The 72,089-nt window shown below is 41.4% G+C and overlaps 2 protein-coding genes and 1 non-coding gene across 4 annotated transcripts in view; 2 read left to right on the forward strand and 1 right to left on the reverse strand.

Moving 5' to 3' along the window:
* The window catches only part of dnaja4.2.S (DnaJ (Hsp40) homolog, subfamily A, member 4, gene 2 S homeolog), a 12,699-nt gene extending 6,391 nt beyond the window's left edge, over positions 1–6,308 (reverse strand). Inside the window, 4 exon segments of the mRNA NM_001086173.1 lie at positions 786–890; positions 1,916–2,108; positions 2,379–2,566; positions 6,235–6,308. Of these exon segments, the coding sequence (NP_001079642.1) occupies positions 786–890; positions 1,916–2,108; positions 2,379–2,510 (430 nt within the window). The 5' untranslated portion in view covers positions 2,511–2,566; positions 6,235–6,308.
* Positions 6,309–12,043: 5,735 nt separating this feature from the next.
* trnag-ucc lies at positions 12,044–12,115 on the forward strand. The gene has a single exon. It is a non-coding gene; the product is annotated as a tRNA-Gly (tRNA).
* A 5,289-nt stretch (positions 12,116–17,404) lies between these two features.
* Positions 17,405–42,722, forward strand: nes.S (nestin S homeolog). 2 transcript variants are annotated; one of them, NM_001087857.1, is given in 5 exon segments: positions 17,433–18,313; positions 28,930–29,054; positions 32,519–32,583; positions 34,451–38,664; positions 38,666–40,394. In NM_001087857.1, coding segments are annotated over 5 exon segments (5,235 nt in total). In that variant the 5' UTR covers positions 17,433–17,509; the 3' UTR covers positions 38,693–40,394.
* Positions 42,723–72,089: the final 29,367 nt, after the last annotated feature.

A 72,089-nucleotide genomic window follows, 5' to 3' on the forward strand; every position in this document is an offset into this window, starting at 1 on the left:
GTGCTTAGTACAGGGGAATAACTATGCTGCCATAGTTTTATGGGATCTCTCTGTACAGACTATGAGCAAACTTAGGGGGCTGTTCCTGCTGAATTGTGCTTAGTACAGGGGAATAACTATGCTGCCATAGTTTTATGGGATCTCTCTGTACAGACTATGAGCAAACTTAGGGGGCTGTTCCTGCTGAATTGTGCTTAGTACAGGGAATACCTATGCTGCCATAGTTTTATGGGATCTCTCTGTACAGACTATGTGCAAACTTAGGGGCTGTTCCTGCTGAATTGTGCTTAGTACAGGGAATACCTATGCTGCCATAGTTTTATGGGATCTCTCTGTACAGACTATGTGCAAACTTAGGGGGCTGTTCCTGCTGAATTGTGCTTAGTACAGGGAATACCTATGCTGTTATAGTTTTATGGGATCTCTCTGTACAGGGAGTGAGAATGAAGGAAATTCCATCTGAACTGTGCTTAGTACAAGAGGATATCTTCACGGATGTAGATTTATGATATAATTGTATAAAGGCAATGCCAGGGTGTAAATTCCGCTGCAATATGGTTTTATCATATTCAGTTGTCAAACATTCAGCTGACTAAGCTCCATGTGACTTCAGTTGAAACCCCACCCTGGGAGATAAGGAAGGCTGAGTCAGCAACACCACCATGAAGTCTAGAAGAAAACATTCATTTCGCAGTAGCCCCTTGATATAAGAATAACAATGCCTAGAGGGATTATACTTTTGTGTCAGGGTAATGTCTCTAAAGCCCACAGCTTGGAGCAGGTACCTTTGCACTTTGCACAGATAGCATTCTTCTGTAGGGACAGCTTTCTTGTCGCACCGTTGTACAAATCATCCAATGACACGGGGAGGTGGTGGGCAACAGACTTCCCTAAAGATAAAACAACAAACACAGAGAGTGTCCATAATGTGTGGGGTACCCAGTTTTAATAATTCCAAACTACCCAGGAAATAACCTGAAACTCAATCAATTTACTATTGAGTCTTCATTCTATTCAATTCCATAATTGAAAATTAATCATATTTGTTAACAGATGCTGCCACTAGGTGGCACATACAATGAAACCTAATAGGAGAAAGAAGAACCTTGAAAAATGGCACTGCTGTAAAGACACTGAAAGCAGCTCTCTAAACATTTTTTCAATCTGTTCCATAAAAATACCTTGAAACAAATTGCCTACATGGACTTTTTAATGTAACGGTAAACACTGACTAATAGATTTAACACCATCCTTTAAGCCTTTATCAGTCCACTCCAAGATATATACTATTATGGATTGGCCCGAACCCATGAATCCTCCGTGAAAGATTTGTCCGAATACTGAACCAAACTCTAATTTGCATATGCAAATGAGGATGGTGCCGGATGCATCCGGCTACAAATGCTTTACTTCCTTGTTTTGTGACAAAAAGTCATATGTTTTTAAGGATTCGGCTTAGGTTCAGCCAGGTACGAGGACTTGGCTGAATCCGAATCATGCTGATAAAGGCCAAATCCTGGCTGAATATATATATATATATATATATATATATATATCAATTGAAGATGGACCGCATTGGGGCCTTTATCAAGGATCCTTGATCCTTGATAAAGGCCCCAATGCAGGCCGAAACGTTGGATGCACAGTGTATTGAATAAACACTTTTGACAAAGAAAACGGAGTGCTGGTCCATCTTCAATTGATACATATCTTTTTGACCGAGCACCCGGCAAGGAACTACAGAGGACAGAGTGCAGGTGTCTCACATTGAACTATATATATATATATATATATATATATATATATATATATATATATATATATATATATATATATATATATATATATATATATATATATAGTAAAAGTAAGACATCTGATTTCCTGACTGATTCACATTGAGGTTCATATGTACCTTTCCTATCTGCCTGATGGTGTCCTCTACCACCTCTACCGCCAAAAAAGAGGTTGAATATGTCCAATGGAGAATCGAAGGCGTTTCTGCATCCTGTGCGGTTTCTGCTCAAGGCATCCTCACCGCCGCGGTCATATATTTCCCTTTTACGAGAGTCATGCAGAACTTCGTAGGCTTTAGAGATCTGTTTAAACTGTTAAATTCAATAAGGTTAATGGAGGTCAGATTTCAGAGTTATTTGTAATGCCTACCAGCATTCAATAAAAATGCGGCGGCCTTCATTATGTATTATGGCTTTAATCCAGGGATTTCCAACTTGTGCTCTCATCCCCGTCCAACAGGTTGGACAACCCTAAATATGGCTTTCATTTTGGTTTTCAATGAAACGAACACATCCAACTTTTGTAGAAGGTAAGGAAAAAGCGATGACAGGCAACCCGCAGATTGCTCTTGGTATCCATACCTTTTCTCCAGCACTTGGGTTCTTGTCAGGGTGATACTTTAATGCAAGGCGTCTAAACGCTCTCCTTATTTCTTCTGAGGATGCAGAGGGCCTTACGCCAAGCAGGTCATAATATCCGGTTTCCTTTACCATATTCGCTCTCTTGTGGATAATGTAGTCAATGTAGATGTTAACGTAGAAAAGAACACCTGCAAAAAGTACACCCCCAATATTAAGGAAGTCCAGCTAGAAACCCTTTGCCATACACGGGATAATCAGCGCCTTTCCAGACAGGCAGAGTCGGCAGTTTACTGGCCCATGTATGGGTCTCTCCTGACCAAAAACTAGTTACCCAATAGCTGGCTGAAAATTCTCCAGATAACTATTGGGCAGTTTAAAAATCCTGTTGGGAGTGTGCTAATATAGTCTGCTTCCAAAGGTCTGGGGAAGACATTTGGGGGTCTGTCCAAACATGTACAGAGATGGCCACATCAACTGAAATTTTCAGCCTTCCTGTGGCCAGTGTTTTCGCCTATATGCTGCTGACTTGGCCAGGAGTGTTAGTTGGCAATTGTAGTCTTATATACCATGGCAGGTGGAAAAGATACTGCAGTTACCTGCTGTTATCCATTTACAGAGACAGTCCCTATTCCTTAAAGGAGAAGGAAAGTCGGTATTTACTTGGGGGTGCCATAAGTTAGGCAGCCCAAGTGATTATATATACTTACCTAAAACCCCCGGGTCGGTGCTCCTATCATTAAACTGCACTGCTCCGGGGGTTCTTCTAGCATGCACCACGGATCGATCGGCCTCCTTCTTATTCTTTCGTCAAGCGGGTGCGCATGCACAGTAGAGCAAAAAAAACTAACTTTAACGAAGAATTCAGCTATTTCGTTCTACTGCTAATGTGTCTGCCCCAGGAAATTTGAAGAAATAAGAGGAAGGAAGCCAATTGCTCCATGGTGCTCACTGGAAGAACCCCAGGCCAAAGAGTTTCGGATAAGTAAATACAATCACTTGAGGATGCCCAACTATTGGCAACCCCCAAGTAAAATCCTTCTCCTTTAAACTCAACCAGAATAAGGTAACCTGCAACCTTTGAAATGCTGTTAAAACTACATCTCCTAGCGAATCTTGACATCCCAGTGTTGTGCCCCCTACCAGTATATAATATAATTTTTTTCTGAGAGAGGAAACCAGTCAGACAGAAAGGTTAATTGGCACCTGATAAAACTGAACTGACCCTATTGCATGTGAATATAAGCTCCAGTGGGGTAGTGACTGATGGTAATTATGTATAAAAGCACTGTAATGCGCTTGGCAATATTTTGGTTCTATATAAAATAACTGATTTAATAATAATGAAAATGATAACTCCAACAAGCACTCCGATCAGTGATTTATACTTTTATTCGTGCCACTAGCAAGGCTGATCACTGATCGGAGTGCTGTTGGAGTTATCATTTTCATGTGAATTGGCCTGTGCAGAGAGGAATACAGCGTACACCTGACGCTTCAAACAGCGAATTATTGTGGCACTTTTCTTTGACTTTTATAAGTATCGATGATAATGATATCACTCTGGTTGGGATTGATCACAAGTGCATAGGTTGACAAGGACATATAAGTTATATGCTCTCATTGCAAAAAGAAACTACAGCTCCCAGTATTCTTGCTGATGATACAGAGCTGCGTAATATGTTGGCGCTTTAAAAATACATGTCAATAATATTTAATAATAATGTGGGTACATAAGTGTGCAAGGATCTGTGCAGCCAGTCTTGTTTACATCTAGATGTGCTCAGCTGATTATTGCTAAGTGTTCTCTGCACAGCCACAAGCAGGGGGAGGGTGTAAGGGCACCCACAGGGAACGTATCAGCATTTCTGCACTGTTCCAGAATCTTCCCACAGAATGGTAACAGCCTGTAGCAGGGAAGCGCTCAGCCCGGCAAAGCCAAATTCAAATCCTTTTAAGTCGGAAGCCCGATTGCCAGCTGAATGCTAACTGGACATATACACACTGTACATGCTCCAGGACACATATTGTACAGCAGGATTGCCCTTTCTACATACTCTGTAACCCAATTTACATACATTGTAACCCTGCACAGCAGGATAGAGGACAGTCCACTTTACATACTCCACAGCCTACTGTACATACACTGTAACCCATAAAGCACAATACGACAGTCCACTGTACATACTCCATAGCCTACTGTATATACACTGTAACCCATATAGCACAATGGGACAGTCCACTGTACATACTCCATAGCCTACTGTACATACACTGTAACCCATAAAGCACAAAAGGACAGTCCACTGTACATACTCCATAGCCTACTGTATATACACTGTAACCCATATGGCACAATGGGACAGTCCACTGTACAAACTCCATAGCCTACTGTATATACACTGTAACCCATATGGCACAATGGGACAGTCGACTGTACATACTCCATAGCCTACTGTATATACACTGTAACCCATAAAGCACAAAAGGACAGTCCACTGTACATACTCCATAGCCTACTGTACATACATTGTAACCCATAAAGCACAAAAGGACAGTCCACTTTACATACTCCACAGCCTACTGTACATACACTGTAACCCATAAAGCACAATATGACAGTCCACTTGTACATACTCCATAGCCTACTGTACATACACTGTAACCCATATGGCACAATGGGACAGTCCACTGTACATACTCCATAGCCTACTGTATATACACTGTAACCCATATGGCACAAAAGGACAGTCCACTGTACATACTCCATAGCCTACTGTATATACACTGTAACCCATATGGCACAATGGGACAGTCCACTGTACATACTCCATAGCCTACTGTATATACACTGTAACCCATATGGCACAATGGGACAGTCCACTGTACATACTCCATAGCCTACTGTATATACACTGTAACCCATATGGCACAATGGGACAGTCCACTGTACAAACTCCATAGCCTACTGTATATACACTGTAACCCCTACAATACAGTAGGATAGCACAGGCAGATTTTCTCAGCACTAGAAACATTATACACCCAGAGTTAAAGATTGTCAGGAAAAGGCTAAAGCTGGCCATAGACGCAAAGATAAAGTCGTACGAATCTAAGGTTTGTACGATTTTCAGACCGTGTGTGGATCGTCCTGACACGTTGAACGGTGATTTAGTCAATGGTCAATAGTCTGTCGGCTAATGATAACATCTCTACATGTATTGCCTATCTGACGATTGCTGTCACGGCCAGAACGATTCGTTCTTTTACTACTTTATTTAATCTGAATGGTTAGCGGCAGGTCGGGAGATTGGGACATACGATCGTTCCTTGGATACAAGGCTAAAATCTGTACGTCTATGGGCAGCTCAAGTCTGGCTGACTGTTGTAGTTCAGCTACATCTGTAGGGCTGACGGGCGCCCAAGCCCAGTGTTTCTAAAGGCACACGTGTAGAATGCGCAGAACTAAACATTGTGGGCTTCAGCATTAGATTGCTAGCTCCTCGTCAGATCTATAGTGGCACCTGGATCAGGGAATCCCTACCTACTCCTCATACCTGTAACCTTGAGGCTAAACCCACAACCAGTCACCACCCATAGGAGACACATTCACAGCTGTCCTGTAACTGTCATCTAGCTTCTGCCTTTCAGCTGTTCATGAACTACAACTCCCACACTCTCCCCACAGCCCTTTTTAACCGGTCTATTCAGTTGCCTTTCAGCTGTCATCGGACTACAGCTCCCAGAATGCTCCCACAGCCCCTTGACTGTGTAATTCACTAGTACAATGTATATGAGCGCACTGCTAACTCTACACATCTATTAGTTATATATAAATACAAATATAATTACTTCTTACCTGTTCCTGGTGACCCCTGGAGTCCAGTTATTGCCCCCTATCCCCCAGCAAACACAGATACACGTCACAACACGATTCCACAGCTCAACACCTCCTTCCCCTCTCAGAACTCTCTGGAAGCATCGGCCACGCCCAGCGCCCGCCCTCTGGGGACGCCCACCTTTCGAATCTTCGCGCCCTTCTACTAAGCCCCGCCTCCTCCCTGTCCATCTCAGAGCAGCGTTACCTCACGGTTACATCGAGGCTTCCATGTCGTGTCGCTTCGTGACAGACTGTTGTGTGTGGGACTGCAGAAGTGTCGTGTGATGTCTGTGGAAGGAGGAGGGCAGGCGCTACATAAATTAATAGCAGCAAAGGGACTGCCGAACAGTGAAGCAAAGAGTCTGGCTAGAGGGGAATGGCAGGAACATTATGTCAGGAAAGGCCAAATAAACAAGAGCAACGGCATTGCAGTGTGGGACAATGTCAATTTGAGAAGTAACAAGGGAAGCATACCTCCCAACATTTTGGAAGTAAAAAGAGGGACAAAATTTTTTTTCCGCACCTAGCACAGCAATTTTATGACCACACCCCTTTCTGTGGCCACACCCCCTAATTACCATGTTTGTTTTAAAAAATTTGGCAGGTTATGAAAGTTTGAAAATATTTCTCCTTATCTAAACTGTGTTTTTGTGTCTCAAAATTGTTACAAAGTATCTTATTTGCACCTGTTAGCTGTTCTGTGCTCTCTGCTATAAGCCAATTAAGTGAGAAACTTTGTTTCTTTTTCTGGCTGTTCAGTGCAGAGAAAAGAGGACTTTCCAGTACAAATGAGGGACTGCGGGTTGAGCAGTCAAAAGAGGGACTGTCCCTCCGAAAAAGGGACAGTTGGGAGGTATGGGGAAGCAGGGACACACTGTGGGGCCAAGCAGCCATTTTTGCAGTTTATTTTTCTCTGGCGAGACTGGTGTTGCTACTTGCAGTATTTTTGGACTGAACAGAAATGGCAAATTCTCACAACTGGTCTCCTGGAATCACTGTCATCATGGAATGATATAGGCGCAAAGATTTGCAAGGAAACTTTGTGCTACTTGACAAAGTAGTTGCTTATGTTTCTCCAGAGGCGATTCTCAGCAGAGTTGCCAGGTCTAATTTTCAAAGTCCGGCTACAAAACCTGCCCAAAACTAGCCAAGAGGTACTTCAAAAGTAGCCCAAACATAGCACGATATGCGCAGTGAAAAAAAAAGTCTAAAAGATAAATGAGTATATGTGAAAATTTCACTGTTTTGCAAAATTTTCCATGAAGCAAAACAGGACTGATTTGCCCGTCACCAGGGGTGTAACTACAATTCATGTACAATTTCAATAAATATTGGTAAAACAGTTCAACCTCTAGATATTTTGGTGGCCAGTTGATTTTTGCCCCAAAATTGTCTGAAATTGAAGAAAGTCACCGGAAAATACAAGAATCTTTTTTGTACGGAACAGAGCCCAAAAAATGGTAACTCCCGACTTCTACACAAGTCAGTCCCATTGCATGCTGGGTATTGTAGTCTTACAATAAACTTGTTGGCAAATTGTTAAAATAAACTATATTACCCAACATGCATTGGGAAAAGCACGCTTGACATATTAGGGCAAGAAAAACCTTGGTACAAACCAGCCAAAGGCCCAAAAAGTAGCCCAAATCCGTACCTTGGCTAGTTTGTACTTTCAAAAACCACCTGGGCTTTAAAGGAGAAGGAAACCCCCAGGGCGCTAAACCCCTCCCCCCCTCCCCTGTGCTGCCCCCCCTCCCTCCTCCCCCCTGGCCTACCTGTCCCCCTGGGCAAATGCCCCTAACTTTTTACTCACCCCTCTGCGCAGGTCCTGTCCACGGAGTACGCAGTCGCCATCTTCTCCCACGCGCGTCTTCTTCCTGCTCTGATCGGCGTTTTCTGGCGCATGCGCAGTAGGAACAGGTACCGGTACGGCTCTACTGCGCATGCGCCGAATGTCACGAAGTGAAATCGGAAAACTTTGTGACATTCGGCGCAGTAGAGCCGTACCGGTACCTGTTCCTACTGCGCATGCGCCAGAAAACGCCGATCAGAGCAGGAAGAAGACGCGCGTGGGAGAAGATGGCGACTGCGTACTCCGTGGACAGGACCTGCGCAGAGGGGTGAGTAAAAAGTTAGGGGCATTTGCCCAGGGGGACAGGTAGGCCAGGGGGGAGGAGGGAGGGGGGGCAGCACAGGGGAGGGGGGGAGGGGTTTAGCGCCCTGGGGGTTTCCTTCTCCTTTAAATTAGTAGCCCAATTTGGCTGGAAAACCGCCAACCTGGCAACCCTTGTCTCAGGTTAACCGCTGGCGAGGAAACAAGGGACGTTTTGGTGCCAAAACAAAAAAAGTTAAAGGGATACTGTCATGGGAAAAAATGTTTTTTTCAATTATATTTAATTTTGAAATGTGACATAAGGTTAGACTTATTGACAGTTTCCCAGCTGCCCCCAGTCATGTGACTTGTGCTCTGATACATTTTAGTCACTCTTTACTGCTGTACTGCAAGTTGGAGTGATATCACCCCCTCCCTTTCCCCCCAGCAGCCTAACAATAGAACAATAGAAATGTAACCAGATAGCAGCTCCCTAACACAAAATAACAGTTGCTTGGAAGATCTAAGAACAACACTCAATAGTAAAATCCAGGTCCCACTGAGACACATTCAGTTACATTGAGTAGGAGAAACAACAGCCTGTCAGAAAGCAGTTCCATCCTAAAGTGCTGGCTCTTTCTGAAAGCACATGACCAGGCAAAATGACCTGAGATGCACCTACACACCAATATTACAACTAAATACACTTGCTGGTTTAGGAATGACATTTTATATTGTAGAGTGAATTATTTGCAGTGTAAACAGTGTAATTTAGAAATAAAAAATACATCATAAAAATAATGACAGAATCCCTTTAAGGTTTGGACTGGGCTGTCGGGACACTAGGAAAAAGCCCTGTGGGCCCAGACCCACACCCCGAACAGCTGTCTGAACTAATGAGGATGCTTCAAATGTACGGAGCAGGGGGGTGTTATTAGGGAGGAAGGCCCTTCGAGTTTTGCTGAAAATAAAACACCCATAGATAGACTAACGGAGAGTAAAAAAAAAATGCTGTGTAGAAAATGTTCAGTGGTTTGAAAAATTGTTGCTTCAAAAAACACCCATTGACTTCAATGTGTTTAGCAAATGTTTTTCCAATTCGCAAAAATTTTTGTCGGAGCGTAACGGGTCAGATTCATCCATCACTAACCAAGATTAATTGTGGGATGAAAAAATTTCCCCTCTGTCATTTCCCAAAGCTCTGCTGTAGTTCTGGATGTGGTGTTGTATAGACAGCAGATTAAAGTTGTTTGATCCTAGCTGATACCAAACACGGTGCTGTAAATAAAACATTTTTACATGCACGGGATAGAAATAAATATTTCGTCATATAATGGTCGTTTGGTCTTGCCATCTTTTGGAGCTTTCTCAATATTGGGTTTCCACATAGCAAATTCCATGCCTGCACTAACAAAATATTTATTATGGAATATTTAGTTTATAATTTTTGTGTTACTAGTGCTTTAAAGTCTCCTTTGGATTGGTACAACAAGGTGATGTATGGTAGTCCTGCATCAGGCTGGGTACCCGCGCAATACACGCAAGGTGGTTGGGTTTCTAAATGCCTGATTGTGCAGGTAGTCCACAGGTAACCCGTTTGGGTACCCGGCTATGTTGTAGGACTGGCCCCTCCTACTCTTTCCTGAGTTTGTGGGAAGATTTTTTTCCTTAGCTAGCAGAGTGATGGCACTTCTGGTTAAAAATGAAGTCAATTTTCACGGGTGCCGAGTCATGGGGTAAGCAAGCTGTCTGGGTGTCAGGGCATAGTGGGTGGCGGGTGCATGTCGGCTTGCGGGTCTGGGTCGTGCACAGGTTTGCCCGATTGGACTGGTGCGGAACTCTGATGTATGGTTTCTCTGTGCAGCACTGGCTGTGCGTTGTGATGCTATTTTAAGATTAAGATTTTGGATAGTTTATCTTTCTGAATTGTTTCATAGAAGAAGATGATTAGGAAGTGGCTTGAGTTGAAGATTGTTTCTGATGAAGATGTGAGATGAGTTATAAAAGAATACATACAGGACAAAGCATCGACTTTAGGCTAGAACTGCACAAAAGACTTGTGATGTCAAATGTAGTTGCATGAAAATGATCTGTAAACTACATGAAGGATTTGCCATCTGACAAAACACAACTGTCAGAAAGCTGTGTCTTCATTGGACAAGATAAAGTCTGTCTGTTGTTTCACTCTGAAATACATACATTGACTAGAAATGGACCAAAACTTTTTTTTTGGGTATTTTGCATGTTGTCACCAGAAAATTCCCTGCCATACTGAGAATTGTACCTGCTAAAACACTTAAATTGAGTAATCACTCAAAAATGCCTTTGTATGCATATTTGATTCCATTACGCCATTTGAGTGTTTAAGCAAAGACAGTATTGCCTATGGCAGGCTATTTTCTGGCATTTTGTAGCCACAACACAACAAAATGCGGAGTGACAAATATCACTGTGTGTTATTGCCCTTAATTATCCTCTTGACAAAGAAAAAATGTTGAACATACACAATGACATTATGAATTGCCTTGGTCCTTTTCCATTCATCTAAAGGCATACATAGTTTAACTCTTTATCCTCTGTATATCACCCAATTTGAAAAAAATGCATTAACCCTGATTTCTGCCTGTAGGTCGCACAGTTCATCATTAGATGTAATACATCTTACTCTAGTCATGTTAGTTGAAATGACTTGTCTTTTTTACTTATTTTTGCTCACACCTATATCCTTACCTATACTCACATCTTTGCAAGTGTGCACCTACACACATAACTTTACTTTGCCTTCACTATTGTTTTTCCATTATTTCATTGTTTTTTTTAAAAAATGGCCGTTGGTTTTGGCATTCTCTCTCTCTTAAAAGCCGCAAAAGCTAGTGGCAGGGAGGATCTAGCCCTCAGACTGAAACCAGGGTTCAGGAGACATTTACTCCAAGTAATGCAGAGAGGTACAAGACCTTTTATACTATGACCAGAGTTAAACAATTTAGGGACCACTGTGCGGGGTTTACCTTGATGTGTTATGGTGGCTTATCAACTTTATGATCATAACTTTGTAACTAAAAACCCCTGTTTTTGTAAACACATGCACTTGCATATATACTGAATTACTTATGAGGGGGGGGGGGACCAGGGAATGTGCATTGATTTGAAAAGTGAATGTAAAATCGATGAGAGTGCTATTCTAAGAACTTTTGCAATGTACCATCATTATTTATTTATTTTTCATTCCAAGATATTAAGGGATATATGTAAATGAATGTAGATGTATATAAATTAATTTTGTTCCAACAGCGCCACCTGCTGGTCAGTTTCTGTCCAATCTGACCACCAAGTAGTCAAGGAAGTTGTCAGGAGAGAGAAAGAGGCTGTTTTTTCTGCTTAGAAAAAAAAAAGAAACAACTGTCATATAGGTAGAAAATAATCCTATTCATGTGATTAGGGAAGAAGCCGAGCATGCAGTACTGCACAGTGAGTAAGTCATTCTCCAGCAAAGGAATGCATTTGAATCCTGAGCGGATTAGCTTTCCCACATATATGCCAGATGTGCAGTCTCTGCTACAGTACTGACCTTCATGCCTTCAGCAGAGTACCATGGGAATTTCACACACAGGAATATTGATGTGTTCTGTAATGTAACTGCTGAGTCGTAAAGCCGAATAGAGTGATTTGCAGGGAAAAAAACCCAACCTTCTGTGAGCGATGGTGGTATAGTGGTAAGCATAGCTGCCTTCCAAGCAGTTGACCCGGGTTCGATTCCCGGCCATCGCAGCATGTTTTTGGCCAGAAGTTTCTCATATATTAAGTTGAATTGCCATTATTATTTCATGGTTTTATGTTTTTAAAAAGATTTAACTGTATATTGTGTGTGGGATATAGAAAAATAGTAGGATTAGGATGTGTGATCATTTGTAGGTTTTACCTACATTTTTGGGGTGAGTTTTTAAATTGTTACTATTTGAATTGGCTTTCATTTACGGTATAATGGTGTACATCAGTAAGGCAGACAAAAAGTTTTTAGACAGAAAAAATATAAATATATTTGTATTCATAAAAAAATGTACATGCAGGCTCCCAAGATGGAACCTCAGTATCACATCCAGACAATGGCCTCACATCTTACCAAGCTTTACTTCAACATGATGTGATCCCTAAAGCAAAAAACATCAATTTAAGAAAATAGACTCAGCAGGAATACTATCAGACTTTAGGGAATTAACACTGAACTTTTAGGAAGCAAAATAGAAACCTCCCTCAAATATTTTCTAAGCAGAAGAACATCAGAGCAACCTTATTTCTCTCTCCTTACAACTTCTTTGACTACTTGGTGGTCAGACTAGTCATAAACTGACCAGCAGGTGGATGTGTTGTAACAAAATTCATTCATATTAACAGTACATGTATCCCTTAATATCTTGGAATGAAAACAAAATAAATAATGAATGTACATTGCAAAAGTTCTTAGAAAAGCACTCTCATCAATTTTACATTCACTTATTTTAAAGGTTTATTCATCCTTTAAAAAAAGATGGAGGGCATCAACTTACTATGCAACAAATTCTTCTTATTTGAGCGCAGTAATGATTCTGGTGAGCAGAGCATGCATATTTACACTAGAGCACATGGTCTCTGACTCTGGGTACAGGTAGATAATAGCGTCTTGGCCTGTTTAATTAGAAATGCCCCCAATATGACTGGTCTTAAGATAGAACCCCAGGTTGAAAAATGGTTTCTTTTCTTTTTATTAAGTCAACACCACCTCTGATTTAGACTCAGCGCTAAGGTAAATAAACACCCCCGCCTGAACTTCAGGTCTATAATTGAGTGGGAAAAGTCTACTCTATTTTTCTTTCTTTCTGGACAATGGGTTTCTGGATAACAGATCATATACCCATACTTGGCTGCCAAATTTCTAAATTAAATATCAAAAAATCTGTTTGTTCTATTGACAAATGGATTTCATTTACTATGTAACTATGCACTATGTAACTATGACAGTATCCGTTTAAAATCGTAAATCCCTTTTAATGCACTTGGAGTGAGGAAAAACTTGATAAAAAAAAATGCCCATTGACTTTTGGACAAAAATTTGGCGAGGCAAAAAAGTCACCAAAAGAAAACAATGCCCATTGGAGGAGGGAAAAAAAGTTGCATGTGTAAAAATCGTAAATCCCTTTTAATGCACTTGGAGTGAGGAAAAACTTGATAAAAAAAAAATGCCCATTGACTTTTGGACAAAAATTTGGCGAGGCAAAAAAGTCACCAAAAGAAAACAATGCCCATTGGAGGAGGGAAAAAAAAGTTGCATGTGTAAAAATCTTAGCACTTAAAAAAACATTTTGTTGCCTATTAACTTCAATGCGTTTTGAGAATTTTTCACAAATTTATAATTTTCGATAATATTTTGGCGAAATGGGACAGATTCGCTCATCACAGACAAATACTACATCTCCTAAATCGTTTTAGAACATAACTGTATGCAGGCAGTCCCCGGGTTACATACGAGATAGATTTGATATTAAGTCGAATTTGTAGGTAAGTTGAAACATATACATTTACTTATTAAATGCAACTTAACATAGTATTTATTTTTACCTTTCTGTGCTCCGCAGTAGACAACACACAGGAGAGGGGATTGTTGCAGGTGGTTTATTAAAGCTAAATGCTAATAAAAGTCAAGCAAACCATAGTATGTTACTGTAATCGCCTCCGTCTGTAAGTGTGAGTTGTATGTAAGTCGGGTGTATGTAACTCGAGGACTCCCTGTATATACAGGTCTGGGATCTATTATCCAGAATGCTCGGGACCTGGGGCTTTCCAGATAACGGGTCTTTCCATAATTTAGAACTTCATACCTTAAGTCTACTAGAAAATCATGTAAACATTAAACAAACCCAATATGCTGGTTTTACTTCTAATAAGGATCAATTGGGATCAAGTATAAAGTACTGTTTTATTATTACAGAGAAAAAGGAAATCCTTTTTAAAAATTTGTATTATTTGATTATAATGGAGTCTATGGGAGACAGCCTTTCCGTAATTCGGAACTTTCTGGATAACGGATCCTATACCTGTATATATATATATATATTTTTTGAAAGTAACGTTGATTTCTTTGGATCTCCTTTTCCCTAACAATTTGTAACCTGTCCATGATGAAAACAATGCCAAAGTTCTGACGCACCAATCCCATAGACTATTTGTTCTTTAGTTCTTAAGGCCAGGCTCCCACAGTTAAAATTGATTGTAGTTTCCACCAATGAACATTTTGCCATTGTATTATGCAATGTCTCTTTAGCTTGGCTTTACCTCTTGCCCATATGGAACCCTTAGAACAGGGATCCTCATCCTTCGAATCCGTGAGCAACATTCAGAAGTAAAAGTAGTTGGGGAGCAACAGCAGCATGAAAAATGTTCTTGGGGTGCCAAATAAGGGCTTTGATTGGCCATTTGGTAGCCCCTATGTGGGTTGTCAACCTACATTGAGACTCTGTTTGGCAGTACACCTGGTTTTTATACAACCAAAACTTGTCTCCAAGCCTGGAATTCAAAAATAAGCTCCTGCTTTGAGGCCACAGGGAGCAACATCCAAGGGGTTGGCGAGTTAACATGTTACTCGCAAGGTACTGGTTGGGGATCACTGCCTTAGAATCTTAAACTAAGAAAACACAACAGGGAAGTCACATAGTTCGGCTCCTTCTCCAAACTTCAGAAAGCTTCTGATTTTTTATAGCCGAGTACAAAGCCCAATGCTTCTGTGTAACTTGTGATGCAAACACATTCTCCCACCACCACCAGCCGCTCCCCAGACCCCACACACCACACAAACATGGGCACTAAAACATGAATGCGTCTGGTGAGATTAAAAAATGTTATAATAAATTTTATAAACGGCTGTGCATATGATAGATTCGCCATTGCTGGTAATTTTGCCAGCGGTGCGTGAGATAGATATAGAATAAAAAATTATTTGGATTTAAAAGTATCTCGACGCGGTGAATTAAATCTTCTTTCATTTAAATATCAGTAATGAATTTAGAGCTTCCAAATTCATTTCACCAAATTAATATAAAACAATATTTATTAATTAATTGAAAAAAAAATGTAATTTATATAACACATTTCATTAATGAATAAATACACACAATTAAGTTAACATACCCATTAAATGCATAACCAATTCATACTAGAACCAATGTTGCTTTTCCCTGTCATCTGGCCTACCCTCTTCCTGGTCTGCAACTCCACTGAAGGTAGCTACCCTCGATCCAATATCCAGAAACCGGTTATACAAAAGCTCCGAATTAAGATAAGGCCGTCTCCTATAGATCCCATTTTAATCAAATAATTCAAATTTTTAAAAAAGATTTCCCTTTTCTCTGTAATAAGAAAACAGTAACTTGTACTTGATCCCAACTAAGATATAATTCATCCCTACTGGAGGCAAGACAATTTTATTGCGTTTAATTCATGTCTAAAAGATTTTTTTGGTAGGCTTACAGTATGGAGATCCAAATTACGGAAAGATCCCTTATTAGGAAAACTCCTGGTCCTACGAATTCTGGATAACAGGTCTCATATCTGTACAAACCAAAAAAAGTCACATACTGTGTTTGCTCCACAAGGGGGCACAATGCTCCCATTACCAAACTGTTGGATTCTTTGTCATCTAGATAGAATTTTAGGATTTTCTAAATGCAGGTTGTTGAAATCTGTCTGTCGCCAAACGATGCGGATCTCCCTCCGATATGCCCACCTTGAGGTGGGCAATATCGGGCTGATCCGATCGTGGACCCTAGGGCCCAACGATCGGATACTAACGATGCCTAATGGGCGGTCGGATCGCGGGACCGCATCAACGGATAGATGCGGCCGCGATCCGACGGGATTTTTTGTCCCATCCGATCGAGATCTGGCCGACTTTCGGCCAGATCTCGATCGGTGAAGCCCGTCGGGGGGCCCCATACACGGGCCAGTAAGCTGCCGACACGATCTGTCGGCAGCTTTTATCGGCCCGTGTATAGCCACCTTTACTGGGGAACAATTTCATTATTAGCAATTATTTTTATAAAGCGCCAACATAATCCGCAGCTGTGTTCAATAGAAAGGTTTACAACCCAAACAAACCGTTACAAGTACTGCCGGAAAACAGGAGAAATAAAGCATATACAGTAGATAACTATACAGAAGTGCAAGAAGCACATGTTGGCACAAGTACCTTTAGGGCAGAGACACACGCTCAGATTCGGGGAGATTAGTCACCCAGTGACAAATCTCCTCTTCTTCGGGGTGACTAATCTCCCAAAACTGCCTCCCGCCGGCAATTTACATTCTAGCTGGCGGGAGGCAATCGGTGTGCTTCGTTTGCCGAAGTCACCCGAAGTTGCCTCAAGAGAGGCAGTTCGGGAGAAGAGCCGATTTATTGCCGGTCGACTAAATCTCCCGAATCTGAGTGTATCTCTGCCCTTACTGAACAGGATTTTTTTCAACTTTTCGCAGGGAGATTTGTGTGTCCTTGCAGTCATAAACAACCCTTTATATCTAGGCTAAACAATATAAATATTTCACTGTAAATGTGCAATTTATTTCCATTCATTTGTCGTTATTTGGCTGCAAAACTGAGTTACCGTTTGTCTTTTATTTTAATTAACGGCCAAGGCAAAAAATGCTCAAACCCTGCTGTGTTTTGCAATACAAATCTGTTTATTCATTGGTCCAGAAATTTGAATGTTTTGTTTTAATATGGAAAATAAAATATACATCCTTAAATGTATGCAAAGAAAAAAAAAGTTTAGTTTTTTTCATTATTAACATTTTTTATTACCATTTAGTGGGTTAAAAAAATATTTCTTCTGTAATTTCTTTACTAATAATGATTTTTCATTTCAAGCCTATGTTTCCTATGACAATAACCTTTGTATTTTAAACCATGTGAGTTAATCTAGTGTGTGCCTCACTTAGTGCAATGGGTTAAGAAGTGTGTTAATTTGGTTCCCTCCCATTTCCAGCCAGATGCTTTATATGAATAGATGAGCTCTGCTCCTCCTTAGTCACTTTCTCAATCTGCTCACTCATTCAGGAGCCCAGCAGAAGCCCCTTCTGTCTGGCTGTTGAACACTGACTGGGAAAAGTTCCTTGGGATTCACTCCACATTAATAAAGAAGAATGGAAGGTTACTTAGCATCAGTATCACTGGGAGAGGAGTCCACTCAAATGTGGAGCCTTAACAAACGTCTGGAAGCCTATCTGTCCAGAGTCAAAGCCCTGGAAGAAGAGAATGAGTTGCTCAGAAAAGAAATCCACAGTTTAAGGAGCAGTAAGTCTGAAAGATGCTGGAAGAAGAAGCATCACAAAGAGATGATGAAGCTGAGGGATGCTCTGGATGATGGCCACAGAGAGATGGTCCAAGCAGAAATGGTAAGAGACAGCATATATGAAGAGATTGAATTTGTAAAGCAAAGGTGCCTGGAAGAGAAGCAAGCAAGGGAAGATGCAAAGAAAGAACTGTCAGAGAGTAAGAAATTGTTGGAAGAAGAGACAAGAGCCCAGATCTGGTTGAAAGAAAGACTTGGCCAGCTTGAAGCAGAGTTGGAGGACATCCTGAGAGACCATGAAGAAGAAAAAGCATTGATGGAAGAAGAGATTGCAAGCTTCTCCCAAAGACTGGAGAACTTCAGGGTCGCCCCAGTAGCCTTTAAACCTGTGGAGGTTGACGACTATGCCAGGAAGCTCTCAGAGATCTGGCAGGGGGCTGTGGAAGAGTATAAGAGTGAAGTGTCAGTGTTGGAAGCCGGTTTGTCCGAATCCAAGGAAAACCTGAGAAAGGTGTTGGAAGAAAACAAACAGAACCGGCTTCTGCTGCAAAGCCTGGATAAAGAATTAGTGAGTCTCAAGAGGAGGAAGGAGGCTCTGGAGGACCTTCTCTCCAAGCAGTGGCAGGAGCAGAAGGAAGAGGAAGAAAAGCTGCAGGTGAGTACTTTAACCCATCATAGCAACGAGTGGAGTTACACTCATCTCTAATCATATCACCATAGAATGAATATTGTTACTCCAGGGCTTGTTATGAGTGCAAAGGGCAAAAAAAAAAAAAAAAACAGGGCTAGTTTGCATGTTTTTTTTACCCACAATGCAGTAAAAAGTTGCACCCATTTAATTAAATAGACACATGTTGTATTGGTGATGATGAGTTCTCATCCCTTAAAATTCGGTACCCATGTTAACAGCAATGCTGCACCTAGCGATTGTAAATCAACCCTTCTATTTTAACCCGTTAAGTGGCATGAAAAAAAATCTATGGCTCCCCATATGAGGATCACAGTTCCGACGCAGTATATTCTAGTTCTCCTGATGGCACTTTGATCCATGCCGCACGCGTTCTTCCATGGCACCCCACATCAAAGAGCCAACGTGGCACTGAAAGGGTTAAAAGAACCATCAGACTGTTACTCTAGTCTGGCACATGTTGCAGTCACTGTTTATCTTAACATATGGGCTCTCACGGCCTTCTATAATAATAATGTCAGGTCCTGGGGGCCTCAGTGCATAACATTCATACCAAACACGACTGGGCTAATGGTGTGGGTTTATCATAACAATGCCATTATTATATTCCCAGAACACAGTCTCATTGGTGGGTCTGGACACACACACACACACACATATATATATATATATATATATATATATATATATATATATATATATATATATATATATATATCCATTTGTACTTTATATAGCCTAAATATATTGTCAGTTTCTCTACATCATCACAATAGGAATAGACATCGTAATAAAAGTACAGGTATGGGTCCTATTATACAGAATGCTCGGTTTTCCGGATAACGGATCTTACTGTAATTTGGATCTTCATACCTTACGTCTTCTAGAAAATCATTTAAACATGAAATGAACCCAATAGGCTGGTTTTGCCTCCAATAAGGATTAATTATATCTTAGTTGGGATCAAGTACAAGCTACTGTTTTATTATTACAGCGAAAAAGGAAATCATGTTTTAAAATGTGGATTATTTGGATAAAATGGAGAGACTATGGGAGACCGCCTTTCCGGAATTCGGAGCTTTCTGGATAATTGATCCCATACCTGTAGAAATAAAAACATTGACAGCTGGAGCTGCCATAGCGCTTCCACTGCTGCCATGAAATGAAACATCCTCCATAAACTGTCCCTTTAACAACCAGTTATTTTTAACTCCAAGTTTATTTTTAACTCTAAGGCAGTTATTAAGCAAAGTCCGAATTTATCTCAATATTTTCTGCTACAAACTCCGATCAAAACTGCACAGGTTTTTTACGCTTATTATTACATTTTCCCGAAAATGTGGTAAAAATCTAATTTTCACATTTTTTTTGGATTTTTTTCATCCGATTTTCACAAATTTCGTGATTTTTCTGGAATTTTCATCCCAAAAACACACATTTCTTATGTTTTTTCGCCTGAAAACTTCGGGGTATTGCATGAAACCCAGCGCACATCAAAAAAATCATTGGGACTTCTCCCATTGACTTATATGCGACCTCGACAGGTCTGAGATGCCGGATTTTCAGATTCAGATTTTTCCATCCTCTGGGTTTAATAAATTCCGAAAAATTCGTGATTTTTTTAAAAGTCTACGAATGTTTCGTAATTTTTGCATTCGGAGTTTAGTAAATAAACCCCTAAGTGTATCACACTATTCAACATCTTTAATTCCACATTTAAAATGCCTGTAAAATATTAGTAATTCGGCAAAGAGAGTGCAATTTCTCAGCATATTTGTATATACCGATTGGAGCTGCCATACCGATATAGACACAAAGCATCAGACATAGGTTAAATATCGAATAGTTTAGCAGCTGGTCAATAAAAGGCATTAGAATTGATCGCAACAGAGGTTTACGCAGCCCTGAAGGGGTTAAGCAGAACAACTGTTTTAGTGCTTGTCCATTTGCTACTAAGAAATCTATACGTATCCCATTTGGGAAATCCTCACCAGCTGATCCCAGATCTAAATCAGCTCATCTGTCTGTCTCTATTGTCAGTGGAATAAGCTCCATTGTGATTGTACAGTATCTGCTCCACCTGCCGCTCCCACCCCCCATACATTATGGACATGACTCTTACTCAGTGCTGTTGTCCCTGGTAGGAATTCTCCATCTGACACAAATACATAAATCATATGTACGTGGGATATGTCTGTAGGATAGTGTTCCTGGAAGTACCAATGAGTTAAAATTAGTGACAGTTTTGGGATTGCTCCCAACTGCCAGTGAGTCAGTCTCTGATTAGAATGGATACTATTTCCCCCCTTTCTTAAACATTTCTATTTTTTATATTCACTGGGACAGAATGTTCTGTTATACAGATAGCTAGAATCTCAGCTGCCATAAAGCAGGACAGGACTGCTGCTTACAATGGGGATCAGATAGGATCTGTGCAGCCACTGGGACAGAATGTTCTGTTATACAGATAGCTAGAATCTCAGCTGCCATAAAGCAGGACAGGACTGCTGCTTACAATGGGGATCAGATAGGATCTGTGCAGCCACTGGGACAGAATGTTCTGTTATACAGATAGCTAGAATCTCAGCTGCCATAAAGCAGGACAGGACTGCTGCTTACAATGGGGATCAGATAGGATCTGTGCAGCCACTGGGACAGAATGTTCTGTTATACAGATAGCTAGAATCTCAGCTGCCATAAAGCAGGACAGGACTGCTGCTTACAATGGGGATCAGATAGGATCTGTGCAGTCACTGGGACAGAATGTTCTGTTATACAGATAGCTAGAATCTCAGCTGCCATAAAGCAGGACAGGACTGCTGCTTACAATGGGGATCAGATAGGATCTGTGCAGCCACTGGGACAGAATGTTCTGTTATACAGATAGCTAGAATCTCAGCTGCCATAAAGCAGGACAGGACTGCTGCTTACAATGGGGATCAGATAGGATCTGTGCAGCCACTGGGACAGAATGTTCTGTTATACAGATAGCTAGAATCTCAGCTGCCATAAAGCAGGACAGGACTGCTGCTTACAATGGGGATCAGATAGGATCTGTGCAGCCACTGGGACAGAATGTTCTGTTATACAGATAGCTAGAATCTCAGCTGCCATAAAGCAGGGCAGGACTGCTGCTTACAATGGGGATCAGATAGGATCTGTGCAGCCACTGGGACAGAATGCTCTGTTATACAGATAGAATCCTCAGCCATAAAGCAGGACAGGACTGCTGCTTACAATAGGGATCAGATAGCCATCAGATAACCATGATAAATATATAATTTTAGGCATAAAGCTTTTTATATTACTTTGTAATAGTGTCATTAAGATAGCCAATGCCGCGCATAGACGTGCAGATTTCCCGACCTCCCAACCTCCCGACCTGCCACTAACCATTCAGATCAAATAAATTAGTAAAAGAACAGATCAGACAATGTTCTGCCCCTGACAGCAATCGTACGAAAGTTATGTTCGACAAAAGCTAGTGACAGTCTCCCTCTTATATATACCTGAAATTGAGAACCCTATACCTGAGCTTGAGCACCCTATACCTGAGCTTGAGCACCTTATACCTAAGCTTGAGCACCTTATACCTGAACTTGAGCACCTTATACCTAAGCTTGAGCGGCTTATACCTGAACTTGAGCACCTTATACCTAAGCTTGAGCGGCTTATACCTGAGCTTGAGCACCCTATACATGAGCTTGAGCACCCTATACCTGAGCTTGAGCACCCTATACCTGAGCTTGAGCACCCTATACATGAGCTTGAGCACCCTATACCTGAGCTTGAGCACCCTATACCTGAGCTTGAGCACCTTATACCTAAACTTGAGCGGCTTATACCTGAGATTGAGCACATTATACCTAAGCTTGAGCGGCTTATACCTGAACTTGAGCACCTTATACCTAAGCTTGAGCGGCTTATACCTGAGCTTGAGCACCCTATACATGAGCTTAAGCACCTTATACCTGAATTTGAGCACCATATACCTGAGCTTGAGCACCTTATACCTGAGCTTGAGCACCTTATACCTGAGCTTGAGCACCCTATATATGAGCTTGAGCACCTTATACCTGAGCTTGAGCACCTTATACCTAAGCTTGAGCGGCTTATACCTGAGCTTGAGCACCCTATACATGAGCTTGAGCACCTTATACCTGAATTTGAGCACCATATACCTGAGCTTGAGCACCTTATACCTGAGTTTGAGCACCTTATACCTGAGCTTGAGCACCTTATACCTAAGCTTGAGCGGCTTATACCTGAGCTTGAGCACCCTATACCTGAATTTGAGCACCATATACCTGAGCTTGAGCACCTTATACTTGAGCACCTTATACCTGAGCTTGAGCACCTTATACCTGAGCTTGAGCACCTTATACCTAAGCTTGAGCAGCTTATACCTGAGCTTGAGCACCTTATACCTGAGCTTGAGCACCTTATACCTAAGCTTGAGCGGCTTATACCTGAGCTTGAGCACCCTATACCTGAATTTGAGCACCATATACCTGAGCTTGAGCACCTTATACTTGAGCACCTTATACCTGAGCTTGAGCACCTTATACCTAAGCTTGAGCAGCTTATACCTGAACTTGAGCACCTTATACCTAAGCTTGAGCAGCTTATACCTGAGCTTGAGCACCTTATACCTGAGCTTGAGCAGCTTATACCTGAGCTTGAGCACCTTATACCTGAGCTTGAGCACCTTATACCTAAGCTTGAGCGGCTTATACCTGAGCTTGAGCACCCTATACATGAGCTTGAGCACCCTATACCTGAGCTTGAGCACCCTATACCTGAGCTTGAGCACCCTATACCTGAGCTTGAGCACCCTATACCTGAGCTTGAGCACCCTATACCTGAGCTTGAGCACCTTATACCTAAGCTTGAGCGGCTTATACCTGAGATTGAGCACATTATACCTAAGCTTGAGCGGCTTATACCTGAACTTGAGCACCTTATACCTAAGCTTGAGCGGCTTATACCTGAGCTTGAGCACCCTATACATGAGCTTAAGCACCTTATACCTGAATTTGAGCACCATATACCTGAGCTTGAGCACCTTATACCTGAGCTTGAGCACCTTATACCTGAGCTTGAGCACCCTATATATGAGCTTGAGCACCTTATACCTGAGCTTGAGCACCTTATACCTAAGCTTGAGCGGCTTATACCTGAGCTTGAGCACCCTATACATGAGCTTGAGCACCTTATACCTGAATTTGAGCACCATATACCTGAGCTTGAGCACCTTATACCTGAGCTTGAGCACCTTATACCTGAGCTTGAGCACCTTATACCTAAGCTTGAGCGGCTTATACCTGAGCTTGAGCACCCTATACCTGAATTTGAGCACCATATACCTGAGCTTGAGCACCTTATACTTGAGCACCTTATACCTGAGCTTGAGCACCTTATACCTGAGCTTGAGCACCTTATACCTAAGCTTGAGCAGCTTATACATGAGCTTGAGCACCCTATACCTGAGCTTGAGCACCCTATACCTGAGCTTGAGCACCTTATACCTAAGCTTGAGCGGCTTATACCTGAGATTGAGCACATTATACCTAAGCTTGAGCGGCTTATACCTGAACTTGAGCACCTTATACCTAAGCTTGAGCGGCTTATACCTGAGCTTGAGCACCCTATACATGAGCTTAAGCACCTTATACCTGAATTTGAGCACCATATACCTGAGCTTGAGCACCTTATACCTGAGCTTGAGCACCTTATACCTGAGCTTGAGCACCCTATATATGAGCTTGAGCACCTTATACCTGAGCTTGAGCACCTTATACCTAAGCTTGAGCGGCTTATACCTGAGCTTGAGCACCCTATACATGAGCTTGAGCACCTTATACCTAAGCTTGAGCGGCTTATACCTGAGCTTGAGCACCCTATACCTGAATTTGAGCACCATATACCTGAGCTTGAGCACCTTATACTTGAGCACCTTATACCTGAGCTTGAGCACCTTATACCTAAGCTTGAGCAGTTTATACCTGAACTTGAGCACCTTATACCTAAGCTTGAGCAGCTTATACCTGAGCTTGAGCACCTTATACCTGAGCTTGAGCAGCTTATACCTGAGCTTGAGCACCTTATACCTGAGCTTGAGCACCTTATACCTAAGCTTGAGCGGCTTATACCTGAGCTTGAGCACCCTATACATGAGCTTGAGCACCCTATACCTGAGCTTGAGCACCCTATACCTGAGCTTGAGCACCCTATACATGAGCTTGAGCACCCTATACCTGAGCTTGAGCACCCTATACCTGAGCTTGAGCACCTTATACCTAAGCTTGAGCGGCTTATACCTGAGATTGAGCACATTATACCTAAGCTTGAGCGGCTTATACCTGAACTTGAGCACCTTATACCTAAGCTTGAGCGGCTTATACCTGAGCTTGAGCACCCTATACATGAGCTTAAGCACCTTATACCTGAATTTGAGCACCATATACCTGAGCTTGAGCACCTTATACCTGAGCTTGAGCACCTTATACCTGAGCTTGAGCACCCTATATATGAGCTTGAGCACCTTATACCTGAGCTTGAGCACCTTATACCTAAGCTTGAGCGGCTTATACCTGAGCTTGAGCACCCTATACATGAGCTTGAGCACCTTATACCTGAATTTGAGCACCATATACCTGAGCTTGAGCACCTTATACCTGAGCTTGAGCACCTTATACCTGAGCTTGAGCACCTTATACCTAAGCTTGAGCGGCTTATACCTGAGCTTGAGCACCCTATACCTGAATTTGAGCACCATATACCTGAGCTTGAGCACCTTATACTTGAGCACCTTATACCTGAGCACCTTATACCTGAGCTTGAGCACCTTATACCTGAGCTTGAGCACCTTATACCTAAGCTTGAGCAGCTTATACCTGAGCTTGAGCACCTTATACCTGAGCTTGAGCACCTTATACCTAAGCTTGAGCGGCTTATACCTGAGCTTGAGCACCCTATACCTGAATTTGAGCACCATATACCTGAGCTTGAGCACCTTATACTTGAGCACCTTATACCTGAGCTTGAGCACCTTATACCTAAGCTTGAGCAGCTTATACCTGAACTTGAGCACCTTATACCTAAGCTTGAGCAGCTTATACCTGAGCTTGAGCACCTTATACCTGAGCTTGAGCAGTTTATACCTGAGCTTGAGCACCTTATACCTAAGCTTGAGCAGCTTACCCGTTAGAGTTTAAACCTTTGGCCAGAGTCACAAAAACATTGCGAGAGCAATTAAAGGGGCTGTTCATCTTTAAATTAACTTTTAGTATGACATAGATTATTATTAACATGTATTTATATAGCGCCAACATATTGCGAATAGCTTCCATATAGTGATATTCTGAGACAATTTGCAATTAGTTTTAATTTTTTCATTATTTGTGGTTTTTAAGTTATTTAGCTTTTTATTCAGCAGCTCTGCAGTTTGCAATTTCAGCCATCTCAGGAGAGGGACTGCATAGAGAGACGAGTAATACAAAGTAGCAATAACAATACATTCATAGCCTTACAGAGCATTTGAGTTTTAGGTGGGGTCGGTGACGCCCATTTGAGACTTGGAACGAGTCAGAAGAAGAAGACAAATAGTTCAAAAATCAAAATAATTCAAAAACAATAAAAAAAAACGAAGGCCGGTTGAAAAGTTAATTATAGTAAAATAATAAAAGCTAAATAAAGAGGATCACCCCAAATCTCATCCTAATTGACTTTCAACATAGGCTGTCAACTGCAGTCAACTCTAATCGATTGTCGTCCGATCTCCCCTAACTGGCCTTCAGAGTCCCACTGTCACATCTTCAAGCCCAATGGGGGGGGGGGGGTAGCCCACTGATCTAGTATGTATATACTGCATATATACAGTACACATACAGGTATAGGACCTGTTATCCAGAATGCATGGGGTTTTCTGGATAATGGATAGTAATGGGCGAATTTATCCTCCAGTCCCGTGATTCGCTGCCGGTGAATAAATTCGTGAAACCACCGCGAAAATTCGCTGGCGTAAAAAAAAAAATGGATGCCAGCGTCAAAAACAAGTGAGAATGCCCAAATTCGCCCATCATTAATAATGGATCTTAAAACACTTAAGTGACGACAATATATTGCATCTGTATTGCATATACATTCCTTAATTCTAGGCTTTGATAACAGGAGACCCTTGATTGGGTAACACAGCACTTAAAAGAGAGCAAATTGATTTAGGCTTCCCACCCAATCCAGCACTTGCCATGACTTATTGGGCTAATTGGATTCGGCAGCAACGGGGAACATCTGCTTTGACTCCTGAATGATATATATATATATATTAGCCAGGCAGATGGTTAGTATTTTAGTCTCCTTCATTTTATTTGGGCCACTTAACTTTATTACATGGCTGGAATAAACACAGACATCACTAATTGCTTGCAGGAATATCCCACAGGGACAGTCATGATGGAACATATATACAATATATATAATGTTACCATTGAACCTTTATGGCCACATAAAAGGGTCACCAATAAAAATAAACGCAAATTACTTTATTACTTTATTTCACATATGTCTCATTCCTGAATAGAACCTGTTAGTGAAATCAGTTAATAGGGACATGGATGTCCTAATAAAACGGGTTTACTTTTGCCTGAAAAGGTATGGGACCTATTATCCAGAATGCTTGGGACCTGGGGGTTTCTGGATAAGGGGTCTATCCATAATTTGGATCCTCATACCTTAAAGGGATACTGTCATGGGAAAAAAAAAATTTTCAAAATGAAATAAGGATTAATTATATCTCAGTTGGGATCAAGTACAAGCGACTGTTTTATTATTACTTTTTAGAAATTCCGATTTTTTTTTTTGGATAAAATGAAGTCTATGGGAGCCTTTCTGTAATTCTGAGCTTTCTGGATAACAGGTTTCAGAATAACAGATCCCATACCTGTACTGTTTTATTGTTACAGAGAAAAAGGTAATCATTTTAAACAATTTGAAATTGAATTATTTGATTAAAATGGAGTCTATGGGAGATGGCCTTCCTGTAATTTGGAGCTTTCTGGATAACTGGTCTCATACCTGTATTGGGAAAATGCAATACATTTCTGCATTTACACAAACTTGTTTGTGTTTATTTTGAGGTTTTTTTTCTGGCACTTTGTCTGGGTCATTGTCTTCGTTTTTGATAACAGCCAAGTCTTGCTTTATGGCAGGTTTTCTACAGCACTAAGGGACACAAAAGCATGCAAGTGAGCAGAACATGCCCATTAGCACCCTGCTTTGCAATTTGTAAATTACTTCTCTTCACTTAGGGGCAGATTTATCAAAGGTCGAAGTAAAAATTTAAAAATTTAAAAAAATTTAAAGAATTTAAAAAAAATTCGAATTTCAAGTTAATTTTTGTGTACTTCGATTAGGGAATAGTCCAAATTCGATTGGAATTGCGAAATTTATGTACTTTCTCAACTTCGACCATTCGCCATCTAAAACCTGCTGAATCGCTGTTTTTAGCCTATGGGGGACCTCCTAGGACCTATCCGGAGTCAATTGATGAACGTTGAAAAATCTAAGTTTTTTTCGGGAAAAACTTTGAATCGCATGATTCGAATGCGCTATTACTTCGATTTGTATGATTCATATTAGATGGAAAACTGACCTATTCGATCGAAAATGGACCTATTTGGCCAAAAAAAAAAAAAAGCAGGTGCACTTCTGTAACAGTTTAAGATAAGCAAAGAAACAATTGTAACAATTTAATATAAGCAAAGAAACAATTGTAACACTTTAAGATAAGCAAAGAAACAATTGTAACAATTTAAGATAAGTAAATAAACAATTGTAACAATTTAAGATAAGCAAAGAAACAATTGTAACAATATAAGATAAGCAAAGAAACAATTGTAACAATTTAAGATAAGCAAAGAAACAATTGTAACAATATAAGATAAGCAAATAAACAATTGTAACAATTTAAGATAAGCAAAGAAACAATTGTAACAATATAAGATAAGCAAAGAAACAATTGTAACAATTTAAGATAAGCAAAGAAACAATTGTAACAATATAAGATAAGCAAAGAAACAATTGTAACAATATAAGATAAGCAAAGAAACAATTGTAACAATATAAGATAAGCAAAGAAACAATTGTAACAATATAAGATAAGCAAAGAAACAATTGTAACAATTGAAGATAAGCAGGCCTCTTGGGGAAACTGTGACTTGCAGCCTAAAGGGCAATTCACCTTCACATTAGCTAAACTGTAATAACACATAAAAACCACAGGAATGTGTTGAACTTTTCATACTCTGCCAAATTTTGTAAAATGAACACGGTAATTAGGGGGCGTGGCTACAAAAATGGGGGCGTGGTCAAACATTTTAAACAACCAATGGATCTCTGCATGTTTGGCCGCTTTAAAGGAGTTTAGAGAGACTTCAGATGGGGGATATTTCTCATTCCTGTGGATCTTCATCAAAAAGCTTGATGTGTCTTTTTTCATTTCAGTTGTTAACTCTTTATGTCTGACAGAAGCGGCATTGTAGGGATTTGCTTATGACTGATTGGCTTTTCCTTATCATTTGCAGCTTGAGGCTGAAGCTTTGGAACAGGAGAAACAAGACCTCAGAGGCCAGATTGCTGAAGTTCTAGAGGACAGACAGCAGCTTATGCACCTTAAGATGTCTCTCAGCCTGGAGGTGGCCACATACAGGTAACTATCCTTGGGCAGCCGATACGTGTGTGTGTGTTTGTTAGGTAGGTAGAAATGTTGTACATGATGTTTTGTGCTTCTGTACCAGCCCAAGGCAACCACAGCCCTTTAGCAGTAAAGATCTGTGTCTCCAAAGATGCCCCAGTAGCTCCCCATCTTCTTTTCTGCTGATTCACTGCACATGCTCTGTGCTGCTGTCACTTACTGAGCTTAGGGAGCCACTCACAATATACAGTACACATAGAATAGAAATGTCACAATATAAGGCTGATTAGTAATTAATACACATAATTACTACATGGCTGCACATAAACCAGTGCAATTAGCATCAGAATTTAATAATCAGCAAACCTGTAGCATCAGCTTATATTACAGCCAGGGAAGCTCATTTTCTGCTGGATAATTAGTGACGAGCCCTAAGCTTAGCTTCTCAACAGCCAATCAGAGCCCACTGAGCATGTGAGTTTCACAGACACTTTCCAAGATGGTGACCCCCTGTGACAAGTTTGAAGTCCTGGATCATTGCTGCTATTGACAAGCTCAAACTTTAGCCTCATGCAATAAGTTCACTATATACAATATGAAATTTTTAGCACACTGTAACACTGTAACCTACAGCACTTTAATACCCCTCTGAATTGTGTCTGTAAGTTACCCCTCCCATTTAGACTGTAAGCCCTATGGGCTAGGGTGAACTGTCTACAGCAAGTTAAAGAATAAAACCAAAGACTTGATTGGTTGCTATTAAGAACTGGACTTGTGCAAGTTAGCACCTCTATACATAAATGAACCCCTGCATTTTAGCGGCCAGAAATAATGGCTATAACCTCGCTCCCATTATAAGTCCCACTTCCACCACCAGTGCCCAGACTGGCACATTAGTACCTGGACAGCACCTGCTTTAATTAGCCCTTTAATTACAGCCCATATTACAAATAGCAGCAGTCAGAATAAGGATTCAGGCAGTTTATATTAGCGGCCAAACTAAAAATAGGTTCCCACCCAAATAAACCTGGCAGTTTATCCAGTTAAAGCCTCGCTGTTTATACAACGAGAAGCTCATAAAGGGCAGAGAAATCTAAACTTTCTCTTTGCTGTGTCAAACCATATCCATTCCGCTCTCATACGGAAACAGAGCATTTTATTTGACTACAGAATATTTAGCCTGTTCTTTCACCCATCTATTTAAAGGACAAGGAAAGCCAAAGTCACTGAGGAGGTGTATTACATATCGGCACCCCAAGTCAATTTAGCTTTCATTTTCAATTAAACCTATGCTTACAGCTTTCTAGTAGTATGAGCGCTTGAGTAATGCCATAGTGAAATGCTACCATCTAAGTACTCAGGGCACGGGAAGGCAACTTCGGGGCGACTTCGGAAAATGAAGCGTTCCGAGTGCCATCCTGCCTGCGATTTAGATTCTAAGGCTTTTTGGGGTGATTAGTCCCGGCGACTAATCTTCTCGTAAAGCCTTCCCGCCGGCTAGAATCTAAATCGCAGGCAGGATGGCACTCGGAACGCTTCTTTTTCCGAAGTTGCCTGACGAGGAAACTTCGGGCGACTTCAACATCCCCTCCAGCTTTAACAGGACACTTTGTGAAGCTTTCCAGCATGTATACAATATATTATTATTAGCAGTGTCGGACTGGCCCGGCGGGATACCAGGAAAAACCTTGGTGGGCCCCAACCCTTAATGGGCCCCTGCCGGGCCAGTCCTCTCTCCCAATCGCCAAAAAATAGGCTTTTTTAGGCGACACACAGCGCCACCTGTGCATGCGCGGCACCAATTCATTCAGTGCTAAGCGAGGGTGTCTTCATGCATGCACGCTTGTTGCGTCATAGTAGGGGGAGGGGGGGGTCGGAGGGGGCCCTGGACATCAGTCCCGGTGGGCCCCGGGCCCCCCAGTCCGACTCTGATTATTAATACTATGAATAAATAAGGGGCTAAGTCTCAGCACTAAAATAAATATGGAGCCTGGAACTCCATTGATAAATGAGCCTATTTGTCTCATGAATTGGTTCTGGTGAGGATTGTGCGTCTCCTCTACACACAAAGTGCAGACTCAGCATGGAAAGGTCGAGGAAGCCCCCAAATTCAGCGCGGTGGGTCTGAGCCCCATTTTTATGGTGAACTGGAAAGGCTTCCCTGCAGGAGTCAGTCTAAATGTTGAGATTGTGCGAGACCTGCCGCTCCAGAAGAGTCTGTAATTTGCAGAATAGCACTTTAATAAATGGCAACTGTCAGTTCTTTTGTAGGTTCTTAAAAAGAAATACTCCATTCAAGAGAAATACAAATGCTCTAAGCTTTCAGTCCCTCCCATTAAGATTTCTTGCCTTTATAGGCTGTTTTATCCATGGGAATTTGCTTCCCTCCCGGCCTGACCTGCTCCACTTCTCTCCCTGTTTAATAAGGACGGACTTGCGGTTGGCTCTGAACAAAAGCCGGTCACTTATTAGCATGACAATTGTTCTCACTGGGGGCTACGGCAGAACATTTCTTTCTTGAGATTTCCCATTATAGACCAAGGTTGTGTCACGGATGATAAAGCCTCAATAAAAGGGGAGACATCCCAAGGGCTTTTGTGTGTGAGTGTGTCATTGTGCGACTCTGAGCTTGTACAACAATGGATAACACCATCTCATAATATAAATTAACTGAACGAGTTAAGGTCCTTCGTGTTAAAAGTGCAAAGGTCTTATGCTGGGATGTAGGGGGGAATTCATCACTTTCTAGATATTTTGCTTAAAAATTGGCAAAAAAAAAAAAAAAAAAAAAGGACACTATTAAAAATTAGGTTTGTATTTGTGACTTAAGATAATGTAATGTTTTGGAAAGTAGAGTTGTTTTGGAAAGGCGTAATCACTTTTAGGGTTGTACACAGAAGTATTTTTAAATAGTTAAGTCTTTTATTTGCAAACCTGCTCTGCTTTATGATTTAGATTCTAACGATATGAATAACAGAACATTTTGTCACACTGGTTATAGATCCTGTTTGAAATCCATTGTAAGCAGCAGTCCTGTCCTGCTTTATGGCAGCTGAGATTCTAGCTATCTGTATAACAGAACAATCTGTCCCAGTGGCTGCACAGATCCTATCTGATCCCCATTGTAAGCAGCAGTCCTGTCCTGCTTTATGGCAGCTGAGATTCTAGCTATCTGTATAACAGAACATTCTGTCCCAGTGGCTGCACAGATCCTATCTGATCCCCATTGTAAGCAGCAGTCCTGTCCTGCTTTATGGCAGCTGAGATTCTAGCTATCTGTATAACAGAACATTCTGTCCCAGTGGCTGCACAGATCCTATCTGATCCCCATTGTAAGCAGCAGTCCTGTCCTGCTTTATGGTAGCTGAGATTCTAGCTATCTGTATAACAGAGTGCTCTTTCACATCGTGAATTCCCTTTTATATATGCATCAACATTACCAGTTTTAATGCCATAACTTTATTGGTTTTTGTTTTTAGGTCACTTCTAGAGGCCGAGAGTACAAGGATATACACAGATTACAGAGGATCTTACACCTTTAATGGTAAAATATAATTTATTACGTTTTTTTTTTGTTAAAAAATTATTTTATTTGTAGCCAACATAAACAAACATAGGACAACTTAGCATGGTATAACATAAGGACTGTGTGTAGGGTTGACACCTTTGTGCGGCCCATGAACCGGGCAGGGCCATGACATCACAGGGGCGGATCAGGGAAGTTGCATGTGGGGTGTGATACGTCACATGAGCTGGGCTATGATGTGGCGATTAGCAATTGGCTGATCACCATGTCAATCAAGGGAGATCCTGCCCAGTTTTCCTTATTTAGTAAACCAGGCAGATGTTTTGAGCCAGGCAGCCCTTTTGAAAACCGGCCTGTCCGGGTTAAATCCGGAAGGGTGGCAACCCTAACTGTGTGAGATTCACAATGCCAATCTAAATGTTTTACTATTATAGTAACCTCTAGCAACCAATCAAATTAATACTGAAGCAGGTAGCTCTGCTCCCCAAAAAGATTGTAAAAATGGCTCGGTCTATACATCACAAGATGCTTTGCTGGGATTTGAAGTCTGTAGAGCATCGAGAAACTAACACGCAAGACAGCTTATCTTAAAGCAGGGGTCCCCAGGCTTTTTTACCCATGAGCCACATTCAAATGTAAACATGGGGCGCATCACGATAATGAAACATGTTCCTGGGGGTTACCAAATAATAAATGTGATTGGCTATTTGGTAGCCCTAAGAATTCAAAAACAAGCACCTGCTTTGAGACCACTCGGAGTGGCATCCATTAAGTTGATCAACATGTTGCTCCTGAACCACTGATTGGGGACCAATGCCTTCAACTATGGCCAAGGTGACAGCCACTAGGGTTTGTTTTAGAACCCTGAGCAACCTGCTCTTACTGGTGGAAGCATCATAGTTTCTCTCTAATAAAAGTAATGCAACTGCCATGTTGTGTTTTTTAACAGTAATGTTTCCTGGTCTGAAATACAGTCAAACTGTTCAGTGGTCAGTTGATATTGTGTGAACCAAGAAAACTTTTTTTCATAAGGACATCTTCTTATATGCTTCCATGATACACCACAGTTTAAGTCATGATAAATGGAAGTCTATTTAGGTTCTATTGTCAAAAGCATTTCCACCAATTCTTCACTCCATTCTGTTCATTCATATGTTAATTGGGCCAAACATATAACATATGCATTCTTTGGGAAATGTACCCTTTAAATGACTTTTGTACTGTATTATAGATAGAAATATAGAAAGTAGGCTTTCTTTTTTTATATTTTGTGATTTTTCTTGAAGTTTACTATTCGCTTGATAGGGTCCTTCATTATTTATTACTTTGATTTTGGTCACATGCTCCAGTGTTTGATTTCTATTATGGCATTGAACCTACTGCCCGGATGCTGCAATCTGTGAGCCTAAGAAACATATACAGGTATGGGACCCGTTATTCAGAATGCTCAGGACCTGGGGTTTTCCATATAACAGATCTTTTCTTAATTTGAAACTTCTTACCTTAAGTCTACTAGTAAATAATGTAAACATTAAATAAACCCAAAAAGGCTGGTTTTGCCTACAATAAGGATTAATTATATCTTAGTTTGGATCAAGTACAAGCTTCTGTTTTATTATTGCAGAGAAAAAGGAAAGCAAAATTTGGATTATTTTATTATAATGTTGTCTATGGGAGACAGCCTTTCCATAATTTGGAGCTTTCTGGATAACTGGTTTCCAGATAATGGATCCCATACCTGTAGTAGTCCAAATGAAAAACAGTTTTTAAACCAAACCTCACTCGGGTATAAAGGTTTTACTTCACAAGGAAGAACTGCTTAGTATAAATAGGTCAAGCTACAAGATCTGGAAAGTCTTTGATGTTTTATTTTGTTTCATTTTAGATTCCATGTTGGAACATAATAATATCAGAAGAAGACAATCGGAAGATACAAGGAAAACTGTTTCCAAGGATCACAGACAGAGTTACAGTAAAAAACAGATTGGTGACAAAAATGAACTGCAGAGACCATCCCTAAACAATTTCTCGACTGTGAAAAGTTCTGCAGTTCCAGTAAGGACAAGTCCTGTAACCAAAGAGTTTCAGAAAGTTAGCTCCGTTCTTCAGTCTCAAGGTCTAAAATACACCAAAGCACCTCAAGTCAAGGAAGTTCAGACAGTATCAACAGTTAAGAGCAATTTAGAAACCCGCACCTTTTCTGGTGATGCTTTCAGGAGAGCTCAGGTGGAAACACGGAAAACAGATGAACAAGTTATTAAGAAAGATGCTTTGGGGCTGAATGATTTGAATAAAAACACTGGTTTTAAAGAAGAAAAAGATATACAGAAACCTGGTTTTATGGATCATGTTGTGAGTAAATCAGTATCATCGACTGAACATAAAGTTCCAGAAATAGATCCTTTAGAGTCTGCTTTGAAGTCATTGGAGGAAGATCTCAGCAGCGTGAGTTCTACTTTTAATGCAGGTCAAAGTTCAAATTTAGAGGCAATAAAAGATGTTCTAGGAGAACCGATATGTTTGGAGAATCTACAAAATGAAATTGCCTTTGAAAAAGAATCTCCAGGTACTAATGCCGAAGCAGACCCAATTGAAGAGGTTATTAGTGAATCTGTAAGCTACCAGACAGTTCATTTTGAAAAGCAAGAATTATCCAACTTGCTGGAAATAGAAAATACACATGAGAACCATGTCCAGGATGCAACCCAAGCATTTAATTCCTGTGAACAGGATGGACATGATAGAGCAAGTACTCTGGAAAATAATGAACCTGATGTCCAACAATATATCAGGACACTTGAGTCTAATGAAATCAAAGAATCAAAAATACCTTCAGACAACACTGAAGAAGCTGAAATCATAAGCAAAAGCAGAAAAGTTTTTTTGGAGAATGAATATATACCTGTTTCCAAAGATGATCTTACTGAATTTACAAGCCACCTAGAGAATGATTCTGAGAGCTCCCAGTCATTTGATAGCAAACTTTTTGAGAACAAGTCAACCGAAGATCAACTCATTACAAACTTGAAAAGTAACACTCAAGAGAATATCTTCCAGTCCAATCAAGAACATTTGGAGAATTTGGAATTTGATAGTGTAGTACCAGACACTGTAAAGTTCATGTATCCACAAGAAAATAATTTGTTAGAAGAAGAAAATGTTTACGGTGATGGGGAACTTGTTCAAATGGCTACTGATGAAAATATAATAAATCAGTCAAGTGATCAGTTGCTATTGAGTGATCACAGCCATCATGAAGAAACTAAGACTTCAGAGTCAATTGCCGTGGAACACAACAGAATGGAATCAGAGCATGCAGAAGTTGATAAGTCAAGTGAAATCCCAGTGGAAATCAGTGAGAATGTTAGTGTTGAAGAAATTATTCATGAGATAAGTGATGTTGAAGAGGATACTAAACAAGAATTTGAGGATGAAAGGGTTGGTGAACAGATAAACCAGAACAATCAGGAGAGTACTGTTGATTTGGATGGTTCAGTTTATTCACAAGAAGAAAATAGCCAGCTTGAAGAAGATGAAGTGAGCATAAGTGAGCAAATTGAAAAGGATTTTGAAATAAATGAACAGGAATGTCTAAAGTCTGATCAGATCAGAGAAGCATTTGACACTGAAGAGGTTGATCATCAAGTTGTAGATTTTATGCAGGAGCAGTCATTTGAAAGGGAAGTTGGCCAGCTAAATAATATTAAACAGGAGGTAGACTATTTGCAAAATTATGATGAAGACAGTTTCCAGAACAATGATGAGCCCCAGGAGCTTGAATCATGTGATCTGCAAGAACAGAAAATAAAACTGGAAGAGGAAAATCAACTCTCTGAGAATGAAGGAAATCAGAATTTTGGTGGGAATGATATTGAAGAGTTTAGTCAACAGGGCTATGACACTGATGAGATCTGTCAAGAGACTATTGGCAATCAGGTTTCAGCTCAGTTGCTATGTGAATCTGACATCAATCAGGATAAGCTGAGTATGGAAGACGAGGAAGAACAAAATAACCCTGAAACAGAGGATAATATTGGCTTAGAGCAGGAAAGTGATCAAGAAAATACCAGATCAAATGAGGGTACTAAATTTAGTCAAGAAGAATGTGATGTTGTTTTTAAACCAGAGGACATGTCAGACAAATCAGAATATAGTGGACAGCAGGAGGATTTAGACAAACAAGTAACAGATTTTTCTCTTAATGAACAAGCTAATAATGATTTGTTGGAAAAGGAAGAAGTAATCTTGCATCATGCTGATGATCAAAGATCAGTCAATGATGAAATTACAATTGATGAGAAGCTAAGTGAAAGAATTATTGATAATGAACTTGCTACGGTTGATGTTAATGAAAGCTTGGCTGCAAATAAAGAACAAGTTGATCTCTTTACAGATGAATATGCTGTTGACGATAATGTTGGCATGCAGGATGATGATAGTGGTCAATATCAAACTAAAGAAGACCTTTTTGTAGATGGAAACAATATCATAGAAAAAATTGAAATTCAACAAACTTCAGTACTAAACCAAGAAATTTGTGAGAGGGTAGATAATGTGGATGAAGATATTTCAGGAGAAGCAAAAAATGAGTCAGTTGAAATGAACGATGTTGTAGATTTGGTGCCTGAAGCAAAAGTTACTGGAGATGAGCAAATCAGTCCACTGCAGGATGAAAAGTTGAATTTGGAAACAATGGAGGATACCAAAGATAATGATGGACAACTTTGCCTGGAAAAAGAGAATGAGACAGAATATATTGAAGTCACGGATAGTCCCCAGTTTGCTACAGATCTTTCACATGATGCTGGTAGAGAACTAACTGTAGACCAAAATAGTGCAAATCTACAGTTTTGTGAGAACCCAACTGAGACACTTATTGCTCATCATATAGAATATGAAACTGTGGCAGACTCTGATCTTGAATCAACTGAAGAACAAGTGCAAGAAACTGAGCACATCCCCTTCAAACCAGAAGACAGTAAGATGGAAAACGAGAATTCCGAATCTGAAGAATCTGTTGATTCACAGGAGATCTCACTGAACTCCCATAAAAGTGAAGAATTTGAAATTAGTAAAGATTATCAGTTAGAACAAACCTTGCCAGATGTAACACCATTACCTAACCTAGAAGATGAATTTGAAGATTTAACTGAACAACCAGACGTTCATGAAGAACATCAAAATAATGATGACTCTGGAGCCTCTACTTTTATAACTTCAGTTGATGAAGATAAGGAAAGAGAAGTTAGAGAGTCAGTTTCTAAAGACGAAGAATCAAATGAAGAAGAATTTGGTGATGTACTAAGTGTTGATAAAACATCACAAGTGGAAGTCACTACCCTTTCAGGTTTAGCACAGGAACCGTCTTATTTAGGAGATAACGAGGAGTCCGAAGATTCTATGGAAAATGCTGAAATTCTGAATGAAAACCCAAGCAATGATATAGTTGACTTTATGGTCTCGCAAATGACAGAAACAAAAATCATCATAGCTGAACAGGTGACAGAACAAACAGAAGTAACACTTCAGTTTGATGATGCACCCAATAAACTTACAGAAAATCTTAATGCAAGAGAAAAGGAAACCTATGATTATGAAAGCAATGAAGAAAATATTGAATTTACAAATGAGAACCAATCAGCAAGCCCAGCAAATGACATTGTAGACGAGAATCAATCAGAAGATAGTGTTATCTCAGACAATGAAGGCACAACTTCCTCATATGAGGATTTGCCAAATGCAACATCAATCAGTCATGTTGTGGCATTGGAAGAAAGCAATATTAGCACGACTGAACAAAGTTCTACTGATACAAAACGTATGACTTATGAAGGCTATGAAATAACTTCATTACAAAATGTAGAAGACAATGCACAAGAGACTGAAAAAGAATTTCCTTCAGGAGTGCCTTTAGGACAAGAAGATTCCAGATCTGAAGATGAAGAGTTAGATGATGAAGGAAGTGAGTTTTCTTTTGGTGTAAATGATGAGAAGGCAAATGGAGAGCACAAAGATGTTGGTGAAGATGATGAAACAGAAGATATGTTAAATGGACATTCGCAAACAGAATATAGTAAAATAGTGTTAACAAGCAAAAAAAGCTTTGAGATGGAAGAGGATGTTTTAGATACGCAGGATATTCCAGAAGATTCCATTATTAAATATGCCATGTCAGAGGCGAAAAGTGAAGGCCTCTTCCAGTCTTTGCTTGAAACCTCAGAACCAAAAGATGGCAGCAGAATAGAAGAAGTCCTCTTATCTGCTGAAAGTAAGAAGGTCACCATTAGTTCTGAATATCTGGAATTTTCTGAAGAAGACAGACTTACCATGCTAGTACAAAACCCATACCTTAATGATAAGACTAACAAGGATGAACCTAAGACTGTTGCCAAGTCTCTTTTAGTAGATGAAGAATTACTTGTTTCAGCCAACCAACAAATTAATAATGAGAAATATGAAGGGGTTTTGGTTACAAAGACTCTGCATGACGATGAAGATTCCTGGTCATCTGATGACTAAGTGACACGCTCCAATATACTGTATCAGTGTTAATATGAAGACTTTATTTTGAATCACTGCCTTCACTGCAACAACAGTGACAACAGTTGTTTGCGAGTTGTGTGTCACATACATTTGTAATGGCTTTTTTAACAAGTTTCTTGAAATGACCTGGTGGTTTATGCATTTCCGAAGCATGATGAGCTTTTTGGTCGTCCATGGCACTGTAGAACATCTATGTCTACTTGAAAGGGGATTTTATTTATATAACACATTTTTATCACCCATATCATCTATATATTATATTTTAAAATATCCCCCAAGATACTACAACAGTACACACATCTATAGGCTGAAATGCGAGCTGCAGTGCATTCTATCCGTAATTACCTTCATCGTTCTTATTCTCTTACTCAGAATATTGCATGGTACATTATTCCAATTTTATATGGTCAATCACTAGCATGCAATTTAAACTTTTTGTTATATTGTGCCTTAGGTCTAATTTTTAAGTATATATAAATTTTTTTGGGTTGTAAAATGGAATAATGTATGTTTATGGTATGTCTCAGTCATATGGATAGATTCTGTAATGCACCGTCCATTCAAAGTTCAACAGATTTTTTTATATTCAGTTTTGAAATCTGACAAGGGGCTAGACATATTGTCAATATCTCAGCTGCCCCAAGTCATGTGACTTGTGCTCTGATAAACTTCAATCACTCTTTACTGCTGTACTGCAAGTTGCAGTGATATCACCCCCTCCCTTTCCCCCCAGCAGCCAAACAAAAGAACAATGGGAAGGTAACCAGATAACAGATCCCTAACACAAGATAACAGCTGCCTGGTAGATCTAAGAACAGCACTCAATAGTAAAAACCCATGTCCCACTGAGACACATTCAGTTACATTGTCAAGGAAAAACAGCAGCCTGCCAGAAAGCATTTCTCTCCTAAAGTGCAGACAGAAGTCACATGACCAGGGACAGCTGGGAAATTGACAAAATGTATAGCCCCATGTCAGATTTCAAAACTGAATATAAAAAAAATCTGTTTGCTCTTTTGAGAAATGGATTTCAGTGCAGGAGTCTGCTGGAGTAGCACTATTAACTGATGCATTTTGAAAAAAACATGTTTTCTGATGAGAGGATCCCTTTAAGAATATACTAATTTTTTTCATGCAACTTGCACAAAGATTAAAGGTCCATTCGAGTATTGTATGCATACATAAGCCACATCCTTGTGATTATGCCAAAATCCCTGCTTTGTACTCCCACCAACTGCTAAGCTGGTATAGGTGGGTTTTGAAATGTAATAAAGCATACCAACCTTTACAGGGTCATTAAAGCCTTGGGATATCGAGGTTTTAAAATGTTAGCAGTATGGAAATGGGACAATTCTTATGAACAGCAGCTGAGTGTAGAAAAATGATTAGCCCTCTAAACTACTCAACTGTCATTCTTTTCTATGCATCAGCCCTCTTGGCCCTCTAAACTACTCAACTGTCATTCTCTTCTTTGCTTCAGCCCTCTTGGCCCTCTAAACTACTCAACTGTCATTCTCTTCTATGCTTCAGCCCTCTTGGCCCTCTAAACTACTCACCTGTCATTCTATTCTATGCTTCAGCCCTCTTGGCCCTCTAAACTACTCAACTGTCATTCTATTCTATGCTTCAGCCCTCTTGGCCCTCTAAACTACTCAACTGTCATTCTATTCTATGCTTCAGCCCTCTTGGCCCTCTAAACTACTCAACTGTCATTCTATTCTATGCTTCAGCCCTCTTGGCCCTCTAAACTACTCAACTGTCATTCTATTCTATGCTTCAGCCCTCTTGGCCCTCTAAACTACTCAACTGTCATTCTATTCTATGCTTCAGCCCTCTTGGCCCTCTAAACTACTCAACTGTCATTCTATTCTATGCTTCAGCCCTCTTAGCCCTCTAAACTACTCAACTGTCATTCTCTTCTATGCTTCAGCCCTGTTGGCCCTCTAAACTACTCAACTGTCATTCTCTTCTATGCTTCAGCCCTCTTGACCGCCTAACTCTGCTGGCATCTCTTGCATGATGGCATCACTTATCCAGATCAGGGCTTGCAATGTACAGGAACATTAAGCCAATGCATTGCACTTTTGCATTCTCTTGACCTTTGGACTGGTGGAGAATGTGTGCATCAACAGTGGAAGGTACTGGGATGTTTGGAGGGTCCTTATTTTTAGTATAGAAGGCCTATTGCTATCATGTTAAACATATATATGTGTCAAGGCTTTAAGTGACATTCAAAGGTCTGGAGGGATATACAGGATCTCATGATAGTTGACAAAGCCAAACCATTGTAATGGCTGCCTTTCTACCTTTGTCTGATTGCATTGCACTACACTGACCGGACAGGAGTCATGTGAGTATCAAAGGCAAAAAAAGGTTTTTTTAAACTGGTTATTTATTAAATTTTGTAATTAAAACTCATTAGGAAATCATAACGATTATTGGAATTAAAAGCATCTGACTGTGGGACCAAGGACTGGGGAGAGACAACTAGTTCAGGGGTGGTGATGGGTTCCATGATTGTGTGTTTTAATCTGTCCCCGTTGGTGTGAACCCTTTCCTCCAAAGAAGACATATCCTACCTAATTCATGACGGTTGGCTTCCCTCAGCCTAAGCTAAGTAAGGAATGTTCTACATTCTAAAATGAACTGCCCCAGCCCCTGCCTTTCTTGTTATTATCTCCCAGCTACCTTAACACCACACCGGAGGCAAAAGGTGGTAACCCCAAGTGTAGTTCATATACTGTAGAGACATCACAGATGAACATATTAATGGGACAGAAATGCTAACAAATAAGTTGCCTTTGAACTGATGTAAGTCTCAAACAGCAACTGCCCTAACTGCAACTGTCAGTAATTGTGATCTGCCCATCTTCGGAGTAACAGTTACATTTGTGCTGAGATATTGGAACCATCGCCTGTTAATGTGAATTTAACCCTGCAGTATAATGTCGATGTGCCTTTAAAGTTAAATGACAGATTAAGACTCAGTACTGCCTACCTCATGTACCTTCTGGGTGACAGTGGACCTTGCGACCACCCCTCTGCAGTAAAGCCCTTTGTATGGTCCAGTTTTTGTGAGCTAGGAACCTTTTCCTGGGTTCAGTACAGAAAAGTTGAAGGTGGGTTACAAAAGAGAGGGACCTAGATGTTAAAGTGGGGTTGAAAGCTGTATTTTTAGCACCGGATTAGCCTTATGCCTTAATAAAAATAAAATATTTTGTTGGCCTTTAAGGATATGTTTTTGTACAAAGTACATGGCAGACCTATGCAGAGAACATTCCATAGTTGCCTATTTTCTTCTGTATCAGTGGGAGCTGCCACCTGTATTGTTTCTAGACCTTAACAGAAGAGCCGCATCTTATGGCTGAAAAATGTTTCTCTTTGCCTGGGGCAACATGCAAACGGAGGCAAACAGTATGGCAACTCGCTATAATGGGCCTATTGTTATGTACAATACGGTATAAGCACTGTTATAAATACTGCGCTCACCTACAAGTATGAATGTACTCGCCTACAAGTGCCACCTGCCTCTATGAAAAATCCTATTATAGTACAAACGGAGATCATGTTAATGACGTGCCTTCACAATACCTTAATAAAATCAGTCAATGTTTTATCGTGTGTTGTGGCCTCTGCTTTATTTATAGACATAATGGTTTCAACTACGTTGCTTGTCCTTTAAGCATAAAAAAAGAACCTGGGGTTACCTTTCTTATACCATCCACTGCCACTTTTATCCTAACAATCGTGTAAATCCACTAGAACCTGGTGTTACCCTTCTTATACCATCCACTGCCGCTCTTGTTCCTAACAATCGTGTAAATCCACTAGAACCAGGGGTTACCCTTCTTATACCATCCACTGCCACTCTTGTTCCTAACAATCGTGTAAATCCACTAGAACCAGGGGTTACCCTTCTTATACCATCCACTGCCACTCTTGTTCCTAACAATCATGTAAATCCACTAGAACCAGGGGTTACCTTTCTTATACCATCCACTGCCACTTTTATCCTAACAATCGTGTAAATCCACTAGAACCAGGGGTTACCCTTCTTATACCATCCACTGCCACTCTTGTTCCTAACAATCGTGTAAATCCACTAGAACCAGGGGTTACCCTTCTTATACCATCCACTGCCACTCTTGTTCCTAACAATCGTGTAAATCCACTAGAACCAGGGGTTACCCTTCTTATACCATCCACTGCCACTCTTGGTCCTAACAGTGATGTGAAGTCTATCTAAAAAGCTGTCCAGGCTCCTTTTCTGTCAGTCTGCAACATCCCCAGGAGAAACTTTGTTACTTTTGGATGAAGATAAACTATAAACAGGTTTATAAACAGGTATGGAACCTGTTATCCAGAATGCTCGGTACCTTCGGTTTTCCGGATAACGGATCTTTCAGTAATTTGGATCTTCTTTCCTACTAGAAAATCACATTAAATAAACCCAATAGGCTGGTTTTGCCTCCAATAAGGATTGATTATATCTTAGTCGGGATCATGTACAAGCTACTGTTTTATTATTACAGAAAAAAAGGAAATCTCTTTAAAAAATTTAATTATTTGGATGAAATGGAGTCTATGAGAGATGGGCATTCCGTAATTCGGAACTTTCTGGACAATGGGGCTCATTTATGAACACTGGGCAAATTTGCCCTCAGGCAGTAACCCATGGCAACCAATCAGATTGCTGCATTCATTGTTCTACTTGCAGCTAGTTTCAAAAAACTAATCACTGATTGGTTGCTATAGGTAACTGCCCATGGGCAAATTTGCCCAGTGTTGATAAATGAGCCCCAATGTGTTTCCGGATACCATACCCCTGCAATATGTCAAGACACAGGAAAGCCTTCATATGATATTGGCTTGTAATACAGGCATGGAATCCATTATTCCAAAACCCGTTTCTTCTGGATTATGGAAAGGCCGTTTCCTACAGACTCCATTTTAGCTAAATCCAGATTGTACTTGATCCCAACTAAGATATATTTAATCCTTGTTGGCAGCAAAGCCAGCCTATTGGGTTTATTTAATGTTTATATGCTTTTCTAGTAGACTTATGAAGATGCTGGAAGTTTCTCTTTATTATAAGTAGGCTGTAGTAACATAGAGCCATTTAATGGCTAATCTACTCGTCTATATGAAGCTTGGTGGGATCCAGGCTCCTTTCTGCCCAAGTGACTCACTTCACTGGCCTCTGATAAAGCCGCCTTACAAAACACCAAAGGTCCCTTATTCAGGCCTCCCCCTCCCTCCATTTACATTTAAATATCCCAAGAAGCTCTGCAAGTATCTATATGAATGGCGAGGAAGGCCTTCTTTCAGGCCAGTGTTGGTGGTATACGTTTCCATGGCAACAGCCCCCAGAGAAAAATAGCCTGGAATGGTCCGATAAAGAAGAGATTAAGGCTGGGCCTCCTCCCCTTTCATAATGCCTTTGGCTTTCATTCATTGGCATTAGTTAATAAGTGATTAAATGCCAGGCTTATCACATTTTCACTAGGGTTTCAGCGATCGTCCGATGGTTAACGAATAGCAATTTGTGGCCTAATTAATTTAATATAATCAACTGTCCACGGTGTAAATCTTATTGTTGCCAAGGGAAGATGGGCAGCAAATAGTTGGTTGTAGCTAATGAGACTTCAATAGACCAAGATAATGGGACACAATACAGTTTCATAGAACCCCCAGCCTCCCCGCACCATCAATTACAGGGACATTACCACTTATTTGTAACTTATTGCAGCCAAACTACCACTCCTAATCTGAGCTGGTGGAGGAGGCGGGGGGTTGTAGTTCCATAAACCCTGAAATGGTAAAACAAAACAAATTATAAATAGGATTTGCATTAATGTTATAATATCCATTGATCCATTCTATTTTGCATATCATTCTTTTACATATTCTCATCCAACCACCAAAACACCAGCCAAATTGTTATGGGAAAATGGTAGAATTGAAACCCAGCATCCATACACACACACTGACCCCTCTATACCTTTACATACATTCTATATACCCATACCTATACTGACTATAGAGTTTAGTATCACAATAGCCTTTGTATTATGTCTGTCCAAGAAATCATCCAAGTCCCTCTTATAGTCATTAACTGAATCAGCATCACAACATCACCCGGCAGTGCATTCCCCAACCTCACTGTCCTGACTGTGATGAACCCCCTACTCTGTTCCTTTAAATGAAACTTCTTTTCCTCTAGTCTGAAGGGGAGGCCTCTGGTACGTGATTCTCTTTATGGGTAAAAAGGTCCCCTGCTATTTGTCTATAATGTCCTCTAATGTACTTGTAAAGTCTAATCATGTCCCCTCGCAAGCGCCTTTTTTCCCCCAGAGAAAACAACCCCAACCTTGTCAGTCTCCCCTCATAATTTAACTCTTCCCTCCCTCTAACCAGTTTAGTTGCACTTAGTCTCTGCACTCTCTCCAGCTCATTTATATCCCTCTTAAGGACTGGAGTCCAAAACTGCCCCCATACTCCAGATGAGGCCTCACCAGGGACCTATAAAGAGGCAGAATTATGTTTTCATCCCTTGAGTTAATGCCCTTTTTTATACAAGACAGAACTTTATTTGCTTTAGTAGACACAGAATGACACTGCCCAGAATTAGACAACTTGTTATCTACAAAGACCCCAAGATCCTTCTCATTCAAGGAAACTCCCAACGCACTGCCATTTAGTGTATAACTTGCATTTATATTATTTTTGCCAAAGTGCCAACCTCTTTGTTGTCTGGGAATGCTACATCTGTGGTTACTCATTATGCATGTAACTAGGGATGCACCGAATCCACTATTCGGGATTCGGCCGAATCCCCGAATCCTTTGTGAAAGATTCGGCCGAATACCGAACTGAATCCGAACCCTAATTTGCATATGTAAATTATGGGTAAGAAAGGAAAAAGTAGAAAAAAATTCTTCTTTTGTGACGAAAAGTCATGTGATTTCCCTAACCGCCCCTAATTTACATATGCAAATTAGGATTCGGTTCGGTCAGGCACAAGGATTCGGCCGAATCCGAATCCTGCTGAAAAAGGCCGAATCCTGGATTCGGTGCATCCCTACTTGTAACACCTTGCCCTCTTGCTGGGACTGGCTACTTCTATAGTTATTTATTCTTTATGTACCACTCATCTTGCCCTTGGGTAGTTGCTAGGGTACATCTGTGCTTACATATTCTGTGTGTATGGTTTATCTGTGGTTACTCATTATGCATATAACACTCATACAGTCATCTCACCTCATTGTTGGGACTGGCTACATCTATAGGTATTTATTCTGTATGTATCACTCACACTGCTCCCATTTTGGGGCTGGCTACATATGTGGTTGTTCATTCTATATGTTCCACTGGCCCTTCTCCATTATGGAGCAGAGTACATTACTTATTCTGTTTGTAGCACTCACCTTGACCCCTGATTGGAGTTAAACAATATCTACAGGGCAATACCTTGTAAATAGCTCTAATGTTTCCATTTAGATAACAAGAGGGCAGTTAAAGAAAGCCAAAGGAAATATCTGACATATTACATATTCCTGGGGAGCCGAAGCTTTGCATTACATATGACGCATGTAACAGCTGGCCGTTCTTTGCATTATGAGTAGGGAATTGGGAACAGCGGCATGACAAAGCAAAGAGGATGGAATCTCGCTGGGTGCAGCCCTGCCTAGTATATTCTTTTCATGTAAATTAATTAAGCCTTCATCATTATGGGGGGCATATTACAGAAGCATATCTTAGGGCACAGAATATTCAAACAGTGATTAAATCCTAAGTACTAATTAGGAAAACAGCTGTGCCAGGGTATCAAGGAGGCAACTGGGATTGTAAGAATAAATTATCAAAGTGGTGTGTCTGTTCTGTCTTGTGATGTGGTATATGAACTACTTCTATGAGGATTGTAGCAGTAGCCTTTCATGTGCATTCAGTGCCTCCAGTTACTTTGCCATAGATAGGTAAAGCTGCGGGTGGCCCCTCTAGTGATTTTTAAGTCAACTGACCCTTGCAGAATGTGTTTTTAAGAGAAGTAGTCTTGTTCTCTCTTGGGTGGTGGTTCACTGAGGCTTGAGACAAAAATTCATAGAGCAGTGGTTGTTGGGCTTTGACACAGTTCAAACAGCCTTGGAAGTCCTTCTTTTGGTCGGGGCCATCATAGATCATAATAAAGGTTATAAAATCAAGAAAATGTTGATGCATCAGTTATTCAGCCATAGCTGTGGGAACATCTAGGCTCCTAAATAAGTTTCTTCACCCCAAATCTCACCCTGCTGAACTCTAAGCTGAGCTTTCAGGTCCTTCAAGAACGGAGGTCCCCAACGTTTTTCATCCCTGAGCCGCAACCAAATATAAATAGAGTTGGGGAGCAACACAAGCATGAAAAAAAAACCCTTGGATGCCAATTAAGGGCTATTGGTAGCACTTATGTGGACTGGCAGCCTACAGGAGGCTCTGTTTGGCAGTACTCCTGGTTTTTATGCTACCAAAGCTTGCCTCCAAGCCAGGGATCGAAAAATAAGCACCTGCTTTGAGGCCACTGAGATAAACATAAAAGTGGTTGGTGAGCAACGTGTTAGCTACTGGTTGGAGATCTCTGCGATAGAAGAATAAATAGGCATTTCACTAATTCTTACGTTAACTGGCCTTCCGGCTAAGCCTCTATTGCCAAAGGTACAGGTCCCCTAGGAGGTGCAAATCCACAGTTTTGTAACTACGGCCTTGCAAAGAAGACCCAGGGAAAGACGACCAACCCATATTATGGCTAGTGTTTCTATGCAAAGCTGATGTTGCAGCACAAGGGCCCCCTGGTGATCATAAAGTCAGTAAATGGATTAAGCACCAGCTTACACATTAACATATTTGAGATATAAGGGTAATGGGTCCCCTGGCAGTGAGTATAAGACCCAAAGGTGGCATTGAGCATTGGCACTGAAACCCATATCAGGGAAATGGTGTTGTCTGGTTTTCCTATATTTATTATGTGGTACAATATTGCCCATTGAGTATTAGTGGATCAATATCTCTGTGATGCCCTGCACCTCCTCCAGTATGTGTGAATGTGTCTGATGTAGGGTTGCCACCTTCCTATATATCTATCTTTTTTCCCTATTAATAACTTTGGGATCATCCATCATTGACCAACCGGCCAGGTGGCAGCCCTAGTCTGATGTAATAACTAAATCATTTGAGATACTAGATATAAGGATACTGTCATAATTATTAGATCTTTCATGTCCCTCACCTGCCCATCCATCCCATGAAGAGCAAAGGACAATAGATGAAATAAACTATTGATATAAAGCTCTTGTCTCCTAATAACTCTTCATGTCACATAAAATACCTGAATCAGCAAAGGCAAAACACATCTAGATACAAAGAACAATGCTTTTGGCTTTCCTTTCTGGCCCTGCCTCCATTTCCGAGGCTTTGAGGAGCTAAAACACCATAGGACAATTAGGTCCTGGCCTATGGCCAAAAAAGTCCAGTGGTCCTATAAACCCATTATAAATCTCCTTGCTCATTTAGGAAAATGTAATTTTGCTACATGACATGAGCCATAGCTCCCATATATATATATATTGAGCTGATGCAACTGCCTGCAACAGTTTATTTCCAGATTCTAAATTGCTGAGAAGGAATCTGCTCTACAAACTCCATCACATGTTGTAAAGGCCTCTATTATCATCCATCTCAATGCAATGGCATTTGTCCCATGACAGAGCAGATTTGATATATTTTAAGAATTAATCCCCCCCGTCAGCTGCCACTACGCACTGCTGAGGAATGACCCTGTTAAGGGATGGGCTTTATCTATTCAATTTGAATTAGGGATGCACCGAATCCAGGATTTGGTTTGGGATTCAGGCAAGATTCAGCTTTTTTCAGCAGGATTCAGATTCGGCCTATCCTTCTGCCCGGCCGAACCAAATCCGAATCCTTATTTACATATGCAAATTAGGGGCGGGGAGGGAAATCTCGTGAGTTTTTGTCACTAAACAAGGAAGTAAAAATGTTTTCCCCTTCCCACCCCTAATTTGCATATGCAAATTAGGATTTGGTTCAGTATTCGGCCGAATCTTTCGCAAAGGATTCGGGGGTTCGGCCAAATGCAAAATAGCGGATTCGGTGCATCCCTAATTTGAAGGGAATGTATTACAGACAGGAAAGGTCATTTCACATTTATGGTTGGACTGAGCTGGTGGAGCACCGGGAAAAAACCCGGTGGGCTCCGGCTCTCATGGGCCCTGCCGGCCCAGACCCAATCTCTACTTGAAGCACTACCTCTCTACCTACCTCCCTCCCCTGGCCCCAGTCGCTGCCACGTGTAGGGATCGGTAAGTGGGGTGGGCAGAGGATGGGGCTGAATGGGGGTTGTGTCATTTTGCCTGGTCATGTGCTTTCAGAAAGAGCCAGCACTTTAGGATGGAACTGCTTTCTGGCAGGCTGTTGTTTCTCCTACTCAATGTAACTGAATGTGTCTCAGTGGGACCTGGATTTTACTATTGAGTGTTGTTCTTAGATCTACCAGGCAGCTGTTATCTTGTGTTAGGGAGCTGTTATCTGGTTACCTTCCCATTGTTCTGTTGTCAGGCTGCTGGGGGGAAGAGAGGGAGGGGTTGATATCACTCCAACTTGCCGTACAGCAGTAAAGAGTGACTGAAGTTTATCAGAGCACAAGGGGAAATTGTTCCAACTGCGCATGCGCCACTTTGCCAGTCTCATTCTCAGATTACCAAAGACCCGGAAGATGGCTGCCGTGCCCTCCAACCCCTGAATCTGCACCGAGGGGTAAGTAAAAAGTTAGGGGCATTTGCCCAGAGTAGCAGCTAGGCTGGGGGGGAGGGGGGTCTATGTGGGGTTTTTTTTAATAAGGAGTTTGTTTCCCCTTTAAAATGAGATGCGTGGCCTAATCTTTAGGTGCACGTCTTCAGCTTCTATTGACGTGGTCTGAGCTAGGAAATCTGAAGCTACTGACAACTTTGGAGGGAGGTGGTTATCATGGTATGTAGGAGAAGAATGCAACAACAGGTGCAAAGCCTGCCCAAGTTCTAGTAACCCATAGCAACCTATTACCAGGGAGCTAGATTAATAAATGCATCAGATTAGTTGCATAGACAGAGCTGGCACCATTTGTGACACCATCTGATTAAATGACATCACAGTAGACAGCAGCAGGGGTTTGTTTGGCACTGCCATGTCTCCTGCAGGAGATGAGACAAGTGTGCCATTGTAGTATAACAGGGAGTCATGGGTTTAGGAAAGTGGATAGCAGCCTGGATTTTCTGTTGGGCTTCTTTCTGTTTATTATACTGTATACCAAGCTGAGGCTTTTGTTCCATCCCCCATTATCAAGAGATGCTGCCCGATGCCCAACGTGTTATTCCTGCTGTGCAGCTAAAGCATTCATCTTTTTTGTGCTTTAACGAAGCGCTCAGACTAATTTGTATCTGGCCTGTTTATCTTTTATTTGTGCAATATGAGAAGTAGAAGTGATGGTTTCTTTTCTCCTACTTTGGAACCGCACTATGGGGCAAATTCACTAAAGGGCGAATTGTCGCACACTTTGCACCACTTCGCCTGCCGCAAATTCGTTACCAGTAAATGAATTCCCTATAAAGCACCAAACGCTGGTGACTTTGCTCTAGTGATGCTTCTTCAGTGCGAGCGTTTCATGGCGAAGAATCGCTAGCGTTCATTTGTACCTAGTGAAAATGTTCTAGTCATTTACGCCCAGGTCAATTTGAATAGTAATAATAAAAGTCGTATACACGTCCTTTTTAGAGATGTTGGTGCAAATGCTTGAAATGGCCACTTTTTATTACAAATGTCCAAGGGAGCTTAATAAAGACATAAAAGCTCCTCTAAAGCCCTAGACATGAGCCCACCCTAAATTATATGTGACGGACCCGTCAAATGTGGTAAAAAAAAAAATGTTCACACAAAAATCTCTAATAGTTCGGACTTTTGAAGGCAATCACACTTCAAAGAAAAGTCGCCAGCGTTTTTTACACTTTTTATGACTTTACAGGATATGATGTCACTGCTATCAGATTGAGGAAGTTGTGGCTGCGTTTCAGCAATTCGCCTGGTCTATGGTAGCGAAGGAAACTCTGGCGAATGGTAATATTTAGTAAAAATCCGCACTTTAGTGATTTTGCAGAGCAAAGACGATTCGCCAGAGTGAAAAGTCGCTAGCGAACAAACGCTAGCGATGTTCTCTTTCACTAGCAAATAGTGAATTGGCGATGTCCCTGCGGATTGGATTTTTAACTAATTTTCGCTAGCGACAGACATTTCACCCTTTAGTGAATCTGCCCCTATGTTTGATCTGGTAAAGACTCCTTGCCCCCAACCAGTAAAGCCACAGCTATCCACCTTTCTTCATTTATTCAGCCAATACTATACCACATATCTGACAGTTGCATTATGAAAATATGTGAATTTCCTACAGAGAAATCAATGGAGCCTTTGAGTAGTAAAAGTTGAGTTGAATGTGGACCCTAATTTGCTTTACAGGTTTGACTTTAAGCATGTGATTCAGTCTAAGTGCAATGCACCCATGTGATAAAGACCCGCGTGGCTCTAGTTGCGCAGAACTGTGGCCCAACCCGACTCACTTTTTATCCACAAAGATCCACTACTTGGACCTGTGGTGATTTCTCTACAATCCAAACTGCTACCCACCATTCTCCCCATAACCCACAAGTGATGTCACCCAGGGTCGGACCCCCTACTGCGACACCGCGTACGCTCAAAAGGAGCCGTGCGCATGCACGAACGGCGCTGTATGGGTCTGCAAATTTTCTTTGTAGGGCCAGGAGATCGGAAGAGGGGGTCTGGCCTGGCGGGGGCCCATGAGGGCTAGGGCCCACTGGGTTTTTTCCCGGGCCAGTCCGACCCTGATGTCACTATAAACTAGTAGTGATATCATACCAGGAGGTTGATCAGGCTGAAAGACATATATTTTTTTAGATTATAAAGAGATCCACATACCACCCAACTCCTCAAACTTTGTGTCTATGGGCATGGCTTTTTGGGCAGACCACAATGGTCTGGGCCTAGGGCAGCAGAAGAATTGAAGAAAATTGGGTTGGAGTCAGGGGTGTAACTATAGAGGAAGCAGACCCTGGGGCTGCAGGGGGGGCAGGAAGTATAGGGGCCCCATGATTCCCTAATTCATATACAATTTCAGAAAATATTGGTAAAACAAGTCAACTTCTAAACATTTTGGGGGCCTGAAAAATAATTTGCTGTGGGGCCCAGTAATATATAGTTATGCCACTGGTAGGAGTGGGTAGCAGAGGTGGCAGCAGAGGTGGATGGGTAACATTCTGGGGTGGTTGGAGGGTGATGCAAGCAGCTGGGGGTAAGTGTGGGGTGAGAGCAGCTGGGGAACATAGGGGCGCACAATTTTTAAATCTGTCCCTGGGTGCCCGCAGGCTTCTTGCATTTATCCAACATAATGCAGCATTCCTCTTGGTGACTTTTTAATGGGGGAACATTTATTGTATTAACTTTACTTTACCAATTAAGTGGAAGTGGATGTTGTAAAAAAAAAAAGTTTTTCATTACATAAATATTACAAATTCATAGCAGTGATTTCCTCCAACAGGGGAGCATAAGAAAACATGATAGATTTGCAGCAGTTGGCTCCGCCACACTTTAACCTTAGAAGAATGCAGTGATTTCTACATCAGACTCGCTGCCTCCGCTCTAAATACTCAACTACTGCTTTGTACAAAGAGAAAGAACATACAGTAATTCCTGCTATTGTGCATTCAGGCAACACAATCCTTTGTCCTACACACGGCCATTCTGATTCCAAAGCTCCCATTGTGGTTCCCAAAAAAACTTTTTTAATTTTTTTTTCTTAAATGAAAGTACAAATAAACTTCCCTGCAAGCCCACTAGCATCTTAAAGGAGAAGGAAAGCTACGGAGGCATTTTATTGCCAATAGATTAGCTGCAATAGTGCAAGCTAGAATGCTATATTTATTCTGTAGAATGCTTTACCATACCTGAGTAACAGCTCTAGAAACTCTCTGTTTGTTTAGGATAGCAGCTGCCATATTAGCTTGGTGTGACATCACTTCCTGCCTGAGTCTCTCCCTGCTCTGGGCTCAGATTACAGTAGAGCGGGGGGGGGGGGGAGAGAGGAGCAAACTGAGCATGCTCTTGCCCAGGGCAATGAGGTTTAAGCTGAAGGCAGGAAGTCTGATACAGAAGCCCATGTGTAAACAATAGAAGGAAAGAAATGTGCTGTTTCTTTTGACAGAGGACTCAGAGCAGCATTACTTTGAGGATTTACTGGTATATTTAGATGGACCTTTCTGATAAGGCTTACTTACTTTTAACCTTTCCTTCTCCTTTAAGTGTCAGATGTTGCCCCTTGAGAGGTTTGGAGCCCTGTTTAGGGATGGATAACCTGTCTCCCCCTCTAGCTGTGAATGCAGGAGGTTGTAGTTAAGGGTCAGGGCATAGTCTCAGATTCGGGGAGATAAGTTGCCCAGCGACAAATCTCCTCTATGTCCTGGTGACTTATCTCCCCGAACTGCCTCCCGCTGGCTAGAATGTAAATTGCCGGCGATTCGTTTTCCGCAGTTGCCTCACGAGGAAACTTCGGGCGACTTCGGAAAAAGAAACACTCTGAGTGCCATCGCGCTCTGAGCGTGTGCCCTGACCCTAAAACAAATCTAATTTGTGAACATTTTGCTCTCTTTCATTTTAAGGATAGATCCTGGGATAGTTTACTTAGAAAACTATATTTCTTTTCCAGGAAAATCAAAGCTTTTCAAACTTGCCTAAATCTTTCGTGTTATTGTTTTTTAAAAAGTGCGTAAGCCTCACAAATTCAAAATTTGTATAGGCATCTTTCTATACCAAACTGCAAATCTAAGCTAAAATGAGCATTTTTTTAATTACATTTCTGAAAATACTTTAGACGGAAAGCTTAAATCATTGTGGGGTGCCAAAAGTTAGGCACCTCCACCTCCAGTCATTATAATAACTTACCTCCCCCAACCTTTTTTTACCCGTGAGCCACATTCAAATGTAAAATAAGTTGGGGAGCAACACAAGCATGAAAAGTCCCTTGGGTGCCAAATAAGGGCTGTGATGTGTTAGCCCCTATGTGGACTGGCAGTCTACAGGAGGCTTGGATTGGTACAACCAAAACTTTCCTCCAAGCCTGGAATTAAAAAAAAAAAGCACCTGCTTTGAGGCCAATGAGAGCAACATCCAACGAGTTGGAGAGCAACATGTTAAGGTGGCCATACACGGATAGATCCGCTCGTTTGTAGATGTCGCCAAACGAGCGGATCTCCCTCCGATATGCCCACCTTGAGGTGGGCAATATCGGGCTGATCCGATCGTGGGCCCTAGGGCCCAACGATCGGATCCTAGCGTTCGCCAAACGGGCGGTCGGATCGCGGGACCGCATCAACGAACAGATGCGGCCGCGATCCGACGGGATTTTTAATCCCATCCGATCGAGATCTGGCCGACTTTCGGCCAGATCTCGATCGGGGAAGCCCGTCGGGGGCCCCCATACACGGGCCAATAAGCTGCCGACACGGTCTGTCGGCAGCTTTTATCGGCCCGTGTATGGCCACCTTTACTCACAAGCTACTGGTTGGGGATCACTGACTTACCTGATGCCCCAGGCCTAGCCCAGCAGAAAACTGCACCGGCCTAGGGTATTTTATCAAGGTCAAGGGCCATTGAAAAATGAAATGGAAGAAGATCATCAATCTGTGGTGCTCCTACAAAAGTAACTCAAGCTGCTGCAGTTTTCTACTAACAGAAGCACCGGCCTGGGGTATCAGGTATGTGATAAGGTAAGTGGTCACTTTACCACCAGCCCATCAAATATCTGGTCTTAAGCTGGCCATAGACGCAACTAACCGATCGTACGAATCGTGGATATGATTTTTCGTCCGGCTGGGAGATCGGTCGTTTGGTTGATCGGACAGGTTAGAAAATTTCTGCCGGCTGCCGATAATATCTCTGCGTGTATTGCCGATCGTACGATTTTCAGTGGGAGACTGTCACTAGATTTGTCAGACATAACTATCGTACGATTGCTGTCAGAGGTAGAACATTGGCTGATCTGTTCTTTTACTACTTTATTTGATCGGAATGGTAAGACTTTGATCTGAATGGTTAGTGGCGGGTCGGGAGATGGGAAAGTCCGGTCGTACATTGATTCGTACGATCAAATCTTTGCGTCTATTGTCAGCTTAAGCAAATGTTTAGGGGCTGTTTGAGAAGGATACCAAGTAAATAAATCCACCAAAATAGACAAGGAGCTTTTTAACACCTGGGAGTGGAAGGTTCTAAGGAGCATATACAACTCTGAATGGAGCCAACAAGGACCTTAACCAGCTCTACGGGGAGCCCTTTATCTCCATTGAGATCAGGAGATCTGGTAATCTTGAGTGAAGGCCATCCATAGGCAAAGACCTATGGCCAGAAGATCTTGAGGACATTCACAGAAACATTGACTGGACAGCATGGAAGAGGACTAGCTGGAAGTGCATGGATGTTGTGGAGCAGTCCAAGGCTCTGACACTGAACCAATATCTTATATTGGTCAATACTCTTATTGCTACTTTACGAAAGGATGCGATTTATATTTTTCAATTACTACTTGCCTAGGGTTTTGCACATAATTTTGAGCCATTTCATGGCTTTCCTGAATATTTCCTGGATAGCTGCACATTTCAAGTTTTATCCTGTAAAATTATTCAGCCCAAGCTGAACAATGAAGCCCTTATCACTCTGCTAAAACAGAGTTCCCTTATCACTCCGATACCCACAGCTCCAAGATAAATCCTGGGAATTCGGCCTCCATATATGGCATCAGCTTATGTTTGTCAGTGACCGCTATATCAACCAACGCCATGGGTGCCCTCATCTGCGGCTCTTCTAAACATTTTTTTAGAGTGGGATCAGAGGTGTAAAAATAGAGGCAGCAGACACCGCAGGAAACGAGGAAAAACACGTAAGCCAAAGGGTGAACCTGATAGACTTGTGTATTATCCCCCCCCCCTTAGTGACTAAGTTGCTATGTATTATAAATGAATGCCAGGATAGATATTTACACTTTGATAGCTTCAGATCATTTGAAACATTGCCTGGGAACACCACGGCCTCACAACTAATCAGGAGAGGCATTGTCTGCTCATTAAGAAGCAAACATGCTGTTTATGGATCAATGCCCGGGTTGCCCCCATAGCCCAGTTGATGGTTCTGCTGGATAAAAATACATAATTGATATATGATGTGTACCAGCTGCTTTGTCCAACTGTTTCAGAAGAGACCAGGGCCAAACCTTGCTTTATTTCTGGAGCCGGACCTTACCCTTCCCAAGAATTTACCTTTTAAGGCAATTTAGAAACATAGACGGTCAGATGAGCCTCCAACTAACTGATTGCTTCAAGCCAAAAAAAAGAGAAGCAAATGTTTTCAGAAAAGAATCCATGCTTTTTGGTATTAAAGCGCTGCTAACAAGATAGCTCCCTTTGTGTTGCACTTGGCTCCCGGACAATTAAAGCCTGTGTTTTGGCAACAGAAGGCGTAAAGGCATTGTTAAAGAGATGGACAGGGGGTGCATGTGACAGTATAGGGGTCTGCTTTACATCAACTAAACACTATGTCAACTAAGCAGTGCTAAATTAAGTATTTCTCTGTTAAAGGGATACTGTCATGGGAAAACATGTTTTTTTAAAAACACATCAGTTAATAGTGCTGCTCCAGCAGAATTCTGCACTGAAATCCATTTCTCAAAAGAGCAAACAGTCTTTTTTATATTTAATTTTAAAATCTGACATGGGGCTAGACATATTGTAAGTTTCCCAGCTGCCCCCAGTCATGTGACTTGTGCTCTGATAAACTTCAGTCACTCTTTACTGCTGTACTGCAAGTTGCAGTGATATCACCCCCCTCCCTTTCCCCCAGCAGCCTAACAACAGAACAATGGGAAGGTAACCAGATAGCAGCTCCCTAACACAAGATAACAGCTGCCTGGTAGATCTAAAGGTGGCCATACACGGGCCGATAAAAGCTGCGGACAGACCGAGTCGGCAGCTTATTGGCCCGTGTATGGGGGCCCCCGACGGGCTTCCCCGATCGTGATCTGGCCGAAAGTCGGCAAGATCTCAATTGGATGGGATTAAAAATCCCGTCGGATCGCGGCCGCATCTGTTCGTTGATGCGGCCCCGCGATCCGACCGCCCGTTTTCGTTCGCTAGGATCTGATCGTTGGGCCCTAGGGCCCACGATCGGATCAGCCCGATATTGCCCACCTCAAGATGGGCATATCAGAGGGAGATCCGCTTGTTTGGCGACATTGCCAAACGAGCGGATCTCTCCATGTATGGGCACCTATAGAACAGCACTCAATAGTAAAATCCAGGTCCCACTGAAACACATTCAGTTACATTGAGTAGGAGAAACAACAGCCTGCCAGAAAGCAGTTCCATCCTAAAGTGCTGGCTCTTTCTGAAAGCACATGACCAGGCAAAATGACCTGAGATGCACCTACACACCAATATTACAACTAAAAGAAATACACTTGCTGGTTCAGGAATTAAATTTTATATTGTATAGTGAATTATTTGCAGTGTAAACTGTGTCATTTAGAAATAAAAACAACATAATAAAAATCGTGACAGTATCCCTTCTGTTTCTATCACGGCAACATTTTCTTCTATCGTTTCAGTAAAAAGTAAAAAAATACCTTAAACAGATCTAAAACTCAACAAAGAATGAGCCCAAAGCCACCCCAGTCCTTTAGCAGGGAAGATCTGTGCCTCTGAAGGTGCACCCCGTAGCTCCCCACCTTCTTTTCTAATTATTCACTGCACATACACACTACAAGACTGATAATCAATTAATTTAGATTTAATGACAAGGCCAGAAATCAGTGCAGTCTTCATTAGAACCGATAATAATTAACACTTTGTAGTGTCGGACTGGGTTGACTTGCCAGGGGTCCACCAGAGAACCTTATACCGTGGGCCCACTTTCCAAACTATTATTCCTCTTCTCTTCTCCTCACTCAAACTCTTTATTCTAGTCTTTTATCTCTACATACTAAACTCAGTTCTTCCATTATTAAGCCTCTTAAAGAAATAGGGAATGACCATAAAATAGGCCAAATGGTTAGAAGCAAGAGACCCACTGACAACTGGGCCAACCGGGAGTTTTCGTGGCCAATCCGACACTGACACTGTGATATCAACTTCTATGGTAGAAACCAACCAAATGTGGTCATGTTGCCAATGTTCATTGGTATAGATGGAGATATAGGGATTTTTCTGCACACATAGTAGTCTCTGTCCTATAATTTACTGACTGTTTAAAGAAAAACAAATGCGAGACAAGTCCCAATGGATCATTAGTATGTACATGTGTTTATATAGGTTTGTTTGTACAGTAGCCTGGGGAAGGGGTCTCCGCACACAATATTACAGCATTTAGTGCAGAAGCTGTATATATAACTAATGCAAATCCAGTAACAAGAAACCACAAGCAGGAAGTCCCTGGTCCAAGAAAAAATGAGAGTTAGACCCACAAATGGACCTTATTTTGCCATAACAATGGACCTTGTTTTCTCCCTGAAAGGCTGGAGTTGTTTTGCCTATTTGCTGAGAAGTCTCTTAAGTTATCTTCAGGTGTTGGGCTGAGAAACCTCAGCTGACAGTTTAGCATCTTCAATGCCAAAAGTGTCGCCTGAGCACTAGTGTGTGTTGTGAGTTTGAGCTTTTGCAGATCTCTAACACAATTAAATCAAAGCAAAAAAGCTTTCTCCATGGTTGTGCTTGGCCCTTTAAGCATTAAAACTTTCTGTGTTGGCTGCCTGGGCCCATCAAGCACTTAAAGAAAATCAGCACCCCCCCCCATCTGCTGGAATTTGAATCCCTGCCAGACAATTAAGTACTTTGTTTCCTTTGGGCACGATGCCGAGGGCCAATGCTGGCTGATTCCTTGAAACCCACACAAAAGCCCCCCCCCTGCAGGGAGATGACTTCACTGCGATGACCTCACTCAAGCCCCAAACTCCTTGTAAGGGAACAATGAAAAAAAGGCTTGAATCTCCGAGTCCTATTCTTCTCTGAATAACAGTGTCAGCCCTGGTGCCGAGGTTCTCCTGTTTCTTTCCCAGCTTGATGCCATAATGTGTTCTGCAGGGGTCTTCTAATCTCACATTGTCCCTTGCCTTGGAAATATGGGCTGCAGCCAGTTCATCTTTAGTCGTGCAAGGTGAAACACTTTTTGGGACCTCTTTAGTATGTGTTCTAGAATTCACCATGGACAGATATTAACTCAATACAGTTTCCTTACCCAATCAATGGATCAGGAGTTTGGGCAGGTGATTACAAAGGTTACAAATAGAAGGTGACGCCTGCCAATCAAAGCTGAGCATCAATCTCAGCCTGTGCATTAGGGGAAGTCCCACCCCCTTGACGCAATAGAGAGCAGAAAGCACACTCTGCATGGACAACTGTTGGATTTGTGGAGGGCAAATCATTTATATTTTCTCGCTGCACAAAATGATTTTGCACCCTGAGATGCATGAAGGGAGAGTGCGACTTGCAGCTGCTGCAACTGTTTTTGTGCAGCTGTTGCCAAGCAGAGACGAAGAGCCTGACCACATCACAGACACAACATGGAAAGGGCAAATGTAAGGATTGTTGAGCTGCATTGGACTAATCCTAAATAAATGAATCTATAATTCAGCAGTTGTCATAAATCCATACAAAAACAAATATATTAAGATTCCTCGGTCCAACATCCAACTGTTGTAATAACTTAAACTTACAAAAAATAACCACAGTGAAGCAATCATGTAATGAGCAAGCCCACTGTAAGCAGCAGTCCTGTCCTGCTTTATGGCAGCTGAGATTCTAGCTATCTGTATAACAGAACATTCTATCCCAGTGGCTGCACAGATCCTATCTGATCCCCATTGTAAGCAGCAGTCCTGTCCTGCTTTATGGCAGCTGAGATTCTAGCTATCTGTATAACAGAACATTCTGTCCCAGTGGCCGCACAGATCCTAGCTGATCCCCATTGTAAGCAGCAGTCCTGTCCTGCTTTATGGCAGCTGAGATTCTAACTATCTGTATAACAGAACATTCTGTCCCAGTGGCTGCACAGATCCTATCTGATCCCCATTGTAAGCAGCAGTCCTGTCCTGCTTTATGGCAGCTGAGATTCTAGCTATCTGTATAACAGAACATTCTGTCCCAGTGGCTGCACAGATCCTATCTGATCCCCATTGTAAGCAGCAGTCCTGTCCTGCTTTATGGCAGCTGAGATTCTAGCTATCTGTATAACAGAACATTCTGTCCCAGTGGCTGCGCAGATCCTATCTGATCCCCATTGTAAGCAGCAGTCCTGTCCTGCTTTATGGCAGCTGAGATTCTAGCTATCTGTATAACAGAACAATCTGTCCCAGTGGCTGCACAGATCCTATCTGATCCCCATTGTAAGCAGCAGTCCTGCCCTGCTTTATGGCAGCTGAGATTCTAGCTATCTGTATAACAGAACATTCTATCCCAGTGGCTGCACAGATCCTATCTGATCCCCATTGTAAGCAGCAGTCCTGTCCTGCTTTATGGCAGCTGAGATTCTAGCTATCTGTATAACAGAACATTCTGTCCCAGTGGCTGCGCAGATCCTATCTGATCCCCATTGTAAGCAGCAGTCCTGCCCTGCTTTATGGCAGCTGAGATTCTAATGTGTTTTTCAATCAAAATTCCAGGAACCCTTATGGAATTTCAGGAGCAATTAAATAAGTATATTTTCCTCCACTGTTTTATGGGCCTGTGGACTAGTCTTGATATTTAACAAATAAGATATAACTTTTTCTCTGAGACAAGGTGCTTTAAATACAGAAGTGAAAGTCCACCAGAAGTAGAAGTCATTATCGGGCAGGATTTCACTGCTATCTCTGGGCCTCTTAAGGCACAGTCACTAACTGAACAGGCTACAGATTTGTACCTATTATTAGACTTGTGTATTAGAGGCCATTCCGACAGCTCCCTTCCTGTTCAGTCATTCCCAGGCACCACTCATGTATCTGTGAACTGGGCCTGGTGGGACTTTAAGGACAGGATGAGCTTAACAAAATAGTGTTCTCTGCTATATTTCATTATGAGAACTGTTCAGCATGAAACCCATCAGTCTAGTGGAGCCACTGAAGGAGATTTCCTGGCTCACAACCAACCACAGACCTCCAGGTAATAATACCAGTCACCAGTCAATAATCAGACAACAGATTCATGAGCTAAGAGTGGTCAGACGCAGACCTTACATTCCTGTAACTCTCTATTAATTGGCCTCCCCCTCCAGAGACTGTCACCTCTCCAGTCCATAATGAACACTGCCGCGAGGCTCATACACCTCAGCAACCGCTCCTCCTCTGCCTTCGCCAATCTGCCAATCCCTGCACTGGCTTCCGTTACCTTTCAGAATACAATTCAAATTAATGACCTTGACATTCTAAGCACTTCATAACTCTGCCCCACCCTACATCTCTGAACTCGTTTCTATATATTCACCCAACTGCTTACTACGCTCCTCTACTGACCTGCTACTCAACTCTTCTCTCATTACCTCCTCACATGCTCGCATTCAAGACTTTGCAAGGGCTGCACCCCTCCTCTGGAACTCTCTCCCACGTTCTGTCCGACTTTCTCCCAACCTTTCTGCTTTCAAAAGATTTCTTAAAACGCACTTCTTTAGAGAAGCCTCTCCTCACTCTGCTTAACTTACAATGCAACACCACATACAATACCACATCTCTCACCCACTTAATTCTGATCTTGCCCACTCCCATACTTTGTGTCTTATTCCCTTTCCTTTAGATTGTAAGCTCTTTTGCACAGGACCTTCCTCACCTTGTGTACCAGTATTGGTTGTGATGTATGTAACTCCATATGTTCTATGTATGTAATTCATGTGATTTAGTTGTATAAACATATTTACTTCACAGTGATGCAAAATATGTTGGCTCTCTATAAATAAATGTTAATAATAAAACAATAAAATTCCAGGTCTGACCAGGTACCTGTGAGAATGCTGAGAGAGGCAGGGATTATTATTGCCCCTACCTACTTCAAATGCAGATTCCCCAGTGAGCCCCCCATGACTTGTATGGATTCTGTTCTCAAACTAGCCTTGGTCACTTGTACCCTGGCCTTAAGGGCAGAGCCACCTAATTTGGCTATAAGACCAGTTCTTTGTTTTTCCTGTGCTGTGGAGTAATATCTCTATGATCTCCCACCGGTAACTCCCCTTCACTCCCATACTCCTATGTTCCCATGTCATACATTCACCCGTTTATAAAAACCCTGTGATTCCTTTGTTCGGGATTGTGACTGTCAGTTCATAATCCACGTTGCTTTTGTCAAATTAACGTTGTTTTGTTACCTCAAGTGATCTCCGGTAACTGAATTTCCATATCACTACTAATAACTGAATCAACTCCTGAAATGAAGACAGAGAACAGAATTATAGTGACTACATTTCCCCTTGGAGCCCCTCGCTCCCATTTCCAATAGTTGGGAAGCCCAAGTGTCCACCTATCCTTAAATGCTGAGGGTGGGAAGGGATACATAGGTCAACCATATAACTTGTCTCCTGTGTGTTGGAACCACACATAACTCTACTAGAAGGTGTAATTTGGTGTACAAGGGTAGATACCCTATGGGAACTGCCAATTATGTTTATGGAGACTACCTGGCTATGTTTAGGAGACAGATGATGCACCATTGTATCTCAATGCTAGTGATGATCAGGGAGACAGTAATAAGTACTGCAGGGGTAGAACGGCCAGTGAAAATGAGAGGAAAAGCATTTATATTATTCCAGGACTTTGTTTCAGGCTCAGAAATTTAATACAGGAAGCAAAATATTTACTGCTTGTTTAGCGCTCACCGGAGAAACCACGGGAGGCAGCCGCCAAATAGAATGAGTAAGTGCAGATATATATAATTGTGTGATTTATAATAGGAATAAATATAATGCTAAATCCCTACAGCTCAGTTAATAAAACCTCCAGGTACCATGGGATCCTACACCAAGCATCAAAGACAAACAAAACCTTAGGGGTCGTTAATGACGTACCAAATGCAAAAAAAAATTGGCCGGATCCCAGTACTTTTTTTTGCTGGATTTGGTCACATCCTAAACTGTGGAACCAAATCTGAAGCCTAAAAGGGCATGTGACTTTCTAGTATTGGAAAACAGATGACAGTTTTGTTGAACAGCTTATGCAGGGAACGCATTCAGCTTTGCCTAAATTCTTTAGTGAAGATGCGGTATTTGGCCAAATGAAGTAATAATAGAATTTATACATCCCTAGTCTAACATAATATAGTGAATAAAGTACCCCCTCTTGTAAAATATAAGGATGTTATAAGTTACCGAGGAGTTTCATGACCATATAAAAGTACGAGGCCGAAGGCCGAGTGTTTTTATACAGGTCATGGAACTCCGAGGTAACTTCTAATATCCTCATATTTTACAACTGGGGGTACCGTATATACTCGAGTATAAGCCGATCCGAGTATAAGCCGAGGTACCTAATTTTACCTACGAAAACTGGGAAAACTTATTGACTCTAGTATAAGCCTAGACACAACTACAGCCCTGTCTCCCAGCAGTGCACCTTCTGCCAAAGAGACTCCCCCAGCGATCGACCGCACTTCTTTGCAAAGTTGATGGTGACAGAGAATTGTGCAGAGAGTGCTGTGTGTCATAAAACCATCAGATGGCGCTGTGTGATATTGCCATCACTGTTAATCCTTTATTCAACAAACAGATGGCGCTGTGTGATATTGCAGTTACTGTTATTCTTTGATATAACCAACAGATGGCGCTGTGTGATATTGCAGTCACTGTTATTCTTTGATACAACCAACAGATGGCGCTGTGTGATATTGCAGTCACTGTTATTCTTTGATACAACCAACAGATGGCGCTGTGTGATATTGCAGTCACTGTTATTCTTTGATTTAACCAACAGATGGCGCTGTGGGATATTGCAGTCACTGTTATTCTTTGATACAACCAACAGATGGCGCTGTGTGATATTGCAGTTACTGTTATTCTTTGATATAACCAACAGATGGCGCTGTGTGATATTGCAGTCACTGTTATTCTTTGATACAACCAACAGATGGCGCTGTGTGATATTGCAGTCACTGTTATTCTTTGATATAACCAACAGAGGGCGCACTGTTATTCTTTCATAAAACCAACAGAGGGCATTGTGGGATATGGCAGTCTCTCCCCAAGTGAACTGTTGATATAGGAATGATTAAAAGTGACTGCAATCTCGGCTGACCCGAGTATAAGCCGAGGTAGACTTTTTCAGCACATTTTGGATGCTGAAAAACTCGGCTTATACTCGAGTATATACGGTACTTTATTTATTATAATACACAAATTTTAGTGAATCATGTGACAGAAATGACATCACTACTCACCGTTTATAACTGATGACATCCCTAGTCACCGTTTATAAGGATATAATTTACAGGATATTCATGTCTTTTGTGTATTATAGGTATATACTGTATATGGAATATAAAAAATTTGCGGCAAAAATTCGCCGGTGTCAAAAAAAAATTTTCCGCCGGCATTGGAAAAAAATGGACGCCGGTGTCAAAAACGGGCCTAGGCGTCAAAAACGAGACGCAGGCGCAGTTTCGTGAATTTTTCGCAGTTTCGCACGAAATTCAAATTTTTCGGTGAAACGGCGCAAATTCGCCCATCACTAGTGATAAGCTCAGGACAATAAAGAGTAACAAGTTGGGTTAATGATCAAGCAGGAGCAGCAGCAAACTTTAAGCAGAATCCACACTTTCATCCCAAATATTTTTTGTATTTCTAATGGGCATGCTGGATCTTTTTTGCATGCAGCCAAACTTTTAGAAGCCCCTACCTAGGCGGAACCAATAAAGGAGTGGCACTGGGAAACTGAACATTCAATGTGTTTGTGTGTAGTTACTTCAGGGATGCGAAAACCTTTACACTGTGCCCATGGGATGGGTCAGCCATGAAGCTATAAATAAAGGATTCCAGGAAAAGCTCCTAGACTGCTGCTGTTCCTCACTATTAAAGGTACAGTAAGACAAAAACAATACAGTGTTTTAGAGTATTTAAAATATAATGAAGTGTTGTCCTGCACTGGTAAAAGTTCTGTTTGCTTCAGAAACTATAATTTAGTTTATATAAACAAGCTGCTGTGTAGCCATGGGGGCAGCCATTCAAGCACAGGATACACAGTAGATAACAGATAAGTACTACTATAGTTTATATAAACAAGCTGCTGTGTAGCCACGGGGGCAGCCATTCAAGCACAGGATACACAGTAGATAACAGATAAGTACTACTATAGTTTATATAAACAAGCTGCTATGTAGCCATGGGGGCAGTCATTCAAGCACAGGATACACAGTAGATAACAGATAAGTACTACTATAGTTTATATAAACAAGCTGCTGTGTAGCCATGGGGGCAGTCATTCAAGCACAGGATACACAGTAGATAACAGATAAGTACTACTATAGTTTATATAAACAAGCTGCTGTGTAGCCATGGGGGCAGCCATTCAAGCACAGGATACACAGTAGATAACAGATAAGTACTACTATAGTTTATATAAACAAGCTGCTGTGTAGCCATGGGGGCAGCCATTCAAACACAGGATACACAGTAGATAACAGAGAAGTACTACTATAGTTTATATAAACAAGCTGCTGTGTAGCCATGGGGGCAGCCATTCAAGCACAGGATACACAGTAGATAACAGATAAGTACTACTATAGTTTATATAAACAAGCTGCTGTGTAGCCATGAGGGCAGCCATTCAAGCACAGGATACACAGTAGATAACAGATAAGTACTACTATAGTTTATATAAACAAGCTGCTGTGTAGCCATGGGGGCAGCCATTCAAGCACAGGATACACAGTAGATAACAGATAAGTACTACTATAGTTTATATAAACAAGCTGCTGTGTAGCCATGGGGGCAGCCTTTCAAGCACAGGATACACAGTAGATAACAGATAAATACTACTATAGTTTATATAAACAAGCTGCTGTGTAGCCATGGGGGCAGCCATTCAAGCACAGGATACACAGTAGATAACAGATAAGTACTACTATAGTTTATATAAACAAGCTGCTGTGTAGCCATGGGGGCAGCCATTCAAGCACAGGATACACAGTAGATAACAGATAAGTACTACTATAGTTTATATAAATAAGCTGCTGTGTAGCTATGGGGACAGCCATTCAAGCACAGGTTACACAGTAGATAACAGATAAGTACTACTATAGTTTATATAAACAAGCTGCTGTGTAGCCATGGGGGCAGCCATTCAAGCACAGGATACACAGTATATAACAGATAAGTACTACTATAGTTTATATAAACAAGCTGCTGTGTAGCCATGGGGGCAGCCATTCAAGCACAGGATACACAGTATATAACAGATAAGTACTACTATAGTTTATATAAACAAGCTGCTGTGTAGCCATGGGGGCAGCCATTCAAGCACAGGATACACAGTATATAACAGATAAGTACTACTATAGTTTATATAAACAAGCTGCTGAGTAGCTATGGGGACAGCCATTCAAGCACAGGTTACACAGTAGATAACAGATAAGTACTACTATAGTTTATATAAACAAGCTGCTGTGTAGCCATGGGGGCAGCCATTTAAATCTGAAAAAGTAGAAAAGGCACAGGATACAAAGCAGATAACAGATAATCTCTTTAATATACAATGGGATTCTGCAGTGCTAATCTGTGATCTTCTGTGAACACTGTTCTTGAATGGCTGGCCCAATGGCTACACAGCAGCTTCCTTACATTAATTCTCATTGGGGGGAAATTTACTAACCGGCGAAAATTCTGCAGCAACAGCTTCGCAGCCATCAGAACACCTCGCCAGGCGAAAATTTGCCCAGACAACGCTAATTAACTAAAATGCAAAGTTTTGTCCTGGGCGTCGGACGCTGGTGAATTTTCGCTAGTGTTACTTAAGCTATGTGACCAAATCAAAGCAAAGAAGCGGCAGCATTCAATTCTGCCTACCGCAACTTCGATAGAGGTCTTGTGCTCAGGCTAATTTGCATATGGCGGGAAATTTAAAGTTAAATGCACCTCTTTATATTACATGCTGCATCTAATACATTACATTTACACTGATAACTACACATGCCCAGGGAACCCTAATAATTATAAAATGTATGGGGGAAACCGGTTACACAAAAAAAGTCTGGCGAAAAAGGTAACTGTTCAGTTAAAAAACGGCATTTTATTCATTACCTAAATGAGGTGGCCATAGATTAACAATTACGATCTTTCCTGCGACCATTGCCTTCAAAGGCGCCCAATCAACGAGCCAACGATCCAACGAGCTTGTCCTCCCTCCGACTTTGTTTCGTACAATATTATCAGTGCATCTATGGTCACCTTAAGGGCAAGGCCAGAAGTGGAGTTTTTACGTTACGTTTTTAAAAAAGCTCCGTCGGGCGTAAATACGCATAAACTGCACTACCACTGAAACTAATGGAAAACGCACTATGGCAATTCTCACAGGGCGCTTGCAAGCCGAAATCCGCCACATAAGCCAATACGTCAAGAAACTACCAAATCAATAGACTCTATATAGGGGCAAATTCACTAAGATTCGTAGTTGCGCCAGGCGTAACTTCGCCGCACTTCGCCACACTTCGACAGGCGTAGTTTTGCTAGCGCTCCGCAAATTCACTAAAATCCGAAGTTGCGCTCAGGGGTAGCGTAAGGTTGCGAAGTTGCGCTAGCGTTGATTCGCTAAGCGAAGCGAAGTTACGATAGCGATGGTTAATTTGCATACGGCGCCAAATTCAAATTTCAATGGAGGAATATGTAGCAGCACTACACAAGCCTGGGAAACCTTCAAAACATTAAATAAAATTTTTATTTTGCCCTACACATGTGCCCACTGTATAGTTAAGTTGCCATGAGTTAGGAAATGTAGGGGGGAAGGATGGGAGCCCCAAAAAATTTTTCGATCTTTTTCAGCCTATTTGTTTTTTGGGACTTAGAAAAAATGTGAACTTTTTTTGAAGCAATCCCTATCTACTCTATTGCGCTTTGCCTGGTCTGAGGTGGCGAAGGAAGTCTAGCGTAAAGGTAGCGTTCAGAACAATGTGCGCGTTAGTGAATTTGCGTAGTTACGTCCTTTGCGCAAATTCGCCAGGCGCAAGGGTGCGAAGTTACACTAGCGAAGTTACGCCAGCGTTCGTTAGTGAATTTGCGAATTGACGCTAGTGTTAGGCGCTTCGGCGCTTAGTGAATTTTCCCCCATGGGATCTGCAAGTTTGAAACCACACTTTACGTAAATACGCAGCGTATTTTATACATGGTGTCGAAATTCTCACGAGATAAATGACGCATATACATTTTTCAGGCCGGTGACGTAATTACGTTGTGTATTGATGATCATTCCTGCTCCATTTTGCATGTAAATAGTTTTTCTATTTCTAAATAGCTTTTCTATTTTCTATTTCCAGCCAGCGGAATTATGGCGAATGAGAACAATGAGAAGTGCATGTTGGGAAAAGAAACCTACGTGCTGAAAAACGCATGGAAAAACTCATGTTGACAGTCGCGTGTGGTTTTAGTGGCGTATTTGCGTATTTGTGTATTTGCGCAACATAAAAACGCCATGTCTGGCCTTGCCCTAAGAGTGACATGTGCAGCCTCTAATATAATAAAGAAAAAGATTGGGTTCAGGCTTAGTTTAGGTCTTTTTGTTTCCATAAGACCAGTAGTTATACATTCCCTTTGTTGTTTTTCCAGAATGTCTCACTGGGGGTGGGAGTAGAGGACAGAAGACTTGGTGAAGGGTCCGTAAGGGCTTGAGAAGGACTTTTCAGCAATGTGAAACGATCATGTTACATACAGGAAACAAACAGTTACACGGGATCCCATAAATCATGTCTCTGACACCCACACACACTGCACTCAAGTTATTAAGTGTTGGCTCATCCCTGGGCTCAGCTGGGTCCTCTTGAAGGCTTCAGGCTGGACTTGTGTTTGGAGACCACTCACCCTTGCTGGGCAGGAGCAATGACCTTTTGCAGTGTGTGTGAGACCAACAGAGCGTTAGCCCCGATGTCACAGAAGTGGCTTTTTTCTGTCCAATAATAACGGTGGGAAAAATTGGGCAACAATCCCACCTGGACTTCAGTTAAAGGAACATTGATGTCCCTCTACAAACTCCCAAGGCCAATTTTTTTGAGAGCCACTGGTCTGAAGAGTAGTTTGCTAACCCACAAATGTTTGGCTAACTCTCGTTTAGTTTGCAAGCAGCCAATCACAACGAGCAACTACATCTCTCAGCTCAAGTACAGCTGTGTTGGCATGGGACTAAGCAATGCTGTCTCTGAGTTCAATTCCAAATGAGTGACCTTAGTCAGTAAAATGCAGTAGATAATAAAGCGCTATATAAACAAAGGGCACTAATAACAAAAATGATGTAAAGGAATTTTAGAAACATATAATACGCCCCAAATCAGTGGCATAATTGACATATAGTAGACCCCATTGGGGGATAACCGCATTATGGGATTTTCTTTCACAGTCACATACAGGATAAAGGTAAAATGCAGGGCAATCCCTGCTGTGCCAGTAACTGCCAGTTCCTGCGGTTAACATATGCCAGATCTGGCTTCTGTACATACAAAGGCCTCCCCTAAACCAGATCAATCCCAAAGTGCCGCTTTAATTAACCATTCAGTGATGTGTGAACGGAGGGGGGAGGTGACATCACTGCGGATGCTTTTGCTGCCCCTTCTTTCTTCTGTTCACCCCCCTTCACACTTGTGGCCGGCCCGTCATGCTTTTGGCCAAGGAGAAATAAAAGCCATTGTGAGTCCAGGGACCTTTTCATTTAGGCTGAAGGGATTACTTCATCTTTTTTATCAAGGCAATTTGGAATCTGTGCGCCCAGACTTACTCCCTCCCCAACATTGTCCTGACACGGAGCCGTGCAAACGGCTTACTGGAATTCTTACTGGAATTTTTAATGTGGCCAATAGCTGGGAGGCAGAACAACACAGGCTCCTCTTAAAGGGAAAAAAAACATTCTGCTTTTCAGTAACTTCAGATAAATAATGATTTGTTTGCTTTAATCAGAAATTCGGGGGAAAATAACATCTCTTGCTTTGCTTTCTGCCAGCTGTGCACGTTCCATAGAAAAGTAATGGATCAATGAACAGACAGCAATATGGTTTGCCTAAACATTAAGAGCAGGCAGTAATCCTTCCAGTGTTGGACTGGCCCACCGGGATATCAGGAAAACTCCCGTTGGGCCCAGCTGTCAGTTGGTCCTCCTGCTACTAAACATGTGTCCTAATTCATTGCCTATTTCTATGAGAACAAAGAGGCTAAATGGATGGAATAATAGATTACAGTATGTAAAGAAAAGAGACTAGGAGACACTAGAGACTAGGAGAGACTAGAGGTTGAGTGAGGAGAAGAAGAAAAAAATAGTTCTGAAAGTGGGCCCATAGTCTAAAGTTTTTTGGTGGGCCCCTGATCTAAGGATTTTTGGTGGGCCCTTGGTGTCCCAGTCCAACACTGAACCGTTCCTACACTTTCCCCTTATCTCTGACACTATCTATTAGTTACCTATCTAGTGCTATCAATCCCTATTTCTTTAGGGAAATAAATTCAGAGCAGGCAGTAGCCCTTCCAATACTTTCCCCTTGTCTCTGTCTCTATATATTAGCATTATATCTAGTTCTGCCAATCTCCTTTTTCTGTAGGGAAAATTCAGAGCAGGCAGTAACCCTTCCAACACTTTCTTCAAGTATGTCCCTATAGATCAGTCGCTTATCTACTGCTACAAATCTGCCTATTTCTGTAGGGAAATGAGAGCAGAGTGGGCAGTAACCCTTCCAACATTTTTACCCTACCTCTAGCCTGCCATGCAGCCAGGCCCCACACCACCCTCCAGAAGCTCTTGTATAATGGATAATCCGCCCACCAATTGAAATATCTGAGCCGTACTCTAGAACAGCCAGTGGCATGGGGAGAAAGGAGTAATAAATATCACAGCCGAGGGCCACATGAAAACTCTCTGCTGCATAAGGAGACATTTCATTTGCTAATTATCTAATATAATATAATTATTAAAGGTTCCTTCTCTGCTTTTTGCTTAACAGAATGAGGCACCGGCAGTGGAAACAGTCACCATAATCCACACCACCTTCCAGAATTCTCTCTTCATTTAAGTTTTCTGGTCTTGTCACAATTTGCAACTGCAAAATAATAACAGTCAGGGTCCTTGGAATTGATTGTTGATTGAGAGGATTTCAATCAATTCTGTTTGGTCTCCAATTAAGAAATATTTAAGACAGGGCCACTTCCATATGGTCCTGGCTTTAGAGCTTAAAGAACTGGTGCCAAATGTGTCTGCCTTGATGTTTCATACATACAGAGACAGCAGTTTTCACTGTTAAATTTTGTTTTTTTGGCAAAAGGAAAATTTAGAATTGACAAGTTTAGCAATGTATATGTTAGCTGGAAAGGGGAAACGGCTGTATTTACATCCAATTCCTGTCCCTTGTACTTCTCTTTTATTGCAAAAGCTCCATGGCCAAGAATGCACTGGGAATTGCACGAATACTCTCAGACACCAGAAAACGTTGCTTGTATACAGTATATATATATATATATATATATATATATATATATATATATATATATATATATATATATATATATATATATATATATATATATATATATATATATACACATATACAAAGGCTTGGGCACGCACTGCAAGTACAAATACCTGGGCGCTGAACAGAAAAATTGTATATCCACTCAAATATGCTGACGCACACCAGGATTTTTCTTCAAGTTATTTATTTTATTTC

The sequence above is a fragment of the Xenopus laevis genome, chromosome 8S (assembly GCF_017654675.1).
Source record: "Xenopus laevis strain J_2021 chromosome 8S, Xenopus_laevis_v10.1, whole genome shotgun sequence".
Taxonomy (NCBI): domain Eukaryota; kingdom Metazoa; phylum Chordata; class Amphibia; order Anura; family Pipidae; genus Xenopus; species Xenopus laevis.

Bases quoted from the DNA above. Each gene is read 5' to 3' on its own strand.
- nes.S (XM_041574123.1), top strand. From the start codon at position 17,510: ATGGAAGGTTACTTAGCATCAGTATCACTGGGAGAGGAGTCCACTCAA. The intron at 18,314-28,929 runs GTGAGTACTTTA...TATCATTTGCAG, and splicing joins AAGAGGAAGAAAAGCTGCAG to CTTGAGGCTGAAGCTTTGGA. The intron at 29,055-32,518 runs GTAACTATCCTT...TTTTGTTTTTAG, and splicing joins CTGGAGGTGGCCACATACAG to GTCACTTCTAGAGGCCGAGA.